General features: G+C 35.1%; 5 protein-coding genes across 5 annotated transcripts; all 5 read right to left on the bottom strand.

Moving 5' to 3' along the window:
* Positions 1 to 2,274: 2,274 nt before the first annotated feature.
* Positions 2,275 to 3,245, bottom strand: LOC105883351 (olfactory receptor 51V1-like). Its single transcript, XM_012786415.3, has one exon. It carries the CDS (start codon positions 3,217 to 3,219, stop codon positions 2,275 to 2,277), a length of 945 nt encoding a protein of 314 aa, XP_012641869.2. The 5' UTR covers positions 3,220 to 3,245.
* An 11,079-nt stretch (positions 3,246 to 14,324) lies between these two features.
* Positions 14,325 to 15,322, bottom strand: LOC105883350 (olfactory receptor 52A5-like). The gene has a single exon (XM_012786413.2). The coding sequence runs from the start codon at positions 15,299 to 15,301 to the stop codon at positions 14,351 to 14,353; it is 951 nt and encodes a 316-aa protein (XP_012641867.1). The 5' UTR covers positions 15,302 to 15,322; the 3' UTR covers positions 14,325 to 14,350.
* Positions 15,323 to 23,618: 8,296 nt separating this feature from the next.
* LOC109730715 (olfactory receptor 52A1) lies at positions 23,619 to 24,580 on the bottom strand. The gene has a single exon (XM_076001291.1). The coding sequence runs from the start codon at positions 24,578 to 24,580 to the stop codon at positions 23,642 to 23,644; it is 939 nt and encodes a 312-aa protein (XP_075857406.1). The 3' UTR covers positions 23,619 to 23,641.
* A 15,222-nt stretch (positions 24,581 to 39,802) lies between these two features.
* LOC105883404 (olfactory receptor 52A5) lies at positions 39,803 to 40,753 on the bottom strand. Its single transcript, XM_012786472.1, has one exon. The coding sequence runs from the start codon at positions 40,751 to 40,753 to the stop codon at positions 39,803 to 39,805; it is 951 nt and encodes a 316-aa protein (XP_012641926.1).
* A 13,993-nt stretch (positions 40,754 to 54,746) lies between these two features.
* On the bottom strand, positions 54,747 to 55,685 carry LOC105883403 (olfactory receptor 52A1). The gene has a single exon (XM_012786471.3). The coding sequence runs from the start codon at positions 55,683 to 55,685 to the stop codon at positions 54,747 to 54,749; it is 939 nt and encodes a 312-aa protein (XP_012641925.3).
* Between the last annotated feature and the right edge of the window lie 4,640 nt (positions 55,686 to 60,325).

Raw genomic sequence — 60,325 nt, 5'->3', positions numbered from 1 at the left:
CTGAGGATATGAGAAGTCATGAAATATTTTTATTATTGCAATGAAATAAGTAAATAATAGCTAACAAACCCTAAAAGCATTATAATAGCAATTGTTTTAACAATTCCCCATCTAACCTAAATAAGGGATTTGGGTAGCATTTACATACTTATCTCCAAAAAATGTTTTGCTAATTTACATTCATATTAAAAAGCATGTAAGACTCTATGTAGAACATTACATCCTCAATAACACTGGATACTGATAATGCTATTAACTTTGCCAATTTATACACAATATGAAATTTTATTTGACTCATTTTTTAAAAAATTGATTATTTAACATTAAATGAGGTTGAGCCTCTTTTAATATTTATCAATCATTTGGATTTCTTATGCAAACAATTATAATTCTACCTTGTTTCTATGGGTTTTTTTTTTTGTCTTTTGCCATGTTAATTTGTAAGAATGCTTAGTCAGGTAAACTAATTGATGTCATATATTGAAATTGCAAGCATTTATAGTTGGATAGTCAATATTATTTGTGTATGTACGTAGTGAATGTACTGGTGCTCAGTTTATGAACTCTCATTTCCTGTGCTCATTTAGAAGGTGCAGCTTATGCAAAAACTATTTTTTAAAGAAGAGTTTTTCCTTAATTTTATGGTTTAATTATTATAAATATAATATTTCCTAGCTACAAATTATTTTGGAATATTGGAATATTTGTATTCAAGTTAAGAAATTAGGTATAGCTTTAGCTTTAAGTTTTCCTATATGGTTATTAAATAATCCAGCGTTTCCCAAATGATATAAAATGTCACTAAATATTCATTAAATTCATTCACCATTTTTCTATGTCTCTACAGTTATTTCTGTATTAAATATTCAGTTATGCTGAAGTGTTTGGATATACTTTATACACATATCCTGCATTATAAGATAATATTGCTTTATGTTTTATTAATCTTAAAATCTAGTCAAAGTTATTAGCTGAAAAGGCCTTTTAATTTTTTTTTAAATTTTCCTATTTCTCTGAATTTTAACCTCACCTAGGAAGCTATAACCATTTAACATTGTTAAAATTTTTGTGATTTGTTTAATTACAGTGTCACTGTAGAATTATTTTAGGAGGGCAAATATAGTAAGAGTCAGGAATGTATTTCTGTGTGTTCCTCAAGTGAATGCACCTACAAGCTCATATCAGAGTGACAGTGATTTCTACATGTGTTCATGCACATTTATATCTACACTTACTGCATTTGTGAAGAAATTTTGTCATTCTATTTTACTTTCTAACAGTATTTATGAATGTAAACGAAAGGCTTATTTTTTTAATGTAATATTTGAAGAATGTTTATAATTTAACAAATTGTTAGAAAAGAGCAATTTACATAGTACTGTGAAGTAATTAAATTTCTCTCTTCCATTACATTCTTCGATCATACATGAATATCTTAATTTCTTAACTCATTTCATTGATTAATAAATAAGTATAATATTACATTATCATGACATAATAAGAATTTTTTTACCATTTTCTATTTAAAGGGAATTATGACAACAATCTATGAAAAATCTATTTTTATGTGCAAAACAATCATTACTGTTTTAAACTCTATCTCTTTGGTTATAAATTAGATGGGTCAAAAACTTTCCTAAATTAGATTCTGGTTGCTGGTTACATCTGATGTATTGTAATTTCATGTTGTATACCTTAAATATACATAATACAATTTATTTTGAAAAAGAATAATGACAAAAGTTTCCCTAAGAAGCAAAACCAAAGTTGTTTATTGACAGATTAATGAGAAGAGAGGAGTGATGATGTTTTGGAATGGCTCATGAATGAACGATTAACCAGTCTGATGACATCCATTTTAGAATGGTGACCAATTGTCCATATTAAATAGTGACTAAATTGGGTCTCCTTTCATAGATATAGTTAAAAGAAACAGTGAGAAGAGGACATGGGTTTAGATGACTTCCTTATGGAAATTTCTTGCAAGATAAATTTTTATGGACAATTAAAAATGTTATTTTTTCTCCAACAGAAATGATAGGGGCATAGGATGAATAACTCTACCATAAAAACTTTCAACATTATACATGAATTAAAAAGCATGGGTATTAAAACCACTCGATATTTATAAATCATACAATGAATGTCCTGTTGTATAAAGTCTTAATGCTGAATCACCTGATTTTTACCTTCCTTCAATGCACTTATTTGTTCTCCCTCCCTGCTATAATTTTCTGCATCTAAGACACTTATCCCTATTTGATTTAAAGTGTTTTACTGTCTCTTCATGGAGAACCACTTATGAATCCTGCCTCGGATCTGTTGGGTCTTCACAGTATAGATGATAGGGTTCATCAGAGGTGGAAAGATGATGTAAATGTTGCCCATGAGGACACGGACCACAGGAGAGAGGTGCTTCCCAAAGCGATGCACCATAGTCAGACCAATGATTGGGATGTAGAAAACCAGGACTGCACAAACGTGAGAGACACACGTCTGCAAGGACTTGAGCCGCTCCTCCCGGGATGCAATAGCCAACACAGAATGCAGGATCAGAATGTACGATATGAGAATTAGCACAGAATCAGACAAAAGTGTACAAATCACCAGAGCCAAGGCATAAAAGCTGTTGAAGCGGATGTCAGAGCAGGCTAGTGTCAGCAGGTCTTGGTGTAGGCAGAAAGAGTGAGAGAGGACATGCGAATGGCAGTAATCAAAAAACTTTAGACGAATTATGGGAGGAATGATAAGTATAAAACTCCTAGCTAAAATCCCCAGCCCGATTTTGATGATCCTGGCACTGGTGAGTATAGATGCATACCTCAGAGGATTGCAGATTGCTGTAAAACGATCAAAAGCCATGGCGAGGAGGACTGCAGATTCCATGCCTGATAGACCGTGAACAAAGAAGGTTTGAGCAATGCAAGCATCCAGACTGATCTCCTGGCTGAGGCCCCATAGGATCCCCAGCACCGTGTGTACTGTGGACAGCCCCATGCACAGGTCGGTGAGAGCGAGCATGGCCAGGAAGTAGAACATGGGCTCATGCAGGCTTGGCTCCGTGTGGATCACATGGAGCACCAGGCAGTTCCCTGAGAGTACCATCGCATAGATACAGGAGAAAGGGATGGAGAGCCAGGGATATTCCTGTTCCAGACCAGGGAAGCCTGTTAGGAGAAAAGCTGAGGAATTGCTGTCAGGAGTGAGAAAAGCAGGCATTTATAACGTCAGCTATTGTCTCTATGAGTCAGAAATTATTGTCATTTGTTAGATAACTTTCATATAACTTTTATTCTTCATATGGACAGATTTGAGCAAAGGTATGGAGTTATGTATTATGAAGTTCTTTTGATTAGATTAGAAAGTCACACATACTATTGTTCGCATCCTCTAAGTACACCTCCACACTGAGAATCTTATTCTATTTCTACCTGGTGAAACATTGAAGGCAAGGCAAGGAAAAAGTGATTTAAATAGATTTTGCCTTTTCTCAAGTAATTCAAATGTTATGATAGAATTTTACTTCTAAAATAGACATTAATCTTTTAGTGTTATTGTGAAAAATAGTCACCCATCAGCTTTTCATATATGCTGAAATTCAGTCTGTCTCTTCTATCCAGCAATCTCTGCTCCAATCTCAACCATAGAAATTCAAAGATATGTTTTCTTCTCTGTTTCTACAAAAGTAGGTTATATATTTTTAAGTCCTTGCACCACAAGAGAGCTATAGAGCTGTGAGCTACATCATCAGAGAGAAGACCGATGGGGATAAGTTGAGACTAATGAGTGTAAGTTTAGTCCATGTCCTCAGGGACATTCTGCTCTTATTTTAAAGAGAATTACAAAATTTCTCTTTATTGTTTGGTGTTTATTGCCTTGCAGCAATCAAAATTATCCACAGATGGTGCATATGTATTATTTAACAAACACCTACTCCATTAGATGTGCCATGTACTAGCCCAGGTATTTAAAAAATATTGGATGATTTAATCTTCACACCAACACTAAGCAATAACTGCTATTAAGAGCAGTTGTGTTGTACAGAGAGGAAATTGACTTACACAGGTTATCAGCTTGCCAGCATTATGCAGCTAGTAAATGGTCAATATTTGAACCCAAGAAGTCTGACTTCAGTGTCCATATTCTTAACCACTCTGCTCTGTGTTAAGTATTTATCTTCACTGATACTCCTTCGACTCACATTTATTCTCACATATTGAGCTGCATACTTTTCCAACATTCATTTGAAAGTATTTTCCTTCCCTTTCCCTCAAACACATTTCATCACTTGTATGGTAGGCATAACAGTGGTGGGTAAGGAAACATGGGTAAACAATTATTATAGCCTAAACAATACTATAAACAAGTTAAGTATTCACTTTCTACAGAGAATTATTACTAGATTTGCACCTGTCTTACGCCAATTACCAAAAACTAGTATGTTTCCAACCATGCAAGAGATTGGGATAATTGTTTGTCTTCTTGATTTATCTATAGTTATATCACCATCAAAAGATGCCTACATATAAAAGGACTGAATATAATCTTGTTTGAAAAAAATTGATATATATATAGTTCAAATCCAATTATAACCTGACACTTCCTTTATCCCATACTCATAAAAACAATAAATAAACATCAACAATTAGAATTGCATGATATTACCACTTTTATTATCATTAATGAGTAAAATAATTTTAGCAATATGTCATATTTCAAATTCTGCTCTCAACAAAGTTTTTAATTTAGCCACAAAATATTCTTTTCAGAATATAATAATAAGGATAAGAATCGTAATAGAAGAAAATAATATTTATACTGTATTTAATAAATTCAATACTCTTCTAAGTTTGCATTATGTAAAATTGAATAAAACATTACCTCAATGTTTAATAACCACTACAAATCAGTAAATAGCATCAGTAATTCTCAGTATGAATTTGTTTTATGCATGAGTTGGTAAGAGAGATAACAATTGGTTTGTGCCAATTATTACTATTTCTAATAACAAAAGCAGATATTTTGATTTAATTTTATTTGCCAGGACTGATTTTAAGCACTTAAAATTTATAAACAATAGCATAAAATTCATAAAACTCATATACAACAGTTTCAGATTCAGTTTATCTGGAGTAAGTAGTCCCCCTTTATCTGAGGTGTGTACATTCTTAGATGTCCAGTGGATACCTGGAACTGGTAATACTACCTAGCCCTATGTATAATATATTTTTTCCTAATTATACACACCTATGATAAAATTTCATTATACTTTGGCACAGCAAGATATTAGCTAATAATAAACTAAATAATAAACTATAACTAATAATAAACTAAAACACAATACTATAATGAAATAAAAGTTACGCTAAAATAAATTGTAGTCTCTCTCTGTCTCTCTCTGTCTGTCTCTCTCTCTTTCTCCCTCTCTCTCTCTCAGAATATTTTATTGTACTCTACTCACTTATTTTTCCACTATGGTTGACCATGGTTAACTAAAATCACAGAAAGTAGAACAGTGGATAAAAGCAAACTGCCATGTATGCTCACCTTTTGCTATCCTGCAAATGACCTATTATATAATATAATTACATTTTGTCCCCATTGATTCATTCTCAGTAAAAAAAAAAAAATAACATGTTCAAAGTGATAAAATCAGAAAATAATCCAAAATATGCATCATTATATTCATCATTTTAAATTTTATTTTAGTTGGAAACGTCCTTTACAAATCAACATCTTACAAAAAACAAGCATGTAACTAAACAAGCAAAAATCTATGGATTTAATTAATGAATTATATAAGACATATGCATTGAAAACTAAAACATATTAAGAGAAATTAAAGACCTAAATACATGATAGAATATAACATACTCATGATTGAATTTGAAGACTCAATATTGTAAATAACATAATTCTCCTTATAAAGATGTTTAGATTCAATGCAAACTCAACCAAAATATCTGAAAGTTATTTTTGTGGAAATTGTCAAGTAGATTTGAAAGTTTATATGGGGATGTAAAGGTCCTAGAATAGCCAAGTGTTTCCTAAAAGAGAAAACGCTCAAAGATGAATACAACAAGATACAAGATTGATACCGAATATATGTCAAAATCATATTTACTGTGTTTTTGGAACAAAGATAAGGAAATAAACCAACTACTCAAAATAGGCAATGTAAAAGCAAACCACTGAAATGAAAAACAGAGACACTATAGTGCACTGAGGAAATGGTTTTTTAAATGAATTATTATGGGCTAACTTTTCCATATAAAAGAGAACAAAATGAACCTTGACCCCTTAATCACACTAGACAATAAAATTAATTACAGACAAATTACAAATATAAAAGATAAAACTGTATAGGCTTTAAAACAAATGCTGATGAAGATGTGGAGAAAAGGGAACTCAAAATTTGTTGGTGGGATTTAGAAGATTCCACCAACAAATTTTGAGTTCCCTTTTCTCCACCAGGGCTCGGGAGGATAGATCCACATCTGAGGGATGTAGTGAGCATTGTGGAGGGGAAGGGCATACCTGTACCTCTTGCTAGGGAGAGGCAATGATACAAAATGCAACCAAAATGTTTGTATTCTCATATTTTCTTGAAAAAAAAGTTTGTTGGTGGAAATATAAATTAGTATGGCCATTATGAAAAACAATTTGAAAGTTTCTCAAAAAACTAAAAAAGAATATGAGCCAGCAATATCACTAGTAGGTATACATCCAAAGGAATTAAAATCAATATGTCAAATGATATCTACAATCCCGTTTTAATTGCAGCAATATTCATAATAACTAAGATATGGAATCAACCTAAGTGTCCATCAAAGGATGACAGGATAAAGAAAAAGTGGTATACTACACACACAAACACACACACACACACACACACACACACACATATACACACACACACAGGCAATGGAATACTATTCAGCCTTTAAAAAGAAAAATCCTGTTATTTGCAACAACATGGATAAACCTGAAAGACAATATGCAAAATGAAATAATCCAGGAACAGAAAGACAAATGCTGCATGATGTCATTTATAAATAGAATCTAAAAAAAAGTATAGGAGTAGAGAGTAGAATGGTGGTTACCAGAGCTGCAGGGGGGTAGGGAGGAGGGGTGGGGAGATGTTGGTCAAAGGGTACAAAGTTTTAGTTATACAAGAAGGGTTAAGCTTTTGAGATCTATTGCAAAGCATAATGACTTAATAAATAATAGCATATTGTATATATCACAATTGCTAAGAGAATAAATTTCAAATGTTCTTACCACAAGTGTTAAGTATGTAAGGTGGTTGATATGTTAAATAACTTCATTTAATCATTCCACAATGTATACGTATATCATCACATCGTATTCTACAATTACATATAATCATTATTTGTCAAATGAATAAATAGTACACAATATGTGTTAGAGACATTTCTACATATGTTCATTTATTTCTTTCTGTAACCCTATCCAATAGAGACAGTCATTACATAAAATAATAAATATATAGATTTTTAAGATGTGCATTAACATTTCAATGAATAAAAATGTACAGAGTAAAAATAGATACAAAATGAATAAGTTAAATAATTAGACAATGCTGAAGAAAAAATTAGGAAAGAGAATCTGGATCTGCAGAAATCTAGGAATCAATACAGAAAAACACAAGAGGAAAAATAAAGGGAGTTTCAGATGCATTGAGATAACAATGAAAAATTCGAGCACAACTAATTGTGTGCTTTTTAAGATGAGGACATATTTGGTTTTCATCCATGTTATTCTAATAAGCCAAAATCTGTTTATTCTTTACATTTATTCCTACAGGGCAGGGGTCCTCAAACTTTTTAAACAGGGGGCCAGTTCACTGTCCCTCAGACCATTGGAGAGTGCCCACTGTGGGCCCTGGACTTGTCGGTGGCTAAGCAGGACAGGCAGCAGCAGCAAAAACACCTGGCAGGCCTAATAAATGGACTCCATGGGTGGCATGTGTCCCACAGGCCGTAGTTTGAGGACGCCTGCTACAGGGATTTGCAGAGCTTCCTAAATCTGTGATTTGAGTTTAGACAAATCTGTGATTTGTCTTTAATTTCCAAAAGCAACTGGATTTTTTTTCAAATAAAGCTTCTGTCCACTCTTCCTTTGTTCTTCAGGGGATTCAATTACATATGTTTTAAATCCTTTCATTTTTCCCTACAATTCTAGTATGCTCTTGTAGGGATTCATCATTCTTATTTTATCTTCATGCTCGAGTTTGTGTATTTTTCTGCTTTTTTTGAGTTCACTGTTCTGTCTTTTACTGTGTCTACTTTGTTGTTAAACATTGATGTTTACATTGTACTCTTTATTTTACATATTGTATTTTTCAGTTGTACAATTTACATTTTAACAGTTTCATATATAAAAATTCTTAGGTAAATGTTTCTGGTTTTTCAGTTGTTATTCTAGAATCATTTAGGAAAACAAAATCATTTGAAGTGATACAAAATAAAGAGATCTAATATGGGAATTGCAATTTGGATAAATATGGGAAGAGGAGAGATGGTATAAAAAGCTACATATGGAGAATCAGGCATCGGGATACATGAATAAGCTACAATTCACAGAGAATTCTGAGAAGCTAATGTATCTGGCCACCATGACCACAAATAAGAAGTCACAGAAAACTCTGAGCAAATGCCACATCTGTCTGTCTGAGTAATTTTTCTGCCTTACTTACACTGTCATAAGAGATCATGTGCCTTTCTCAGAAAAGGCAGTGGTATGATTCACATTCTTATTAGTAAGTCAGTATGTCCAATACTTTTGTAAGGCGACTGAAAGAGGTTCTCTAAACCGAAATTTGATAGGGATTTCTCCTCTTGGCTCTCCTCATTCCTTCCACTTGAAACTAAAGCAACGTCAAAGAAATAGAACTAGCACCAACTGTCTAATATGCCACACTCGAGGTATAATTTGTCTATACAAATCATCCATCACAGTGTGTAGTTTAAGATTCGTTTTTTCACCTATCTTCTTTTCTGAACCTGTTAACTTGGGAGAGTTTGCTTTATATGTGTGTGTGTGTGTGTGTGTGTGTGTGTGAGAGAGAGAGAGAGAGAGAGAGAGAGAGAGAGAATATAAGATAAAGAGAATGCTAATTACATATTGAGTGTGGTGAATCTATGGCATTTTAAAATCTTTTTATTATTGTGGGTACATAATACTTGTATATATTTATAGGCACAAAAGGTGAATTAATCAAATCATGATAATTGGGGTATCCATCACCTCAGGCATTTATCATTTCTTTGTGTTAGGAACATTCCAATTCCAGTCTTTTAGTTATTTTAAAGTATATCCTAACTTATTGTTAAGTATAGTCACTTTGTTGTGCTATCATACATTTTTCATTCTATCTAGCTAAAATATTTTTAAACCCATTAACCATCCCCACTTTATTCCCTCCTCCCCGCATTTACTCTTACATCTGTCTGTGTTGTGTTTTGATGTTTAGTAGATGGTATTGAGTCTCAAAGCCAAATCCAATCCATGTGTATATCTTCATCATCACTTATTACAGCCCCCAAAGCTTTATAGTTATTTATTATTATTTATCTAAATTTGTTTTGAAAAATGTTGCTATTAATGAGTGAGAACAATACAAATAGTAAATTTAACTAGTTCAGAAAGCATTATCTTAGATGGTAGGATAGAAATTAGGCCAAAATTATTTATAATTCTCTCCTCACTCTTACATTTAGAATATCTAATTTGGTACATTAAACTAATAAATTAACAAAATAATTTCATCCAAAATAATAACATTCCTGTGGATCCAAGAATTGTGAAAATGTAAAAGTCAGAAAAAAAAAGGATTGATGAGAACAGCATTTATTATGAACCTCTACAATGAGCTTTATTTTCCATTCATTTGATTTAATTGCCTCAAATGTCCATTGGTTAATAACTTTCCCAGCATCATAATGCAATCAGTGGAACTGCCGGCATTCAAACCCGAGTGTGTTTGACTCTGAAGTTGATTTGCTGTCTACTATATTTCTTCCTCTTAGTGAAGCATTCTATATTACGACCTTTTCATTTCTACATCAACATATGCTCTTTTATTCTGAGTTCTGAACTTCCTTGCTTTTTGTTGAATAGCATATACTTCTTTGTTATTCTTTGATGCCTTTGAACTGCCCTTCGGAGAAAATACCTCCACTTAAAAAAAATACATTTTCCAAAGACTATCTCAAATACTTAATTTTTCCCCCAAAAACCTTAACTTCAATGTTGAATGTGACCTTATTCTTTTAAGGCCCTTGGTATTTTCTACAGTTCTGATAACATCTATCAAAGTCATGTTTTACACTCTTGTTATTTTGATATATGGCATATTTTCAAAAGGCACTAAAGTTTCTTCATAGTGTGGAGCATGTCTTATTAATATATTATGTGCACTGTGCAAGAGACTTTTACTGTCCACAGTATGGATTATAACTGTCTTTGTTCCCATGATAGATTCCTCTCCACCTCCACCAGCCTGTACTTTAAGCTCACTTTGTATTTGCTCATCTGGAGACTGTATTTCCGTTTCACTCCTGTCCTGGTTGTGACCATGTGATTTGGTTCACGCCAAGGGAATATGAGAAAAGATGCACATTATTTCTTACCGTTGGCAAGATTAAAAATGTTTAAATTTCCTTTGTGATGTTACTGTAATCATGCAAGGAAATGAACAAGTGATGATGTAAAATTATGGCAAGGATATGGAACAACTAGAATCCTCAAAAACTGCTGTGCTAGAACTTATTCCTTCTATCTGCATGTTTGTACTCATTAACCAACCTCTTTTAATCCCACCCCAACACCCTAAGTTCTAGTGTTCAGTATCACAGTAGGTTGACCATGGTTTACAACAATATATTGCATATTTCAAGAAAGCTAGTAGAGAGTATTTAAAATATACCCAACATAAACAAATGATAAATATTCACGGTGATGGATATCTTTCATATAATAGCAGCTTCATTCATTACACATTGTATACATGCCCCCATAAATATCTACAAATATTACGTATAAATGAAAAAATTTAAAAAACAATTGCAGTACTCTAAGTGAGTAAAATAACTTTGTTCCAAAATACGTTTCTAGAGAAAAAAATGTTTATAAGGATCTACTAAAGCAGCGGTCCCCAACCTTTTTGGCACCAGGGATTGGTTTCATGGAAAACAATTTTTCCACAGCCAGTGGGGTGGTTGGGAAAGGTGGAACTCAGGTAATGATGTGACAGATGAGAGAGGGGCTATAAACACAGATGAAGCTTCTCTCCCTCACCAGCCGCTCACCTCCTGTTGTGTACCCCCCACCTCACCACTTCCTAAATTTCATAGGAGAAAATTTCCCATAGACCCAGGGTTGGGGATAGTAGGGGGTGGTGGAGCTTTGGCCTGGTCCCTAACAGGCCATGGACTGGTACTGGTGGTGGCCTAGGTGTTGGGGACAGCAGTACTAAAGGCAAACATATGGATATCATATAATCTAGCCATTTAATCCTATACATATACACCTCCAATTGCAAGCATGTATTATCAATACTATGTAAAATAGTGCCCATAACAATATTATGGCAGTATGGCACTATGGCATTATGCTATTTTCAATAGCAAAATATTTGGTAGCCCTATCTCCCCACAAAATGAACCTAGAATAAATAAATTGTGGTAACAGTAGATGGAAGATTTATCTAAGATGTAATAAACTCAGTTCTCTAATTAAAAGACAAAAAATTCAAGAGTAGGTCAGGCCCAGTGCCTCCTCATGCCTATAATCCTAGCACTTTGGAAGGCTAAGGCAAGAGGATTGGTTGAGGCCAGCAATTTGAGACCAGCCTGGGCAACACAGTGAGACCCTATCTCTTAAAGAAAAAAAAATTGCTTAGGAGTGGAGGCACATATCTGTAGTTCCAGCTACTCCAGAGGCTGAGGTGGGTGAATCACTCGAGCCCACGAATTCGAGGCTGCAGAGAACTATGATGACACCACTGCAGTGCAGCCTAGGAGTCAGAGCAAGACCCTGCATCTTTAAAAAAAATAAGTAAATGCAGAGTGGACGATAACAAACAACTTGCATATACACACTGCTTCAAAGAAAAGCACAAAAATCTAATTGTTACAGTAAAATAGAAATTTAAAGGTTAAAAATTAGAAATAATATAGAAAGTTTGGTTAAAAAAAGAGAAAGAGGTAAGAAAAGAAGGAAGGATACACAAATATTAAACAGAACAGCCTATACTAGAGTAGCTATGTGTAATGTATTAATATAGTAATATAACTATATAATAATATAGCTATATTAACAAAAGATTTGAAAGTAAAAATTAAATATCTAGTCATTAAAAGGATATTTTCTAAGATAAATATTTCAGCTTAATTAGGAAAAAATCAACGCCAAGATGTCATACTTAATAACATAGACTTAAAATACAGAAAACTAGAATTGAGAGTGATCAAATGCAACATTATACAAATCTACAATTACCATTGGAAATATTTACTTACTTCTTCATACTCATGATTCAATAACATGCTGTTTCTCTTTCTGGACCTTCACAGTAACTGTTCATTTGAAAAAGTAATTCAGCTGTTTAAACACTATCTTTCTCTCTGTGTGTGTCTAATTAGTTGATCATTTCAAAAATAAATAAATAAATAACATAAAATGTTGTGTCATGGTGGAAATTGTAGAAGTCTCCAAATTGTGTTTTGGATAATTGCTTTATTTATAAAATCAGTTTTCCTTTTAATCATCAAATCTTACTGTTTATTACAGCATAAATCTGTACTGCTTTTTCATTTACTTCTTAATAAAAAAAAAAAACATACAGGGTGGTAAAAGTAAATGACTTTTGCTTATGAGGTAAAATTCCCTAGGAACTTACTATAGAGGTTTAATGTAAAATCCAGGGAAATAGAAACATAAAACTGATTATACTATTAAAAGGAAAATAATGAAGAATTTATTCTTTAAAATTCACTATGAAAACAAATTAAGCAAAAGCCCAAGGCTGTGGCCTAAGCATATCAAACAACTGAATTTGGCATGGAAAACTTATTTGTTTTATTATTCTGGATGCTGAGCATGGCAAACCAAAGATGGCTAATTGAATAATGAGTTTATATAGGAGAAATCTCTGAATCATAGTTTGCAGGTTACAAAGTGCTTTCACGTATCTACCTCTTTTGGTAGTATCCATCTGCACTGGCCAAGTAGTGGGTATTAGTAGGAAGCAAACAGAAAGGAAAAGTATAATTTCTATTTTAAGAAAAGAAATGACTCATGGAAATGAATTACCCAAATTCTGATATGTATATGTCATTCTTACGTGATGTGATGAAAGATAGGGTCAAATCATGGCAGTGGAGGGACATCAGTACAGAAAACTTGTAAAAGGGAGGATAGGTTTTTCTTAACAGAAGCTTATTGGAAGAAATTTTATTAAAGTGGTCTAAAATGGTTAAAATTAGTACCTTAGTAGTCCCTGAAAATACTTATGAACATTAACAAGAGCTAAAGATACATCCCAGGGAGCACTAATTTATATAAATCTTTCTTATTTATTTTTTAAGTTTTCTTCAGGGGAAATTTTGGAAAAATAAGCTATCAGTAAACAATTTTGTTTGGCCCCAGAATTATTATCATCAATTTAAAAATGTCAAAAATGATGAAATACTTGCTGCTTATTACATCAAAATATTCTATGAACTTTTAATAATTAAATAAGTAAAGCACAGTGATCAGAACAGTCAGAAAATAAAAAAAAATAAACACACAGCTCTGGTAACATGTTAAGTGATAAAGCTAACGTAACATGGAAAAATAATACATTGCTTAATACAAGTTTTATTTAGCAAAAAAATAAGCTGTGTAATTCATTTTTTGCACAAAACACAATCCAATATGAATTAAATAACTCAAAATAAAGCCATGTGATTTTAAATGACTGACTCATAATTTTTAATTTTTCTTTTAAAGTTTGATAATATAACATGGAGAAACAGTTATTTGAATTTTGTATATGGAAGTTTGAACTAGTGACATTGTCTTAGATGAAATGATAATATTTTCCCAAAATTAATAGGGCTATCCTTTTATACTACAATTTTATCTCTATTAATATAGCCAGCAAAAAATGCTTCCACAGTGATGAACATATATATGTGTGTTTGTGTATGTGTGTGTGTGTATATTCCTTAATTTGTTCATCAATCATGATGATACCCAAAAGCATTAACTGAATTTACAGATCCCATAGGTCTGACAGATGAACCATTACATTTATAGAAAGAACTATTTCAGTCAAACATCAGGCCTGGTGTTTGGAACAGAACATTTTTACTACCTTGTCTTGAATGTGCTTAGTCTTTACTCCATAGACAAAAGGGTTGAGGAATGGCGGGACCAATAGGTAAAGGTTAGACAAGATGATGTGAATATATGATGGGATATAAGATTCCGATCTGTGAGTAAAAAATGAGAAAAAAGCAAGGCCATAGAATTGGAAGAAGACACATATATGGGGAATACATGTATTAAACGCCTTAAGTCGTGCCTCTTTCTGGGGCAGGTGGAAGACGGTGATAAATATTTGTATATAGGAGACAGTGATGAAAATGAAGTCAAGTCCACCAACAATAAATGCTCCAAGGAGACCATAGAACTTATTGATGTAAACATTTCCAGTGGCAAGCTTCACAAGGGCCATGTGCTCACAGTAAGTGTGGGATATTAACTTGGTTCGGTAAAGTTTCAGACGGCACTTTATGAGCAATAGGCATGGGATTACCAGAATAGCAGGCCTCACTGTCACTCCAACTCCAATGCGAGTGACTAGCTGTTGCGTGAATATGGTGGCATGCCTCAGAGGATAACGGATAGCTATGTAGCGGTCCAGAGCCATGGCCAGCAGGACTCCTGATTCAATACCCTGAAATGTGTGGATGAGCCACATCTGAAAGAGGCAAGCATCAAAATAGATCTCGGGCAAGTGGAACCAAAAAATTCCAAGCATCTTAGGCACAATGCTGGTGCTAAGAGCAATGTCTGTGGCTCCTAACATGGCCAGGAAGATATACATGGGCTCATGGAGACTGGGCTCATATTTGATAATGATCAAAAGTAGAGAATTTCCAATCACAGCTATGATGTACATAACACAGAACAGAATCCCAATCCAGCACTGTACAGGTTCCAGACCAGGGATCCCAATGAATGTCAGCACAGAGGGCATGAACACGGAGTCATTTGTAATAGGCATAGCAGTTCAGGATCTTCTTAGAAAGGGAATAGAGCTTTCCAAATTGTGATTTTCTGTGCTTTCATATATCCTATGCTTATCCAGTCACAAAGGTAACAGAATTAGGAGAATCAACTTATTTATCACTGTTTTAAATGAAGGAAAAATGCCAATAGAGAGACTCTTAGAAAGATTCACCAGTATGCGCTTTAGCAAAATCATCCAGCCACACTCAGGGATATCCACAGTGTGAAGATTGAATATTTGGACGTCATTCCTGTGATAGGGCCAAGGTGATCAGCCTGCTTAGTGCTGCTCTCCTTCCTCCCCCATCCCATCTTTTCTTTCATTTTCTAATCTGTTCATGGAAAGCAAAAAATAATACACACTCATTTGGAGGTATAATTTAGACAGAAAAACACTAAAATCTATCTTTACTCCCAAGATTTCAAACAGGATATTACTGCAAGACCTAGACTCCATCCATCAGACAATGGCAGACACATAATTTTTGTGCATTATCATAGCAATTCTGACCCAAGAGACAAGTTTATTCAGCAGTTAAAATAAGCAGCCCAAGCCCCATATATCATGCTCTTTTCCACACAGTGGAGGCTAAGGACATTAAAATTATTATTTAATAAAATTATGGGTTTTTAAGCTTACCTGGTATAGGGGAAGAGATATGTTGGGTGGTGGTATCATCAGGAGATCCATGAAGATGTTGTTGAAGTGGTCAGAAGTAAGAATTGAATGAGTTGGGAGGTCTAGATTGCCATATGAACACAATGCTAGCAGACATAACTCTTTTGTAGAAATTAGGCTACATATTGATGAAGGGAAGTAGAAAATTATACATTTTTTATTTTCTGAAAAAGTTCAAACAAGGAAAATACAAGGGGATCTGTTTCTCTGAGAATTGTCCAAGAAATTCCATGGAGAATAATTGACAAACAGCTACATTCAGGTGGAAGTGCCTTGGGAGCAGCAGAGATAGAAAAGAAGCCTCCAGGACAAAATTCCCATTGCAGTGTGAAATATGTAGCTGGAGACGCGCCACGCTTTCCATTAACTATATATCAGCAAAGCACTATACAGTCAATAGTAGGGCTGATAATGTATGCATCCATGATCTTTTTAAAGTGACATCAGAGAGGTTACCCAACGGATTGGTTGCCTAAATCACAATGATCTATAAATGTTGTGCTGCTGTCCTCAGCGTTTATAAACATTTCTCCATAATTCAAGTCATCACATATTATTACCCAAATATGATTCTGGGTTCTTCCTTGGCCCCAAATGACCATAATAATCACAGATGTTAAACCTTGAATCTTTTGGAGATTATTCTATGGTTGAGGCTCAGAAAACAATTCTCCTACATATCATGTTTTGACTTGCTGAACTAAAGAACCAGGGTCAAGGTCGCTCTGACTTCCCCTTATACCTTCCTGTCTTTCAGTTCTCTGCCTTTCCCAAAACACAGGATGAGGCTATTCTCCGAAGTTCCCTTATCTACCTAAACACTTGACCCACAAAAAGAAACACAATCGGCTTCAATCACTTCCCTGAAATTTAATTAACCAGAGATGATTAAAACTCATATCACAGAGCAAGAGACTGAGAATTAAGCACCACACCCAGAGCCCAGATGAACTTCACACTATTGTCTATTCTCAGGTCTCATTCAATCTCCCCTTTCCCCTCATGAAGAAGGTACATAAGAATCTGTGCCTCATTTGGTCATTGCTTAATCATATCTTGTGATTTTTCCATGCTTATGCATGTTAATAAAGTTGCATGCCTTTTTTTCCTGTTAATTTATCCATTGTCAATTCATCTAAACAGACTGAGACTCCAATCTTCAGAGGGAAAGTTTGAACTTCCATATATCACTCATTGTCCTCCTTTCTTTCAAGTAAAACATTTGCAAGTTTTAAATTGCAATGACATGATGCTAACTAACCTTAACATCTCATTCTTCCATAGAAGATTCTCCAATGCATCATTGGTGTTCTTGAATTGTATGTAGTTCATAGAACTCCAAATTCAGACTCTATGAAAAATATATTTATACTCTTCATTCTTATGATTTGGATTTTTCTCTGAAGTATATACGTTAATTGGCAGTACTTGTGTTTGTACTTCAAGATATATCATTTAACTACCACCTGACCTTGTATACATCCCTAACTACAACTTACTCAGTATCCAGAAGCAGCAGTAGGAAGTGACTGGCACCTAGGGAAGGTTGCTCTTTGATGGTCCCAGTTGAGGAAGATTTGCATTTTGTGACATAATTTTCCCTGATGACCAAACTTTCATCAGCCTGTGTGAAATCCTGAGAGACACTGTTTACTCCCTAGGGATAAGATGGAGGTTCAGGGCCAGAGGAACAGGTGCCATTTCTCAGAGCTAGCTTCTTGCTGAATTCTCAGGGGAGCTGGCATATCTAGTGTGGCCAGGAGATGGCAGTATTAATTCATCTTCTTTTTGTCAAACAGTAAGATAGTGCTTCTCACAGCACCAGATATTGGGAATTACCTTGTTCTCCCTTGTGTGACAGAAAAAAGGGACAAAAAGCGGGGGAGTACATAGATTGAGACTCCACTTTTTGCCTGAGAAAAATTGGGAAACTTTATCCTATACTTTTTAAGGAAAGGGAATTGAAAACAATACTAACATTCAGTCTTATATTTACTCTTGACCATCCCAAGGAGATTATAAGGAGTTCCAGAAGGCACTTCAGTGATCCAAGGGAGAAAGGGCATGTTTGGGAATGGTAGGCAGGACAGGGCTTATACTACTGTAAGCCCTGCAAGGAGTAAGGCTTGCTAAGAAAAAAGGAAGAAAACCAGCCATGCACCAATGATTTGTTTCCTATTTAGAAACACAGAGGATGAGAAGTATAGTTCTTCCTAGAAAAGGAGATCATAGGCTTCTTCAATAATTGCTTGATCCCAAGAAGTTACCTATTCTTAAATATGTTTAATACAGAGCTTAATTTAAAGTACATATATTTGGACTTTTACTTTCTAATTATATAAAATTAATTCCAAAAGAAGAGGGGAAAATACCTATAATCCTACCACCCCAAGTTAAACATAAATCTTTTGGCACACCACTCTTCAAATAATTTCCTTTCTAAATATATAATTACATTAGGTATATAAATTTTACTTTATATTATAATTATTTTCACATTTTATAAGAATATTCAAAATATATTAATATCACAATATTTTATTGAGAAGAAATGCTTTAATGTTACACATATGTGTGTTGGGCATGCTATTACATTAAATTAAGTTTAAAATTCTACAAAGATCATATTTACACACAGATTATATATTGGAATACAATAAACAGGACTGCATCTTTGTGGTCCTTGCCTTCATGATCATTCCCTTATCCCGAATTATAATCATAGTTCTCAAAGCACAGGATAATATGAAGAAATACTTGTTGAAGAAATCAAAACACATTAGGAGATATTTTTACTAAGAATATCAAAATACTGTGCATCCTAACTTGTTAAACTAACTTGTTTGCCAGGTATTACTCAGGAATATGTTCGGTTATCTATTTTTTTGCCAAACATACCCTACAACAGAATATGTACAAAAAAGCAATAAATCATAATAATTAAAAATTCATGTTTCCTATCATTCTGTTTCTTGAGAGAAGAATCAATACAATTGATTCAGACTTCTCTACCTAAACAGCATTTCCTACCCTCTTTCCAAAGATGATCAATATCTTATACATGATGAACATTGTTTCCAATGTGTTTATATTTTTACTAGCTTGCTTCTTCTCATTCTTATTTCAACAACACTTTGATGCAATGAGATACATTTAATTTGTTGATCTCACCTCATTTCCACTATCCTTTATCTCTTTCACAATTCATATACCACTTTAATCACTTTAATCACTTTAATGACTTGCCTTATACTCAACTCTTTTACTCCATCTGTTCTCATCATATCTCAGCTGATCTTTGACTGAATCTCAGTAAGCATTTTGTCTAATCCTTCTCCCCTGCAAATAAATACAACTAAAGAAAAAATATACACAAGTGCTGATAATGGGACTTATTTTAAGTGTATGACAAATAATATCAAGTAAGTCCTTTAATGATGCTTTTTAAATGAAAGCCGATGAAAACTCCAAAAAGTGGAAGCATTCTAAATGTCTTTCAACTGATGAATAGATAAATCAAATGTGGAACATCCATATAATAAAATATTATTCAGCCTTAAAAAGAGATTAAATTATCAATATATATTAATAGTACATGTTGAATGTTTATTATATTATATTAATATAAGAATGTATTGAAAAAAATTAAAAGAAGCCAAAATAAGAGATCACACATTGCATGCTGTATTTATATAAAACATCCAGAACAGAAAATCCATAAAAACAGAAAATACATCAGCAGTTGCTAAGACTGGAGGTGGGAAGGGGAGCAGAGAAAATGGGGAGTAACTACTAATAAGTCCAAGTTTCTTTTTAGGATGATAAAAATATTCTGGAATTAGATAATGAAGAAGGTTGCACAGCCATTGCATTACACTAAAAATCACAGAATTGTACACTTTAAAATCACAGATTTTATGGTATGTGGATTCTGTCTCAAAGAAAATAAATAAAAGAATAAAGGCCACAGAAGTAGTCTGTTGTTTCACTTAGCATATTTTCCAACATACAGCTCTGCCCAAAGACATTGAGCTGGTTCCAGCTAGAGGATCATCAGCTGCACAGCTATCCTGGCCCTTTGCTTCATTTTTTTTTTCTGCCTCTCCGAAATTGATCCTGTAATTATTTTTGTCTGGTACTTAATTCTTGGAGTAAGTAGACTTGAGCATACATGCTTAAGGTATGGTTTGGGCCAGATCTATGCTGTGTGCTTAGTTAGCATTTTCTCTTATTCCTTTAAAGTCTCTGAATCTGATACTGTGAGTTTGATTTTACAAAAAAGGAAATATGTCCAGGGTTATGCAGGATGTTGAAGGCAGGGCATTGGAGAAACTCAGGCATTTTTGACTCCTGGGCTATGACATCTATATGTCCATCTTTAACTTAAGGCAAGCCACTCAAGCTCTCATATGTAGCTTCTTGGCATAAGTTCCTCATTTAAAAATATTCACTGCATCATAGACAGGGCATGTCAGTCTGACATATATCTTAACCCTCTAGCTACTGTAAGTGTTTGTCCATTGCTCTGGACTCAGCATCCAATTATCCAGAGCCCTCAGTTGAAGGGAAGTGGAGAAGACTCTCAGTGACTGTGTACATAACATCACTTTTGGGCTAGAACTTCTTTATACCTTAAAAAGGTAATGTGTGAGCCTGGTGCCGCGTCCGCTACTGGCTTACCACTCACTGGCAGTGGCCGTTGCTTGGCTGGTGTCCGCAGGTCTCTCCACTCACTGGGGAGTCCACCAGCAGTCCGGGATGCAGGGGAAGGGAAATGGCCAACCCACCTACACTTCCCGCTGGTCTCCGGGCTGCTCCGGGGTCCCAGCTTCCAGTTCTCCTCCGCAGCCTCCTCCTGTGGAGTCTCCCGTGGTCTCATAATCATGCAAAACGAAACTCTATAGGTGAGGGCAAAGAAGGCTGCAAATTATGGAACTGAGAAGTAAAGGGTCAAAAGAAGCAGCCAAAAAAAGAAAGAAGAAGGAGAAGAAGGAGAAGAAGAAGAAGAAGAGGAGGAGGAGGAGGAGGAGGAGGAAGAAGAAGAAGAAGAAGAAGAAGAAGAAGAAGAAGAAGAAGAAGAAGAAGAAGAAGAAGAAGAAGAAGAAATAGAAGAGGAAATTTAAGGGAATTTGCCATCAGAAAGTAGAAAAAGGTAATCAGAAATGATCCTATTTAACATAGGATGCCTCACTTCTGATGTAGAAATCCAAGGCTTCATGAACAGAACTTTAACACTTTCCTCTCTGAATGCCCCAGGAATGGCATCCCCTCCATCCTAGGCCATGCCTCATTCAGAGACAGGAAATCTTCCTAACAAGTTTCAGAATTAAGGCTTTTGATTGAGCCCACTTCCAAGAATTGGGTCCTGGCCTCTTTTTCCAATTGTAGAATATAAATCAAAATTATAGTTAATGATTCTGAAAAATAAAACTTAAAATACTTCTTTGTACTTGGAGAAAGAAATAAATGTACTTTGCAGTGCTTCTCTGATGTATTTCAGAATAATCTTCATGTTAACTCACTGGAAAGATTTAATAATTAGATTTTCTCTGAAAGAGAACAATCTTCCACATCGAAAAAAAAACCTCAAAAAAACCCAAGATCAATGGATTCCAGGGCCAGGAGCTACTACAAATGTTCCCATTTTTGAAAAGAATTTGTTCTGACTTCACTTCCAAGGGACTCAGCATGTGTGTTTTGAGCTTATTTTCCATTTGCTAATTAAAAGTTACTTGTCAGCAAAAAAAAAAAAAAAAAAAAAAAAAAAAAAAAAAAAAGGTAACGTGTATTCATATCTTCAGCATAGAACAAATTTGACCTGGGACCTACCTGAAATCAACTGGATCAGGTGCTTGTGTACCATATAAAGGTTCTTTGAGCAGACTGGCTGGGATTTGTTCATCAGAGAACACTGGGCAGGGATGATACTGTACTCTGAAAAAACATGTTTAGTGATAGTGGTAGTAGATATAGATACAACTAAGAACATGAGGCTCTCAAGGTCTAAGAGGATCAAATAAATACCAATAGTTAATTGGTCCTCTCTGAAGTCTGAATCATGTGTAGTGGATGCAGACATTCCACAGGCTTCATGAAAGAAAACAAAGGCCAAAGGTGAAAAGAAACCAACAAACAAAATACATTACTTGATGAACCCTGGCTAGACACTTAAGAAATAACCTCTGAAGCTATCTCTGCTTAATTATTAAGGAAACTATGTTATATAAGAAAAACAACCCCTACTAGTAATCCAGTACAATTAGCTCTAATAAATGAAAATACTTGAAACAGTCTCAAAAGATTGCCTAAGATAGCCTCTGTATCTACAATAAAATCATTCTCAACAGCCATAGATATCTGATAAGAGCTAGTCACCAAAACCACTCAGAGTATTCACCAGCTGTGAAAAGCAGTCCACTATTTCTCATATATGCCATGATTTGAATCTGATAAATCAAAGTATGGACATTCGTACACATGTGAATATTTTCCATAATTTCTTTAAAAATTATCTATAACCTGAGGATTTTCTGGAACAGTCAACTAGCCATAAACTTTCAGGTCATTAATCTCAGATAAAGGCACTAAACCTCTTCATTAATATAATAGCCTTAACTCATTTAAAAGCAGAATGTTTTACATGCACTGAGAGGGTGTGCTACCACAAACCCAAGCACACACACATACATGTAAGTGTCTTTCTTGCAGAGAAAATACTTTCAGGTGCATATTAGTGCTTAAAGACTAAAGCCCAACTTTCCTCAACATTAATGATCATTTTTAATATTCGTATCTTCCTTGTCTCGCCAAATTATACCTCACATTCAAACCATGTTAAAAAAAAAAAAAACTGCATAGTTACTTTAAACCATATTTTCCAGTTTAAATGTCCTCCATCAGCTACCCGTCATTGTGTATTCCTACTTCCCTGGTCAATCATTCAGCCTTCCTCAAGAATCAGACTGCATAATTGAAAAACAAAACAAAACAACAAATAATAATCAAATAAAACTCTCTTGCTTCCAATCAGATTTCAGTGATTCACTCTTTCTCTTAACCCACATTTCATGAATACACGCCTATGGTCCCCCTTCTTCCCATTCCCTTTTCTTCTCCTCTCTCTCCCCCTTTCTCTAGATCACAGAAATATACAGCTACAACCTCATAGGACTGTATGTCAAATTTACTATGTCTCTAGCATAATATTAACTGTTGATAATATTGTACATTGTCATAAATCTTGATAAATTAATAAATAAATGTCAGAGGAAGCAGAACAAATACCGATTATATAGAATGCAACATCTGGTTCACAAAATACTCCTAGAGAAGGATTCTTAGAGGAAGAACTCAACCAGGGACCAAAACACAAAATAGAAAAACAAACTGTATTCACTCTCCCTACACATATACATATGTTCACTATTTTGTTCCTCTTTACATTTCTCATTATCACTACTCAGGTAGGATCCACAGCCCCATTTTTTTGATTGATAGCTTTTATGGGCTATGATGATCTGAAACCAAGTGTCAAACTGGCAAATTTCGCCAATCAATTAAAAGGAAACTTCAAGCACCTTGAATAATGTGTTTTGTTTTATATATTTTGAACGATTGCAAAAGAGGAAAGCATAAAGGTGTTAATTGAGGTGGATATTATGAACAGAAAATTTTTACCACATGAATGCGAATCTGCTTAGTCTTGGCACCATAGACCAGTGGATTGAGAAATGGAGGGACGAGTAAGTACATGCTAGAGAAGAGAATGTGGATATAAGGGGGGATATGAGAACCAAACCTGTGTGTAAAGAAGGAGAAGAAGGCCAGGAGGTAAAGCTGAAGGAAGACACAGATGTGAGCAATGCAGGTATTGAATGCCTTAAGCCTAGCCTCCTTCTGGGGCAAACGAAAAACAGTGATAAATATCTGGATGTAGGACAATGTGATGAATGTGAGGTCAAAGCCTGCGACAGTGAAGGCCACGAACAAACCATAGATTTTGTTGACTCGGACATTTTCTGCAGCTAGTTTCACAATGGCCATATGCTCACAGTAGGAGTGGGAGATGACTGTCGTGTGATAAAACTGAAACCGGCACTTTATCAGTATCAGACATGGGGCTACAAGAACGGCAGCTCTGAGTACGACCATAACCCCTATTTGGGTGACAAGTTGGTGGGTGAAGATGGTGGCGTGTCTCAGCGGGTAACAGATGGCCACGTAACGGTCCAGGGCCATGGCCAACAGGACACCTGACTCTATACACTGAAATGTGTGGATGAACCACATCTGAAGCAAGCAGGAATCAAAGTAGATTTCAAGCATATGAAACCAGAAGATTCCAAGCATCTTAGGCACAATGCTGCTAGCAAGTGCAATATCTGTAGCTCCTAGCATGCCTAAGAAAACATACATGGGCTCATGGAGACTGCGTTCTGATTTGATAATGATCAAAAGCAAGGAGTTTCCAAACATGGCAACGAGATACATGGCACAGAATGGAATCCCAATCCAGCACTGGACAGATTCTAGGCCTGGGATCCCTATCAGTGTCAAAACGGAAGGCATGTAGACTGTTATGTTGGAAACAGACATACTGTCCTTGGGCCTCTTGATGCAAAGAAAAACAATTTGTCAGTCAATGTTATTGATTCTCTTCTATTTTCTGATTTTACCCAAAGTCATTATATTAAGTCTTTTCAATTTTAGTAGAACTCTAAGATCTCACTTGTATCACTGAAGGGAAAAGACCGATCCATGGAGACACATCACTGTTTTCGGGGAGGGCGTCCACAAGCACTGTGCCACTGTAAGGTGTTAAGTGCACGGCCGGCCGACTGCATGAGAACCAGCAAAATCATCTGGGTAAAGGAATAAACTACTGACCTGTCTGGTATTGTCTTTCTAGACCTATGGGAAAAAAAACAAAAACAAAAAACATTAGATGTTTATTTTGCTAGGAAATTACATTTTAATCAGAGTTTGGTGAATCTTTCTAAATCTCACATTTAGGCTACTCTTCTAGTACTCAATTATTCTCAATTTTCTGTATGTTTGGAAAGGTTTGGACCAGCAAATTCTCAGGCTCTGACCATTATATTAGGGTAAAAGTTTCCCTATGAAAGAGAATAGAGATAGAAATATTTGACACCAAAGAACATATTCATATTTGTAGTTAGAAGAATGTAGAAGAAGTGCTTTAGAAAATATAATTCAAATCTATGAATTTTTAATGAGTCTGGGCCAAAGCTCCTTGCCACTTTTAAATTTTATTGAAATTTAATGAAAATTATGTTTTCTTTTTCCCATATTTCTAATATCGGAAATCCTTGAAATTATTGCTGTGTTTCAAAATTCTGTAACATGCTTTATAGAATATCTAGAAAGGAGAAAGTGTTGGGAGGCAAGAGAATGGACAGCAGCAAAGTATGAGGCAAGAGTCTCGTTCCTAATAACACACATTGGGATAATGGGAGAATGGGTCACTTAGCCAGAATAGAGGTGGGTTTCCTGTTTTTTTTTTATTTTTTTATTTTTTCATATTATGGGGGTACAAATATTGTTAGGGTTACATATATTGCCCCTGCCATTCCTCCCCCCACCTCCCCCCCTTACCAAAACATCAAGCGTGTCCTATCCTCAGGTGGTGAACATCGGGTTGGGTTTCCCGTTTTTACATTGCTCAGACCTGTCATTAGCATGAGATTAGGCCAATAGAGTCTTATTACTTCTTAATGAAATATCCAAAGGCTTCTGTAATTTTTTGAGCTCAGACACAAGATATCTATGGATAATAAAGGGGTGAAAGGATTGATTCCTTAAAAGGGAATAAGACAGGAAAGACAGAGGGCAAAACTGAGGATCCCCAAAATAATTCAGGACAGGGCTATAGAATAACTGAAGAAAATGTAATCATTTAATTTCACTGATGAGTGAATTTTCTGAAAACTTGGGCTCTAATACCTTATATGAGAGTCCTTTGATCAAAATCATCATTTTTTTTTCTTTTTTTTTTTGAGATAGAATCTCACTTTGTTGTCCAGGCTAGAGTGAGTGCCGTGGTGTTAGCCTTGAGCAATCTTCCCACTTCAGCCTCCCAGAGTGCTAGGATTACAGGCGTGAGCCATCGCGCCCTGCCTAAAAACAACATATTCTTAATCTAGAAATTCTCCAACTCCACATTAGAGAAATGTTTGGGATCCAGTGAAAACTGTGGTTAAGTTATTTTATTCTTTCCTAGACTTGTCAATAAATTTTCTTCCTTAAATTGCAAGCACATGAATCAGCTAACCATACACTCAGTGTCACCAATATGACAGAAATCCAAAAAGTAGCTGTTCTTAATGCTGCTAAACCACAAATGAATAAATCAAATCAGCAGAGAACAGACATTTTATAACAGGAAGGCTGTATCGGATGACATACATTTAGGTTAAACTAGTCAGTCAATTAACTACTGCGATTGTTACAGGTTTTCTCTTCAATGTTTAATTCTATGATACCACCATCCATAGGAAACTTACTAACTGATTCTTTATAACGGGGAAAATTTTCTCTTCCGAGGATAATCACAATTATGATCAGAATCCTATGAGAGTAATCACAGTGTCTGACTGATTCAAGAATAAAGACCTGACAGGTGAGCAGGACCTGATAAGCACAGATAGTGGTGTGGAAGGTAGGGAGTATGTCAGTTCCTGGTTAGTGATTGTTATTGGAGAAGCTGGTAAAGACAAATTATGAGGGTGAATACAGAAATCATGAGACTTATTCCTCTGTTGATGCTGGGAGTTTGCTGTGCTCTTACCAGATACCTGAAGAATATTGTCCATTCCTCATTTCACCTTCACTCATTAGTTTTTCTTGTCTTTGGAGTCCAATCTCATTCCATTGAGTTTTGTGTTCTGCAATGGTTCTATTTTCTATTTGAACTCTGCATAATGGCACTCAGTTGTCAGAAGCTTGAATCTGCCTTGTGCTGTGCTGTCTGCCAATATGACATTGTGGTCACCTTTGGGATAACTTTTCACACTTTTCTTTTGTCTCTGTAATAAAGACACTCTTCTTCTGTAAGTCTGCCTGAGACCATGTTTGTGTGCTACTCCTCGAGCAAAACTCATAGTGATGTCTGTAGCATCCTGCAACACAGGATGAATTTCTTGTGCTCAAATTGGAGAAGAAAGCTGCTAGCCACCAATTTTAAGGGTCCTTAATTAATGTGTGGATGAGGAGGAGTTATTAACACGGAATGAAGGATTCCCTAGTCACAAGCCAAAGCCATGAGGGACATAGAAGATTTTAAGTCAGCCCTCTTGGGTTCATCAGCACTTAATATCTCTATAAATGTTTCTAAATTTTCAGAAATCTCCTAGCTCTCACTCTCTTTTTTTCCATTTCCCCACAGGCTACATTCAGAGATTCTGATATAAACAAGTCTTATTTTTATAAGCTATTTTTTTTCTGCTTTCCCTATTTTTCAGAAATCTAAAAGTCTACTTAAATGCAGACATGTTTCTATGCCAATTATATCCTATTAATATTTAAATAAATATATATGTACCACTTTATTTCACTGAGGCAAAGTTTTTGTCTTTCTTTTAGAGAGAAAAATCTGTATCCATAACTGCTTTTTATCACTCATTACCTCTTAGTCTCTGCAATGCTTCATTATTATCATTTTTATTCAATTGGAGCCTTTTTTTGTGATATCAGTAACATTTTCAGAGTGACAAATTATAAGAGGCATGCCTAAGTCCTACCAGGTAAATTTCCAAGGAAGTTGTTGAACATGTTTTTTAACTTATATGTATACCTCCCTTCCTTTCTTTCTCCCTTGCTACTTGCTTTCCTTTTTCTCTCTTCTTTCAAAGCAGTCATTATATGCCTCCTCCTATATGTGAAGTAATTTTGTCATGTGCTCTGAATAGAAGGACAAAAAAATAGAAATGATATATTCCTTTAAATTATTAGTAATATGGGAATATAAATTAGTCCTTCATTGATCATGGACCATCTGACAAAAGTCTAATGAAGACTTATGAACATGATATCATTTTCCTTGACATTTTCCCCCTAGTTTCTAGACTTGTATGTAGTTAACTAAGAGGTAGCCAATTTAATGTTGAGACACTGGCAAGTTTTATAAGAATAGTAATGGTGGAGGGCCTCTGCAGTGGATTTCATGGAGAATACAGATAAGGATGAGAAGGCAAAGAACCGTAAATGTTCTTTACAGAAGTTCTTCAATCACGGATAGTGAAGTAGCGATATTGGTTCATGCTGAATTGTGAATTATGCTGGTATAAACTTTCCAGTGAAGATGTCTTTTTTATAGAATGTTTTTTCCCCTTTGGTTAAATGTCCAGTAGTGGGATTGCTGGATCAAATGGTATTTCTACTTTTAGTTCTTTAAAGTATCTCCATATTCCTTTCCACAGAGGTTGTACTAATTTGCAGTCTCAAGAGCAGTGTATGAGTGTTCTTATCTCTCCGTACCCATACCAGCATTTGTTGTTTTGGGGCTTTTTGATAAAAGTCAGAAAAGTTTCACTGGAGTTTTGTGATACCTCATTGTGGCTCTGATTAGCAGTTACCTGAGGATTAGAAATGTTGAGCAATTTTTCATATGTTTGTCGGCCATTAGTCTGTCTTCTTTTGAAAAGTGTTTCCTCATGTCCTTTGACCACTTTTTAATGGGATTCTTTGATTTTTTCTTGTTACTTTCCTGAGTTCTATACAGATTCTAGTTATTGGATGTGCAGTATTACTGGCACAAGAACAGAGACATCAACCAATGGAATAAGACTGAGTATTCAGGTATAAAACCATTCCCATAATGTCATCTGATCTTTGTCAAAGCAGGAAAAGAAATACACTGGGAAAAAGAATCCCTATGCAATAAATGGTGCTGGGAAAATTGGATAGCCACATGTAGAAGACAAACAGTATCTACACCTCTGACTTCTCACAAAAATCAACTAGTGATGGATAACAAACTTAAACCTAAGGCATGAAACCACAAGAATTTTGGAAGAAAATGTTAGAACAACTCGTCTGGACATCGGCCTAGGCAAAGAATTTATGAAGAAGACCCCAAAAGCAAGCAGAGCAACAACAAAAATAAATAAATGGGACCTGATCAAATCAAAAAGCTTCTGCACAGCCAAGGAAACAATCATTAGGGTGAATAGACAACATACACAATGGGAGAAAATATTTGCATATTTTATTTATATTTTAAATTTTTAATTATTTTAGTTGACACATAGACCAATAGAACACAACCCAGAATGTTATAAAACCATCACCATGCAAGCAACTGATCTTTGACAAAGCAGACAACAATACACATGGGTGAAAAGAAGCCCTATTCAATAATTGTTGCTGGGAGAATAGGTTAGCCATATGCAGAAGAATGAAACAGGATTCATATTTCTCACCACTCACCAAAATGAATTCAAGATGGATACAGATTTAAATGTAAGGCATTAAACCATAATAATGCTAGAAGAAAATGTTGGAAAAACTATTCTAGGTATTGGCCTAGGCAAGCAATTTTTGAAAATAACTCCAATGGTAATCAGAGCAACAACAAAAATAAATAAATGTAACGTGATTAAATTAAATGCTTCTGCACACCTAAGGAAATAATCAACAGAGCAAATTGACAACCTACAGAATGGGAGAAAATATTTACAAGGCATACATCCAGTAAACAGCTAATAATCAGAATCTAAAGTAAACTAAACAAATCAGCAGAAAACAAACAAACAAATGAACAAACAATCCCATTAAAATGAGGGCAAAAGACATGAACAGAAGCTTTTCAGAAGACGATAGACAAATGGCCAATAAACACGAGAAAGTGTCCAACATCACTAATCTTGAGGGATATGCAAATTAAAACTACAATGAGATGTCACCTTATCCCAGTTAGAATGGCTTTTATTAAAAAGGCCAAAAGCAGTAGATTTTGGTGTGAATATAGAGAGAAAGGAACACTCATACACTGTTAGTGGGACTGATCAACACTATGGTGCTGAAATGGTGGTGGTGTTCACTAGGGATTTGGGTGTTGGGGGTTAGACCTACATCTGAGGGATGCAGTGAGCATTGGGGAGGGGAGAAGCATACCTCTAACCCTTGCTAGGGAGAGGCAAAGATATAAAATGTAACCAAACTGTTTGTACTCTCATATTTTCCTGACATAATAATAAAAAAAAATTAGTACAACCTCTCTGGAAAACAGTATGGAGATTCCTCAAAGACTGAAAGTAGACCTACCATTTGATCCAGCAATCCCACTACTTTTCCCAAAGGAAAAGAAGTAATTTTATCAAAAAGACACCTGCACTCAAATGTTTACTGCAAAAGAATTCATAATTGCAAAGATGTGGAATCAACCCAAGTGCCCATCAATTCATGAGTGGATTAACAAAATATGGTATATGCATACCACAGAGTACTGCTCAACCATACAAAAGGATGCATAAATGACTCTTGCAACAATCTCGGTGGAACTGCAGACCATTATCCTAAGTGAAGTACTACAGAATTGGAACTAACCAATGAGCACATATGTGCACAGACGAAAGTAAAACTCAGTAGATCATATGGGGGGGGGGTGGGAGGGTAGGCGGTGCAGGAGGGTATGGGCAGAAACCTACCTAATGGGTACAGTGAACACTATCTGGGTGATGGGCATGCTTACAACCCTGACTCAAGCATAACAAAAGTGATCCATGTAGCCAAAAACATTTTTACCCCCATAATGTTAATATTTTGAAATAATAAACATGACGCATTGTAATTCTACATATTTAATGGTACTGTTTGATGTTTCCAGACATATCTATGTTGTATAATGGTCCATTCAGTATCCATTACCTATTGCATTTATCATTTATTTGTGGTGAGAACGTTCAAAGCCTCCCTTCTAGCTTTTTTATAATATAAAATATTTTCTGTTAGGCATAGTCACCCTATTGTCCAATAGACCACTAGAATCTATTCCTCTGAGGTAATTGTATCTTTGTATCCATTGACCAACCGCTCCCCATCTTGTATCTACTCTCCTTTCCCTAGCTTCTGGTAACCACTACTGTTCTACTTCCTGCTTATAAGATATCAACTTCAATAACTTCTCCTCCTCCTAGTCTGCCTCCTCTTCTCCTGTGTCTTGTTTCTCTTCTTTTCTTTTCTTTTTGATTCCACATATGAGTGAGATCATATGGTATCTTTCTTATTGCACATAAGATGATGTCCTCCAGGTTCATATATGTTGTTGTGAATAACAGGATTTCTTTCTTTTTATGGTTGAATAGTATTCCATTATATAGGGACTGTCTGGAAAGTATCCAGCCATATAATATAAAAAAATTTATTGGGCCAGGCGCGGTGACTCACGCCTAGTAATCCTAGCACTCTGGGAGACCGAGGCGGGAGGATTGCTGGAGCTCAGGGGTTCGAGACCAGCCTGAGCAAGAGTGAGACCCTGTCTCTAGTATAAAAATAGAAAGAAATTAGCCAAACAACTAAAAATAGAAAAAATTAGCTGGGCACGGTAGCGTGCGCTTGTAGTCCCAGCTATCCCGGAGGCTGAGGCAGGAAGATCCCTTGAGCCCAGGAGTTTGAGGTTGTTGTGAGCTAGGCTGATGCCATGGCATTCTAGCCTGAGCAACAGAGTAAGACTCTGATAAAAAAAAAAAAAATTATCAACAATAGCTGGATACATTCCAGACTGCCCTTGTATATACCACATTTTCTTTCTTTATTCATCTCTTGATGGGCATTATATATGCATATATACGTATAAATAATGATATATTTGTGTGTGTACACATATATACAATGATATATGTGTGTGTGTACATATATATATGTACACACACAAACACACATATTCAAATAGAATTTTAGCAAAGGTGCCAAGGCAATTCAATAGAGAAATGAATATTTTACCAAGAAACAATGCTGTATCAACTGTGTGTCTGGATGTAAAACCAAAATGACTCTCAAGCCTACATTACACAAACAATACTCTGACAAATGTTTCATTGATCTAAAAGTAAAGGGTAAAACTATATAACTTCTAGAAAAAAATCATATGGGAATATCTTTGTGACCTGAGGATAGGTGAAAATATCTTTAATATAACACACAGAAAGCACTAAGTTGTAAAAGAAAACAATGATAAAATCAGACTTCATTAAAAAATGTGATTTAATATTATATTATTGTATTTACATAAAATTCTAGAAAAATGTAAATTAGTATTACTGACAGGAAGCTGATAAATGGGTTTTCTGGAGATGGTTGTGGACAGAGAACACAGAGATGGATTAAAAATGCATACAAGAAAAATTTGGGGAGCTTTAGATTGTGATAATGATTACACACACATATGCATCTGTCAAAATTGACCTATAACCAAAAATGATGGATGAAAATGTCATTGGCAGGTCAAATATCTAGTGCAAAAGAATATAGGAAAATGATGTCAAATGCTTGACGTGGAGCAGGATGCAGAATGTTCAGCACTTGTTCACTGAGCAGCTCATCACTCCATTAAATAAATTGATCAAATAGTATAGAACATTTGAGAACTAATAGAATAGTGAAGATTTCTTAATACATGCTTTCTAAATTTATCACACAATGTAGAAAAATGGGAATTTATGTATAAAAGAGTGAAAATATCACAATTATTTTGAAATTTATATTGTAATAAATGAAAGACTTATGCATATTTGTAGAAAAAAGAATCAATAAAAGTGATAATCTCTTACAATCTCCACCCCCAAAAAGTAAAATAAAAAGCAACTCTAAATGGATTTTATGTCTAAATATGAAAGAAAAACAACAAATAAGATAAGTATGCTCATAAACACAAAATAGGTATAGATTTCACAAATAAGGCTTGGAAGGGACTAGTCCTTATTTAAATATTTCATAATTTGGATTATATTGAAGTGAGACATTTGTTGTTCAAAGGTGTATCAAGAGTATATTTCAAAAAATTGGTTTTTATATTTATTTTAATTTTATTTTTAATTATTATGGGTACATAATAATTGTATATCTTAATAGGGTACATGTGATATTTTATTTTATTTTTATTAAAGCAACAGGAATTTATTCTCTTGTTTTTTGTGTGTTATTTTTTAGTGTATTATGGGGGTACAAGTGTTAAGGTTACTTATATTGCCCATGTGCCCCACCTCCCTCAAGTAAGAGCTTCAAGTGTGTCCATCCCCCAAATGTTGCACATCTTACTCATTGTGGTTGTGTACACCCCTCCCCTCCGCCCCCCTCCCACCCACTGGACCCCCAATAAATGTTATTCCTATATGTCCACGTAGGTGTTGAACTGTTAATACCAATTTGCTGGTGAGTACATGTGGTGCTTGTTTTTCCATTCTTGAGATACTTCACTTAGTAGAATGGGTTCCAGCTGTATCCAGGAATATACAAGAGGTGCTATATCACCATTGTTTCTTAAAGCTGAGTAGTATTCCATGGTATACATATACCACATTTTAGTAATCCACACATGAATTGATGGGCACTTGGGTTGTTCCCATAGCTTTGCAATTGTGAATTGTGGTGCTATAAACATTTGAGTGCAGGTGTCTTTTTCATAAAGTGACTTTTGATCTTTACGGTAGATGCCTAGTAGTGGAATTGCTGGATCAAATGGTAGATCTACTTGTATCGCTCTGAGGTATCTCCATATTGCTTTCCACAGAGGTTGAAGTAGTTTGCAGTCCCACCAGCAGTGTAGGAGTGTTCCCCTCTCTCCGCATCCATGCCAACATTTGTTGTTTGTGGACTTTTTGATAAAGGCTATTTTCACTGGAGTTAAGTGAAATCTCATTGTGGTTTTGATTTGCATTTCCCTGATGATTAGAGATGTTGAACATTTTTTCATATGTTTGTTGGCCATTATTCTATCTTCTTTTGAGAAGTTTCTGTTCACGTCCTTTGCCCATTTTTTGATAGGGTTGTTTGATCTTTTCTTGCTGATTTTCCTGAGTTCTAAATAGATTCTAGTTATCAGCTCTTTATCAGATATGTAGCTTGCAAAAATTTTCTCCCATTCTGTGGGTTGTCTGTTTGCTCTCTTAACACTTTCTTTGGCTGTGCAGAATCTTTTTAATTTCATTAGGTCCCATTTGTTTATTTTCGTTGCTGTTGTGATTGCCTTTGGGGTCTTCTTCATAAATTCTTTGCCTAGGCCAATGTCTAGAAGAGTATTTCCAACATTTTCCTCTAGAATTCTAATAGTTTCACATCTAAGGTTCAAGTCTGTTACCAAGCATGAGTTGATTTTTGTGAGAGGTGAAAGGTGTGGGTCTTGTTTCACTCTTCTACATGTGGCTATCCAGTTTTCCTAGCACCATTTATTGAATAAGCATTCTTTTCCCCAGTGTATGTTTTTGTCTGCTTTGTCGAAGATTAGTTGGCTATATGAGGATGGTTTCATATCTGGGTTCTCTGTTCTGTTCCACTGGTCAATGTCCCTGTTCTTGTCCCAGACAAAAGCTGTTGTAATGATCACAGCCAAGTAGGCTTCATCCCAGGGATGCAGGGATGGTTCAACATACGCAAATCTATAAATGCAATCCACCATATGAACAGAAGCAAAAACAAAGACCATATGATCCTCTCAACAGACGCATAGAAAGCATTTGACAAAATTCAACACCCTTTTATGATAAGAATGCTCAACAAAATAGGTATAGACAGGGCTTACCTAAAAATGATACAAATCATATATGACAAGCCCACAGCCAATATCATACTGAATGGGGAAAAATTGAAAGCATTCCCACTTAGAACTGGAACAAGACAAGGTTGTCCACTATCTCCACTTCTGTTCAACATAGTGCTGGAAGTCCTCGCTACAGCAATCAGACAAGACCGCAGAATTAAGGGCATCCAAATGGGAGCAGAAGAGATCAAACTCTCACTCTTCACTGATGACATGATATTATACCTAGAAAATTCCAAGGGTTTAACCAAAAGACTCCTTGATCTGATAAATGAATTTGGTAAAGTCTCAGGGTACAAAATCAATACACAGAAATCAGAGGCATTCATGTACACTAACAGCAGTAAAAGTGAGAACCAACTCAAACACTCAATTCCCTTCAAAATAGCAACAAAGAAAATAAAGTAACTTGGAATATATTTAACTAAGGAGATAAAAGGCCTCTACAGGTAGAACTATGAAACACTGAAGAAGGAAATAGCAGAGGACGTAAACAGATGGAAGAATATACCATGCTCATGGGTCAGCAGAATCAACATTGTTAAAATGTCTATACTACCCAAAGTGACCTACAGAGTCAACGCAATCCCTATCAAAATACCATCATCATTTTTCACAGATATAGAAAAAATAATTTTACACTTCGTATGGAACCAGAGAAGACCCCATATAGCAAAATCAATCCTAGGCAATTAAAACAAAATAGAAGGTGTCAATTTACCAGACTTCAAACTATACTACAAGGCTAGAGTCATTAATACATGTGATATTTTAATACAAGCATACAATTTTAATTAATCAAAACAGGATAATTGGAGTACTCATCACCTCAGTCTCTTATCATTTCCTTGTGTTGGGAACATTCCAATTCCACTGTTTTAGTTATTTAAAAGTCTACCCTAAATTATCATTGATTACAGTCACTTTGTTGTGCTATCAAATATCATTCATTTTATCTAACTATCCTAACTGTATTTTTACACCCATTTTTTAGTTGTATAGAAGAAAAAGATTACATTCAAAATATAAAGCACTCTGATATATTAATTCAAATATAAATAATCCAGTAAAAAATGAGAGGAATCTTTAATTTCTATAAACAAATATTCAAATAGACCATAAACACGTAAAATTTGACTTAATTTCATTGGTTACCAGGAAAATACCAATTAAGAATACAAAGAACTACTACTATATAAGCATCACATGGCTAAAAGTACAAAGCACAGTATTAAGTATTAGAAACAAGATCACTTAAGAAAGATTCATATATTTTGTTCGTGGTTTTAGTTGGTGCAAGCATTTCAGAAACATTATGCAACATCTACTAATCTTGGAAGAGGTTAATTCCTTACGAATTATCAATTTGACTTTTAGATCAGCATTCTAAGTGCATGAGGATACAAGCATAAGAGTGATCACAAATTTATTATTTGTAACTGACCTTTCTCATTGCCCACCAACATAGGATGGTTAAATAACTTGTAATATATTTAAATCATGGTACATTACTCAGGAAGAAAAATAAGCAAAAGGGAGGTACAAACTCTATAAAATAAAGTTTTATAGAATAGAATTTTATATCCTCTATAAAATTATATATTATTTTATTATCCTCTATAAAATTCAAAAGAAAATACATAAAATATATATTGTGTGATTTCCTTTATAAAAAATCCAAAAACAAAACTAAAATATAAGACTTAGGTTCTCAAGTATATACATAAAAAAAAAAAAGAACAAAGAAAGCAGTAAGTACTTCCATCAGATGTTATACTAGAAATTACCTTTGTGGAAAGGAAGAGATTGTGATAATGAAGAAACACATACAGGGCTTGTTGGGAGTGTGCAATGATTGATTTCTTCATTTAGATGGCAGTTTCATGGTTGTTTCCTTGATTAACACTATGGTGCTCAAAGGGTGGTGGTGTTCACCAGGGATTCAGGGGTGAGGAATGTGGTGACCATTGTGGAGGGGAAGGGCATACCTCTAACCCTTGCTAGAGACAGTCAAAGATATAATATGTAACCAAAATATTAAGAAAAAAAAGAAAAACAAATATTTGTCCAGTGTGGGGCAGGTGGGAGGGGGGAGGTGGGGATGGGTATATACATACATAGTGAGTGTGATGCACACCGTCTGGGGGATGGACACACTTGAAGCTCTGACTCAAAGCAGGGGAGGCAAGGGCAATATATGTAACCTTAACGTTTGTATCCCCAAAATATGCTGAAATAAAAAAACAGAAAAGAGAAAAAAATGTTTTTTCACTCTCCGTATGTGCATTATATTTTGAAAAACAAAGAAAAATATTCCTGCATCAGTGGCTGCATTACTATTTGTTTGCCAATCACCTACATCAAAGATTAAATTGTAATTACCTAATCATAGGTAAAATAAATATACTACCTCACTTGTATTTTCTATTGAACTGTCCACTCTCACAAATTTACCTGTGTCTAACCTTCTATTTTAGATACAGAAAATAATCCCTGTATTAGTACACACTGTAATTTTTCTCTTTAATTATAGGCTTAAATAACTTGAATGCCAACATATAGTCTAATTATAACATAAATTCTTCATTTAAAACATTTTTCCCATTTTATAATGTGTACTTTTAATGTTTTTACTGTTTGCCTTCCCTTATTCTCCAGATAATAAATGAAACCATGTATTCCTAAGGCTGTATAATGTGTTCCCTTTTTTCTGATTGACCTAGGTTGAATTTTTCTCTTTTCATTTGATTTTTTCCAATATAAGTGTCTCCTTTTATTTACATAATTTGGTACATTTCTATACCTGGTACCTTTATATATGATCTTTAATTTACACGTGCTTATTCTGTGGTTATCATCATATTCTATTTGTTTTAGGTTCTTATTTGGGGTTATGATATATGTAATATTTCCATTCTGTATCTCTCATGTATGATATCCTCTCTGAAAGAATTCACACATTGATCATTTTTTTCTTTTGGGAGGATGAAATCTCATCAATTATTCATCCAGCACTATTGATGCCACAACTACTGAAATACTTATTCCTCTAATGCAGTTAAAATGGTTCTTCTATTATTAAGTTTTTCTTATGTCATTCAACATCTTTTTATATGCTTTTTTATCAACTAAAATGTTGTTTTATCTTTTGTCATTTATTTTTCATTCCTTAAAAAATATAGTTCGTGTTTACATAAACTTTATTAAAAATCAAATGCATTGTGACTCAAATTCTGTATTGTGGACAAGGTTTTTTTTTTGTTTTTTTCTGAAATATATGTATCTTTGTCTTTCTCTTGAATTATATAATTTTTAATAACAGAATTTTCTTGTATTACTTCTTTCTTTGAAAACCTTTCTGTCCAAAATTAATGATCCAGATGAATCTCCCTGTCTACCTGGTTCTTTTTTGAAGAAATCATTGGTTCTAAGTCTTTAAGTTGAGTTGAAGAAATTTTAACATGATCTTTATTGCTGCAGCATCCTGAGAGAGGTTGAAATTGCAGGGACAGGCCGGGCGCTGTGGCTCACGCCTGTAATCCTAGCTCTTGGGAGGCCGAGGCGGGCGGATTGCTCAAGGTCAGGAGTTCAAAACCAGCCTGAGCAAGAGCGAGACCCCGTCTCTACTATAAATAGAAAGAAATTAATTGGCCAACTGATATATATATAAAAAATTAGCCGGGCATGGTGGCGCATGCCTGTAGTCCCAGCTACCCGGGAGGCTGAGGCAGAAGGATCACTCGAGCCCAGGAGTTTGAGGTTGCTGTGAGCTAGGACGCCACGGCACTCACTCTAGCCTGGGCAACAAAGCGAGACTCTGTCTCAAAAAAAAAAAAAAAAAAAAGAAAAAGAAAATGCAGGGACAGAGAAACAACAAAGTGTCAAAAGAGATCTGAAGTACCTGCATTTGAAGGCAGTTTCTCATATGTTACTTATATCTTTGGCTCAAATATTGTTTCAAGATTGCACATGATTCTTTTGTGTCCTCTTCTTTCCTGTGTCCTAATAGTATCAGACTAAAGTCTCTAGTGTGCAGATTTCCTGCATGAAGAGGTTGCATATTATCTTAGAACCTTTAAATGTATTGCTTTTGAATATTTTGATTAATAGCAAGAACATATTTAATAAATTCATTATTTAATGCCATTTTTTTTGAAAATCTAAGCAATCTCAAGCACTGTCCACTCTATTGCTGATACAAGGGCAAATAAGGCACAGTGTATTCAAGATGCTTGCAGTGGGTAATATCTAACAGCAGTAGAGGTTGTCTATATGTTCAATTCTAGAACTTAAACCTGAAAATTTGAGTGAAACCTAAATTAGGAAAAAGAAAGCAGTAAAATGTGTAGTTATAGTGGCATATTTGATACATAGATCCAGGTCACTGTTTTTATTTTCCTAAATACGTGTACTTGTGATTATGCCTAATTAATCAAACTTTTTTGCATTCTCCCTTGTGTAGATTACTCAGTGTTTATAGTTTTGTTTGCATTTCATAAGTTTTGTGTTATAGATATTGATATTAATGATTTTGTATTATTTTTATATTGATAAGCATTTCAGAGAAAAATAAATAAAAGATACATGATTTCTAATTTGTGAAAAGATGGATTCAAAAGAAAATATTTTTTAAAAAAGGGGGATATGCCCCGAACTACAGGTATGGGATGGCTTAGCAGTTTGAAAATATTGATGTGTGATATAATCCTTTGAAGTTACCTGGAATAAAATGCTGTTTTCTAAAATTCTGTTTTCTATATAGGTGTAAGCGGTGCAGAAAGCAATCTCTAGGTTTAACTGGATAGGTCAAAAAGGAAGAACACTTATTTCATATAAAATCTAAGTATAAGAGAATTGTTTTAAAAATATGAGTAGCCAACCAATGTCATTGAGTATTTGAAGATTGTTGAGTGTCTCTTTTGATTATAAACATTTGAGATTTAAAGATTATTTTAGAACTATATATTTCAGGACGATATCTTTCCATACATTTGAGTTGTTACTTAGAACCAATCCAGAATCTCTATAGAAAGAGTCACTAATGATCAAGTTACTTTTTTGGAGAAAAACATTTTCACTACCTGGTCACGAATTTGTTTGGTCTTCACTCCATAAACAATAGGGTTGAGAAAGGGTGGGACCAACAGGTAAAGGTTTGACAAGAGGATATGCACATATGGTGGTATGTGAGAACCAAACCTGTGTGTGAAGAAAGAAAAGAAGGCAAGGAGGTAGAACTGTAGGAAAACACAAATGTGGGCAATGCAGGTATTTAGGGCCTTGAATCGTGCCTCCTTCTGGGGCAGTTGAAAGACAGTGATAAAAATCAGAACATAGGACAAGGTGATAAAGATTATGTCAAACCCTAGGATTGCAAAGGCAACAAATAGGCCAAGTATCTTGTTGACTCGGGTATCTTCAGCAGCCAGCTTCACAATGGCCATGTGCTCACAGTAAGAGTGAAAGACGACTGTAGATAGGAAGAGTTTAAGACGACATTTGATAAGTACCAAGCAAGGTACTATAAGGATGGCAGCCCTGAATATTACCCCAACTCCAATATAAGTTAAGAGTTGTTGGGAAAAGATGGTGGCGTGTCTCAAGGGGTCACAGATGGCCACATAGCGATCCAGGGCCATCGCCAGCAGGATCCCAGATTCAATTGCCTGGAGGGAGTGAATAAGCCACATTTGCAGCAAGCAAGCATCAAAAGAAATCTCTTGCAAATGAAACCAGAAGATGCCTAACATTTTGGGAAGAATAGAAGTGCTAAGTGCCATGTCTGTGGCTGCCAACATGGCCAATAAAATGTACATGGGTATATGGAGGCTGTTTTCAGATTTGATTATAACCAAAATCAAGGAATTTCCAGTCACAGCGGTGAGGTACATGGCACAGAAGGGAATTCCAATCCAACACTGCACAGCCTCCAGGCCAGGAATCCCAATGAGTGTAAAGACAGAGGGCATGAAGACTGAGCCATTGAATGTGAGCATGGTGATTTGTTCAGTAGAATCCAGTAGTGGCATTGCTGTTTCATCTTCTATTTCCTGTCAAGATTAGATGAATGAAAAATAACAAGACATTCCTTTATTTTGGTTAGGAGTATACCACTTTACTTTTTCTGTTCTAGAACACTACTCCTCTCTAATTGTTTATCTCCTTTTCCAAAGTCATTGATAGAACCACCAGCAAGTTCCATGATCCTCCATGCCTTGAAAATTTTCAGTGAGCAACATTAAGTAGGGTAGATGGCTTTTTTTCTGATTCATGACTACTGGACCCAACAGATTCCCTTAATCTTATCTTTGTTATTCATCATTTGTGCTTTTCTTGTGACCTGACAAGTGGAATTGGGAAAAGGTAATTTGATGCAGAGTAAAGATTTTCAAAAACTAGACTCCCCCTACATTACTATAGAGGATTCATAGTAGAACATTCTGCCAGATCATAATCAGGAGATAATCTGACTGGAATATGTTGCAGCTTTGCAGCTCACTAGTTGGTTTTCTCAGGTTAGTTTCTTCATAGTCTTATCCTTCTGGCATAGACCCTGTCAATATTCTTACAACTTAATTTTCTAAAACTTTCAGTGTCTTTCCCAAACCCAGGCACATATTTTGCACTTTGTTCTTTTTATTGTCTGAGAAAATAAATGCAAATTATTAAATTCATGGGTCTTTTCCTCTGAAGTTCCTATTAGAGCTTCTGTGTCCTGCTGTTTGCATATCCCTTGTACTTAACATCAAGTACCAACCTATGACCTCTATTTTTTGTTTCCCCAGAAATAGCCATTGTTATCTCCCTAAGACTGAACAGTCATTTTTTTTAACTGTTTGAAATTACATGTAAGTCTCTATGAAATGTACTTCTTTTCTTTAAGTACAGTGCTATATATCTTCTATCTACTCAAAGTGTAATGGCTTCTGTAGAGGTAAAGACGTTCCTTTGCACATTGTTTTGCATAGGATGATTTTCACCCTAGTCTCTTTCTCTACCCTTCACCAGTCACTCCAACAAATGACACCACGGGCTTCCAGAGCCTCCTATCTCAGTTATAAGGGACATGTTTCAGTGTAAAGTGGCTGTGTGTTTTCAGCATCTCAAGCTCAAGGGGCTCTCATTGGCTGCTAATTGCTTGCAATCTGAGCTCATCTCTGCTCCAGAAAAATATTTCCACAATAGAATATATAAAATATTGATTAATTGAAAAATTACTTTTATTTTCTTTTGGTGATTGCAAAATTCATTTTCTGAAACTTTTTAAACAGTATGAAGTAGATACAAAGATAAAGACAGTAAGGGGTCTAAATCCACAGATTTGTGGCAGGAAAAATCTCACCATCATGCCTGCCCATTAGTCTTTAATTGTTTGTTTGCTTTATTTTCCATTGATACATTTAGATTGTCTCTGGGACAGAAAAGGACACCTATGACCAATCTCAGGTCAATTGCAAGAGCATTTATTGCTTCCTTTTCTTAAAACTTATGCAAGTCTGAGGAAGACTTTCCATTCTGAAAACTCTTGTTCGGAAACTCTTCCTTTTGAAAATACACAGCATGCTAAATTAGATTATTTTCCTCATATTGGAGGGTTGCATTACTACAAACAAATTAAATGTTTATTTATTAATGATTTCATTCAACAAAGATTTATTAAGCATCTACTATGTTCCAAGTACTGTTTGAAGCAATTGAAGAAGAAAGATAAATTTATTTATTTTGTATTTATGAAGTATCAATTAATATAACAGCATTATGACCCAATTATATTAATGAAAAAACTAAGACTTGTTGTTATAGGTAAATCTACTAGGATCTAAAATCCATGCTATCTTGACCCAAAAAGAACCAAATAAAAAATTTGTACCTTCTGAGATTTTATAAGTACAATTCAGTAAATAAGAATAGGAATTATATATCATAATGCAAATAAATCAATATATATTTAGTATAACTATACACTAAAGATTTTAATCAGAGTGTGCATCTTTATATCCTGGTAAAAATTATTCCCATATTACCTTAATTTACCAGATAGATAGAGTACTTAGAGTATGGATAATGTTTTTTATATGATACCTATCTCATGTATGTCTACATTTTCAACTGCATATTACCCTTATCACTGGTCCAAATCTCTGTGATTTGGCTGAAAAAGTATCCCATTATTTTTATCAGGAATCTCAATTTGGGAAATTTAACATGGTCACATGAGTAATAGTTGACCTGGAAATTCTTTGAAAGGTAACATATAAGCTTAAACTCTGACAAAGCATATATTATGAGTAGTCAGAGGAACGAGAGCAAAAAGAGAAGAATTAAACAAGTAAACAAAATGCCAAGTATATAAAGAAAAGGACTCCTTCAGTCTAAAAGACCATAGGCCATTTTGAGAAAGCAGTTACTGTTCTTCCTGATAGTTTTCTATTTCCAACTCCCCTGAGGCCTAACTGATATTTTTCTAGGGCAGGTTTTCTCAATCTCAGCACAGCTGAGTTTTAGGCCAGATTAATCTTTTGTTATAGGAGATATCATCTGTATTGTAAAAGGTTTAGCAGAATCCTTGGCTCTTATCTATTACATGCCAGTAGCACTTCCCTGTAGCAACAATAAAAAATGACTATAGGCATTGCCAAATGTCCCCTAGATGTGTGAGGAGGGACTTGTCATCCCTGGTTGATAACCACTGTTTTAAGATTTCACATTGTAGGGGAAAATAAGCCCTTAATTGAATAAGGATTGATGAGCTTAAGTACCATTAATCTAATTGGGCAGAATAAGACTGGCTATCCAGCAGAATAATTCTTCAGTAATATTAGCCAGATAAAGGAGATGGAAAAGAGAATTGCACAAAGAAATCATAGTGTCTATAAAATCACAGGTGTATGGAAAATATGCTGGAATTAGGGATCAGTACATATTTTGCCATATAAATGAGTTCATTAACAGAAATGATATTTGAACTAATGAAAAGGGAAGAAAAGTAAGTGTAAAGTTACTATTTTAAGCTAAATAATGTAAAGTTTATGGTTGGAAGGGCAGAACTTTTACTTTTAAAAATTCCTTGTGCTAGCAGCTTGGTAATGATTGAAAGACATGAAAGCTAGAGGGTAGAAAAATCTTGTTAAAAAGCTATTTGCAGTAGTCCAAATGGGATATTATAAAGTGATGTGGCAATATTGAACGGACAACAAGGAAGCAAAATCTGTGGGATTCATTGATGTGATGTAGGGTAAATTGAAGGAAGGTACTAAGGTGTTCTAGGATTAAGAATTACTGCACTGGATGACAAAAGGCAGCCTGGGGAACAAATTGGTATGCACAAATATGCAGGCCTTTAGAAGAGAGAGAAAGCTTTGTTAAGCCCTTGAAACCACTGAGCCAGGTAAACAATCTGGAAATGTGGGTCTACTATGTTTGAATAAACCCTGAATCGTTAGTGATACCAACAACTGCAGTCCTCACACAGGCTAATACCCAGGATCTAAAAGTTTTAAAGGATTTAGAGATCTGAATCCACACTCTCTACTAGGTTAATCCACACTCCCTGAAATATCAGGCATCTCTTCCCTCTATACTATATCCGATCCAATCCAAAGTTCACCATTGGATCTCTACGTCATCCAGTAATACAAAACTCTCTCCCACCCGACACCCCTGCAGAGTAGTCTGCCACCTTGCAGAATAGCTCCAAAGGTCAAGTAAGATTTCTTTATACTGAGCCCCAAACTGGCCCTTTCCTAATTTATTAGGAAGGTCCTAAATCTCCATTCCAATAGTAGACATTGGTCATGGATCATGGCAGTTAAGTGTACAGAATCTGAAGCCAGTTGAGAGAGTTCAAATCCTGGCTCTGCCGTTGCTTGGTTTTGCATGCTCTTGAGCCAGTCATACAACTTCTAAATACGTTGGTATATCAATTTCCCCATTGGTAAAATAAGGCTAATGGAAAGGGATACAGTACAGAGTGACTGTGAAAATTAAATGACACAACCCATTTCTAGTATTTAGAAACAAAGATCAAATGTATTGATTTCCCAGCTAATAATCCATAGAAACTTAACCTTTCCTTCTCAGTAAACAACTTCAGATATTTGATGACACAATGAGCATTTCCCCTAAATCTTCCCCAGCATAAGCATATATAATTTCTTGCCTTTTAGCAAATAAGCTTTCCAATTATACATATTGATCAGCTCAGATAATCACTCTCTAGACTTCCTGCTACAAGGCAATCTCAGTTTAAAATTTATCATCCAGCATTTCATTAACTGTTCCAGAAATATTCTGGAAACATGAGATACCATGAGACATAATCTTTCCAAACATTCAGCCATTTTAAGACTCTGTTGCTTTTTTATATTCCTGGCATCATATTGGATCACATGAGATATGTGTTCTCTTTAAAACAATCCATCCATTTTCCCACATGCAATGGAGAATCTCAGACCCAAACACTTACCAGGTGTTCTCCATGGGCATCTAAGTAGCAGCCATAGAGTGAGAATCGATTTGATGTTGCAGGCAGGAAAGGATTAGTGTTTTCTACTATAGAATGCCCCCTTGGGATTGGGTTTCACCAGTCTCTGACCATCCTTGAGGACTGTTTGGGGCAAGGGCAAAAAAGGAGGCATAATATAGTTCAAAACTTAAGAGATTAACTGTCTAATAAGAGTTCTGTATCTAAAAACACAAACACAAAAACAAAACCCTCCATCCCCTTGGGACTTGGAATCAAAATGAACCCCCTTTTACAAATTTATAAGAGATAACAGAGTCCTGTGATGAAAATAAGTCATCATGGCACTTATTTACAAAAATAATGAAACAATAAAGGGAAATAAAAGCATCTTGAGATAATCAGACTAATCACCATATAGACACATGCTGATAGAGAAATAAAAGGAATATATTTAAACCTAATTCCATTATGATAAACAATAATTTCTTATTAGGTCCCTGAAAGGGGCTGATTTTGGAATGTATACCTCAGAGTCCTAATCACCTGTCACTCTCTGAGCTTCTTCCACATGAACTTTGGTGACCCAAAGGTTTCCTGTATCCCAATCAGCCCTCCCCAAGTTGTACCTGTCATATTTAGAATTCTGACATGACGATATGTACTTTTTAAAAGCTTTAGTGGCTGTCATAATATCTACATCAACTTTGCAGCTGGAAACTAGCATTTATGGCCTGTATTTACTTAGCTGAAAAAAGGATTTGTTCCTTTAAAAAGGGATTTAAAAAGTCAAACTTAGAAACAAGTAGTAAATTGATGGTTAGCAGAGGTTTAGGAGGTGGGGAGATTGAGGAAATGTTGGTTAAATTACAAAATTTTCAGTTAGAAGAGATGAATAATTTCAAGGGATCTATTGTACATCATGGTGATTATAATTAATAACAATACATTATATACTTGAAATTACTAGAAGAGTAGATTTTAAGTGTTCTCACCACAAAGGGTTGATAAATATATGAGGTGCATATGTTAAATACCTTGATTTAGCCATTGCACAATGTAAACATATATTAAAACACAATATTGTACACCATAGACTTGTGCAATTTTTACTCATCAGTTAAAAAAGAAAAAAGCAAAAAAGTTTGTAGCTTTGGCCTCAAGTAGAGGGAGGAAGAAGTTTCTCATGCCCTCCACAGTACAAGATAAAAGACTGCCAAGACTGGATTTTCTACATCTGCCTGAGAGACATGGTAATTTTACCTGGAGTTACACTGTTTTTGTCCTTTGTCATTGGGTCTGGCATTATTAAGTAGACCTGTTCTTTTTGCATTTAAAGAGCTATTTGACCCTATCTTGTCATTAACCTCCCATAAATTATATTCACCCTTGCAAAACCAATGCTATAGAATTGGGGACAGTTATGTTTTAGAAGAAGCTCTTACTAGCCCATGAGAGCTAGTTTTAAGAATCTCTTCCTGGCTTTGTGTTCAGTGACTTCAAGTTGGTAGCCTGAAATCAGCTATAGCTGGAGTATTTACAATAGAAATATGAGCACACAGTCAAAATAAGGATGCCAAATCCCTACCCCTCAAGTAATAACATATGGACCTAAAATAAAATGAAGTATTTTCAGGGAAAACAAGATGAATATTATTCAAATAGAAAATGAAGTTGTCTCAGGTGAAATTTTCACACTTCTGAAATCTATACATTTTATTTGTAGAGTAATTAAAAATATAAAACCATTCAATGACTCCCAAAATTCTTTTGGAAACCTGTAAAAATGTTTAAACTTCATGAATCGTATTGCTCTTTAATGCCAGAGACAAAAATATCCTCAGATACTATTTAGTTAAGACTCATTAAAACAATGGGGAAATAATCTGTTTTACAAATGATGTGATGCACAGTTTTGGTGCCCAATATAGATCCTTTGTACTCTTAATATTAAATAAAAATAATTGGTATGATTAAAATGTTCTGGATTTAGGTAATGACGGAAGTTACATTATTTTCTAAATATACTAAAATCTATTGGCCTGTACACCTTTAGCAGGTAAATTCTCTGGTATGTGAATTATATCTCAATTTAACAAAAAGATAAATTCTGCATGGTGTATGCAGATCATCCTGGAAAAACTAGTAGCTATGCTTTGAAATAAAAAAACATAGCTTGAATGTAAATGTAAAAATATTTATTCTGGGTAGAAGGGATATATGAAAGCCCTCTGTACTTTCTACTCAATTTTTCTGTAAACTTAAAACTGCCCTAAAAAACAAAATCCATTAATTAAAAAATAGTAAACATCTATCGGGTGTCGGGCAGGTGGGAGGGAGGGAGGGGATGGGTATATACATACATAATGAGTGCAAGGTGAACCTTCTGGGAATGGGCACGCTTAAAGCTCTGACTCGAGAGGGGAGGGGAGACGAGGGCAATATATGTAACCTTAACACTTGTACCCCCATAATATGCTGAAATAAAAAATAAAAGAAAAAAATAATACAAACATAGAGAAAAATCTTTATTTTAGGATTATAAAATACTATATAACTAGTTTATTTTAGTTTGGAACACCTCTTTCTCCATGTGTCCTTCTGATTGAGAGAAATATGTAAATAACCTCATTCAAAGAATTAGTGCTTATTATGTAAATTTTGGCAGATTTTTAATATGTATTTGTTGTCTCATTTCTTCTTTCAATATGTATTTATTCATCATAAAATGATTGAGAATTGAATTAAACTGACCCTGAACTATCTTTGGACTTTCCAGTTTATCTTCTTTTCTGAGATTTTTTAAATTTTATTTCAGCATATTATAGGGGTACAAATGCCCTTGCCTCCTCTCCCCTCTTGAGTCAGAGCTTCAAGCGTGTCCATCCCCCAGTTGGTGTGCATTGCACCCATTATGTATGTGTATATTCATCCCCTCCTCCCCCCTCCAACTTGCCAGACACTCGATAAATGTTTTTTTGTTTTTCTTTAACATCTTGGTTACATTTTATATCTTTGCCTCTACCTAGGAAGGCTTAGAGGTATGCCCTTTCCCTCCACAATGCTCACCGCATCCCTAAGATGTGGGTCTACCCCCGTGACCCCTGAATCCCTGGTGAACACCACCACCATTTGAGCACCATAGTGTTAATCAGTCAGTACCAATTTGATCGTGAGTACATGTGGAGCCCATTTTTCTGATCTTGTGTCACCTCACTGTGCATAATGGGCTTAAGCTTAATCCAGGATAGTATAAGTGGTGCTAGCTCACTGTCGATTCTTAGAATTGAGTAATATTCCATTGTGAGCATTTACCAAATTTTAATAATCCACTGATGAATTGCCAAGTACTTGGGTTGTTTCCATGTTCTTGCAATAGTGAATTGTGCTGTGATAAACATTCAGTGCAGATGTCTTTATAGCAGAATGTCTTATGCTTTTTTTGGTAGATGCCTAATAGTACTATTGCTGGATCCAATGGTATTTCTATTTTTAGCTCTTTGAGGTATCTCCAAATTCTTTTCCACAAAGGTTGCACTAATTTTGCAGTCCCATTAGCAGTGTAAGAGATTCCTGTCTCTCCACATCCTCACCAGCATTTGTTGTTTTGGGATTTCTGGACACAGGCCATTCACACTGGGTTAGGTGGTAGGTATCTCATTGTAGTTTTGATTTGCATTTTTCTAATGATGAGAGATGTTGAGCATTTTTTTATATGTTTGCAGGCCATTAGTCTGTCTTCTTTGGGAAAGTTTCTGTTCATTTCCATTGCCCATTTCTTGATAGGGTTGTTTGATTTTTTCTTGTTAATTTTTTTTTTGAGCTCTAGATAAATTCTTGTTATCAGACCTTTATCAGAAGTGTAGAGAGCAAATATTTTTTCCCATTCTGTGGGTTGTCTATTTGCTCTAATGATAGTTTCCTTGGCTTTTCTGAGATTTTTGTTGTCCTTGTTTGTGTTATTTGCAAAATAACAAAAGAAGGAACTTCTTTATATGAACCATGAACAAACTCAAGAGAAACTGGGAAAAATATTTGCAATGCAAATGACTGTGAAAATTCCTAATATACAGAGGACTATAAATCAATATGAAAAAGTAAACAACCTAGTTAGTATTTTTAAAAAGGCAGATTATGTGGATAGCCAGTTAATATAAGAGAAAATACAAATTAAAAAAAATCAATATAAATAGATACTCATGCTCACTAGAAGTTAAAGAAATATAAATTAGAACAAAGGGAAATTGGTTTTCACTTATAAAATTGGCAATAATAAAAACACTAATATTACTTAGATGTAAATGTGTAAAGAGAAACAGACTCAAAGTATTAGAGAGAATGTAAATTGTGATTTTCAAGAGTAATTACATCATTTCTATTACTATTTATAATATTTAAAGCTTTTAACCAATCAATTCAACTCCAGAAATTTTGCTATAAAAATACCTAAGTAATTAGGCAAAAATGTATACAAATATCTTGTAAAATTATTTATAATAGTAAAATACTAAAAAATTCCAAACATTTGTCAATTCATAATTGGTTAAGACGACTCATGGTACATCTATGAAAAGGAAACAATTTATGGGCTTCATAAAGGATTATGAAATTCTACATGTTGCCAATGAAAGATGATTAAAGTACATTAAGTGAATAAAACTAATATAATTCATCATGGTTATAATTTTTTGTGGAAAAGTCAGCCTAACATCTATCAGGTGTCGGGTAGGCAGGGAGGGGGGATGGGTATGTACATACATAATGAGTGTGATGTGCACCACCTGGGGGATAGACAGGCTTGAAGCTCTGACTTGAGAGGGGAGGGGGCAAGGGCAATATACATAACCTTAACATTTGTACCTCCATAATACACTTGAAAAAAATAAAATACATTCTAATAACTGGGATTTAAAAAAATAATAAAATAAAAAAATAAAATAAAATAAAATCATCTGAAAGGAGGCTGTTATACTGATAACAGTGATTATATGTGGGAAATAGGATTAGAGTTCAATTGGGAAAGCCCTAAATCTTTCAGATACCCACATATACACACATGCACATGTAAGACCCCAAACTAGCCTAACCAGCTCTCTGCTTCTGTAACCACGCTTGCTCTTAGAAAACCAAGACCCCACACCCCTTCCGCCCTTCCAGGAAATAGCTGTTATAGCTGTTACAAGTTCCCGGAACTAAGTGCAACCAGTTATACAAGACAAGACCAGTGGAATTTCCCCACCCTAAACTCCCTAACCACCGGCTGCGGTTTTAGCTTATAAAAAACCCCCCAAGCTTGAAAGTGGCGCGGCAGCTCCCCTAGCTCGGTGATGTTGTACGCCCCAGCGCTGGAAATAAAAAAAACCCTCCTGCTCTTTTGCATCAAGCCTCTGGACTCTGAGTCTTTTTGGGCGGTCGTCTCTCTCTCCCAAACGGGCTGTACATTCCTACGGCCCAACACACATACATGTATATTTACACACATACACATACATTCCTCACCACCACCAAGACCCATCCTGTCCATCAGATATTAAACTGCTACTTTGGCTTCTCACTTGACACTTAACCTGTTTTCATCCTGTTCCCTGCTCCATAGCTGATAAGAGTGGGATGGTACAATGTTGTAGAAGATTCTTAAAGCTGTAATAAAACTGACTAAAAGTTTTTTTTTGTTTTTTTTTTTAAGGTACCACAAACTGTGTGTAGGTCATAGGCATACAAATAAAGTAGATATATGCTCTTTGTGGAGGGAATAGTTACATAATGAAAAACGACATTGGAGAGCAATGTAATAGCTGCTATGTAATCTTGGAGCAGGAGGACAGAAACAAACCAGAGAAATAGCCAAAATTCTGTAATTAAAGAACACATCTAACTAAATTCTAAAAGCTGGCCAGCAATCAGGCAAAAATGTACGAGCTTTAGCATACATAGTATAAGGAACAACATAGAGATAAATACACCAAATTATTTTCTATAGAAAATGAAAGAAAAAGCTCTCTGAAGAACAAGTAAAACATAATACTCAAAGATGACAGACTAGATTTTAATTTTGCAAAGCTAACTTTAGTAACTTACTGAAACATGCCTTATATAAAAATATCAATAAATTAAAGAAGAAAAATATAATATTTCATTATTTCACATAAAATCTTATGAAGGATTGATGCAGGAAAGAAGTTATAACTGATGGATAAGAGGCAATATATTAAAGACCTGTTTAAGGAATCACCAGGACTTGGTGATTAACATACTTGGTAGGTATATTATATGGAATTGAAGTCAATTTCAAAGAAAATGACTAGATTTCTGGATTGGTCAAGTGAGGGAATAGTGATACTGTTTTCTGAATCAGGGTAATTTTAAGGAACAGTGTGCCTTTTCTAAAACTTTTAAAGTATTTATATAATATTAAATGTGCAGACTAAAAGTAAAAAAGTGAATGAAGGGAACAATGAAGTATATCACATAAAGAATATTCATATGAAAAAAGACAACAGCACAAATATTTCACTCTATTAAATAACAATTATAGGGAGCATCGTATTTCACCTATCAGCAATCAAAGGTTAAAAATGCCAATAATATGCAGCTCCATTGAGAATTCAGGCAAACCAATCATTTTAGTCATTGTTGAAGTTGATGCTATCTCTTTGTAAATTAATTTTTGGATTTCTAGAAACTTGAAAAGTATTCTTTACAAAACATATTTTTCTCTTTGAAGCAATTTTATTAGAGCTAATTGTACTGAATTACCAATAGGGGCTGTCTTTCTTAGATAACATAGTTTCTCTTAATAAAAAACCTAAAATAGCATCAGAGGTTACTTTTTAATATTCTAGCCAGGGTTCAACAAACTTTTATATAAAGGGCCAAATGATAATTAGCTTATGCTTTGTGAACAAAGAGGCATATTCAAGAGTATTATAGATGAAATTAATTTAAATATTGAATGTACAGACATAAAGTACAAAAGTGAACACAGGGAACAATATAGTATTTCACATAAAGAATATACAAATGGAAAAAAAAGACAGCAGCACAAATATTTCACTCTGTTAAATATAATTATAAGAAGATTTCTAGAATTTTTCCAACAATTGTTCTGGTGCAAGTTTGCAAAAGGGTAGAGAGCCCTGATTATCCTCTTGTCTTTGTAATGACCTATATTTTTTCTTTTTCTCATTTGTAGGTTTCAGTTTGGAGCTGATCCTGAAATATGAAGACTATAACAGTTGAGTAATCTGGACTCTGGGCTAGATATTTTATGAGATATTGATAATCAAGATGGTACAAATATTTTGTAGTTTCACATTGTGTCCCTGTGCTGGTGCTATATTTCCACATATTTGTATGATGACAGCCAGAAGAAGCAATTAATAGACATATTTTCAAAACTTCTTCAAATAATCTTAGAACTATAGTGGGCAACCAAAAGTGGCCTGCTACCTGTTTCAGGATAGCTTACTAAGCATAGTTTTTACAGATGAACATTTGCAATCAATATGGTTATAGGGAAATTCCAACTTTCAGTTGCACATAAGCAAATTTTTACCCTTTAGAAAAAATGAATTCCATTCTTCCAATTAGTAGAACTGTATTACATAAAAAGTACACAATTACTATTATTATTAATATATTTTTATTTTATCAACAATATTTCTGTGGACATACATTTTCTCTCTTATTATATAAATACCTACATAATACTCTTGAATTTGCCTCTGCACCCACAAAGCCTAACCTAATTATTGTTTGGCCCTTTACATAAAAGTTTTCTAAATCCTGGCTAGAATCTTAAGAAATAACTTTTGATGCTATTTTAGTTTTATTATTAAGGAAACTATGTCATCTGAGAAAAACTCCCTACTAGTGATCCAATACAATTAGCTCTAATAATTGACAATACTTGAAACAGTCTCAAAGATTGCCAAAGATAGCCTTGATATCTACAATATAATCATTCTGAACAGCCATAGATATCTAATAAGGCCTAGCCACTAAAACCAGAGTACTCACTAGCTATGTGACAAGCAGTCCACTATTTCTTATATATGCTGTGATTTGAGTCTGGTAAATCAAAGTATGGACATCTGTACACATGTGAATATATTCCATAATTTTTTTTAAAAAATCTATGACCTGAGCATGTTCAGGAACAGTCAACTAACCATATGTTCTCAGGTCATTAATCTCAGATACAGGCACTCCACCTCTTCATAAATATAATAACCTTGCTCATTTAAAAGCAGAATGTTTTGCATCCACTGAGGACGTGCTGCAGCAAGCCCAAGCTCACACATATACATGTAAGTGTCTTTCTTGCAGAGAAAAAACTTCCAGGGGCATATTAATGCTTTCAGACTAAAGTTCACCAACTTTGCTCAGCGTTAATGATCATTTTTTATTTTCATGTCTTCCTTGTCTTGCAAAATTGTACCTCAGATTCAAACCATATTGAAAAAACTGCACAGTTACCTTAAACCGCATTCTCCAGTTTAAATCTCCTCTATCAGTTACCTGTCATTGTGTGTTCTTACATCCCTGGTCACTCATGCATCTTTCCTCAAGAATCAGACAATGAAGAACAAAACAAAACAACACAAAAAACAACAAACCAAATAAAACTTTCCTGCTTTCGAACAGAATTCAAAGTTCCATTCTTTTTCTTAACCCCACATTTCATTTCAATCCTATCTTCTCCCTCCTTCCCCTTACCTTTTCTCTCTCCTTTTCTTTCTCTAGCTACCAGAAATATATAGCTACATCTTCATGTCATGAGATTGTGTGTCAAATTTACTACTATGTTACTATTCTCTAGCACAATATTACATATTGATAATATTGTAGGTTTTTTATAACACTTGATAAATATGTGCTGGAGGTAGCAGAAAAATTATTGATTGTATAAAATGCAACACCTGTTTCTAATAAATTTTGTGCCTGTAATTCTCTGAATGACCATGGAAATACATTTAAATTGTTAGACTTTATTGTCTCATGAGATCCAAAAAAGATTTTTTTAAATAAGAACATAGTTAAGATGCACCTTCTCTTATTTTTTAAATCAGTAGAATGATCAAGAAAATGAGAGTTAACAACTTGTTTTCATTGAGTACCTGGACACTCCAGAACAATGAGCCTTAGTTGCAAATAAATGAAGACAGATACATATTCATAAATTCTCCTATACAAGGATTCTTAGAGGAAGAACACAACCAGGGACAAAACATAAAATAGAAAAATAAACTGTACTCATTCCCCCTACATATATACATATGCTCACTATTTTGTTCCCTTTTACATGTCTCACTATCATTACTCAGGTAGGATCCACAACACCATTGATGAATCACATTCATGGGCTATGACAATCTGAAACCAAGAGTCAAACCAAGAGTCAAACTGGCAAATTTCACCAACCAGTTAGATGGAAAATTCAAGCACCTTGAATATGTGTTTTTGTTTTATTATATTTTAAGAGATTGCAAAAGAGGAGAGCATAAATGTGTTAATTGAGGTGGATATTATGAACAGAAAATTTTTACCACATGAATGTGAATCTGCTTAGTCTTGGCACCATAGACCAGTGGATTGAGAAATGGAGGGACGAGTAAGTACATGCTAGAGAAGAGAATGTGGATATAAGGGGGGATATGAGAACCAAACCTGTGTGTAAAGAAGGAGAAGAAGCCCAGGAGGTAAAACTGAAGGAAGATACAGATGTGAGCGATGCAGGTATTGAATGCCTTAAGCCTAGCCTCCTTCTGGGGCAAACGAAAAACAGTGATAAATATCTGGATGTAGGACAATGTGATGAATATGAGGTCAAAGCCTGCGACAGTGAAAGCCACCAACAAACCATAGATTTTGTTGACTCGGACATTTTCTGCAGCTAGTTTCACAATGGCCATATGCTCACAGTAGGAGTGGGAGATGACTGTCGTGTGATAAAACTGAAACCGGCACTTTATCAGTACCAGGCTTGGGGCTACAAGAACGGCAGCTCTGAGTACGACCATAACCCCTATTTGGGTGATAAGCTCGTGGGTAAAAATGGTGGCATGTCTAAGTGGGTAACAGATGGCCACGTAACGGTCCAGGGCCATGGCCAGCAGGACACCTGACTCTATACACTGAAATGTGTGGATGAACCACATCTGAAGCAAGCAGGAATCAAAGTAGATTTCAAGCATATGAAACCAGAAGATTCCAAGCATCTTAGGCACAATGCTGCTAGCAAGTACAATGTCCGTGGCTCCTAGCATGCCTAAGAAAACATACATGGGCTCATGGAGACTGCGTTCTGATTTAATAATGATCAAAAGCAAGGAGTTTCCAAACATGGCAACGAGATACATGGCACAGAATGGAATCCCAATCCAGCACTGGACAGATTCTAGGCCTGGGATCCCTATCAGTGTCAAAACAGAAGGCATGTAGACTGTTATGTTGGAAACAGACATAGTGTCCTTGGGACTCCTCATGCAAAGAAAAACAATTTGTCAGTCAATGCTATTGTTCCTCTTGTATTTCTGATTTTACCCAAAGTCATTATATTAAGTCTTTTCAATTTTGGTAGAACTCTAAGATCTCTCTTGTATCACTGAAGGGAAAAGACAGATCCATGGAGACACATCACTGTTTTCGGGGAGGGCGTCCACAAGCATTGTGCCACTGTAAGGTGTTAAGTGCACGGCCGGCCGACTGCATGAGAACCAGCAAAATCATCTGGGTAAAGGAATAAACTACTGACCTGTCTGGTATTGTCTTTCTAGACCTGTGGGAAAAAAGCATTAGATATTTATTTTGCTAAGAAATTACATTTTAATCAGAGTTTGATGAAACTTTCTTTTTCTCACATTTTGCCTACCCTTAGTACTCAATTATTCTCAATTTTCTTTATGTCAGGAATAATTGGGACCAGCAAATTCTCAGACTATGACCAGTATATGAGCGTAAAAGGTTTCTTATGAAAGAGAACAGAGATAGAAATACTTGAAACTAAAGAACATAACATATTTATATTTGTAGTCAGAAGAATGTGGAAGAAGTGCTTTAGAAAACATAATTCAAATCTATGTATTTTTTATGAGTCTGGGCCAAAGCTCCTTGTCACTTTTAAAATTTATTGAAATTTAAAAAAATTGTATTTTCTTTTGCCATATTTCTAATATCTGAAATCCTTGAAATTAGTGGTGTTCTTTCAAAATTTTGCAATATGCTTTATAGAATACCTAGAAAGGAGGAACTGTTGGGAGGCGAGAGAATGGGCAGCAGCAAAGTATGAGGCAAGAAGACTCATTCTTAATAACACACATTAGAATAATGGGAGAATGGGTCACTTAGCCAGAATAGAGGTGTGTTTCCTGTTTTACATTGCTCAGAGCTATCATTAGCATGAGATTAGGCCAATATAGCCTTATTAAAGCCTTTTGCATATTTCATTAAGAAGTAATAATTTTGTGAGCTGACACACAGATATCCATGGATAATAAAGGGGTGAAAGGACAGATTCCTTAAAAGGGAACAAGACAGAGAAGACACAGGGCAAACCTGAGTATCACAAAAATAATTCAGAAAAGGGGTATAGAATAACTGAAGAAATGTAATCATTTAATTTCACTGATGAGAGAATTTTCTTAAAATTTGGGCCCTTATACTTTATATTGCAGTTCTTTGATCAAAGTCATCACTTTCTAAAAATGACATATTCTTAATCAAGAAATTCTCCCACTCCACATTAGAGAAATGACTGGGATCCAGTGAAAACTATGGTTCAGTTATTTTATTCTTTCCTAGACTTGTCAATAAATTTTCTTTCTTAAATTGCAAGCACGTGAATCAGCTAACCATATACTCAGTGTCACCAGTGTGACAGAAATCAAAAAAGCAGCTGTTCTTAATGTTGCTAAACCTCAAATGAAAGAAACAAATCGGCAGGGGACATTATATGGTAGGAAGGCTGCATCAGATGACACATATTTAAGGTAAACTAGTCAGTCAACTAAACACTGTAATTTTTACAGGTTTTCTCATCAATGTTTAATTCTATGATACCTCCATCCATAGGAAACCGACTAACTGATTCTTTCTAACAGGGGCAAAATTTTCTCTTCCAAGGATAATCACAATTATGATCGGAATCCTATGAGAGCAATCACAGTATTTGATGATGCAAGAGCAAAGACCTGACAGGTGAGCAGGACCTCACAAGAACAGAGAGTGGAGTGGAAGGTGGGGAGTATGTCAGTTCCTGGTTAGTGATTGTTATTGAAGAAGCTGGTAATGACAAATTATGAGGGTGAATACAGGAATCATGAGACTTATTCCTCTGTTGATGCTGGGAGTTTGCTGTGCTCTTACCAGATACCTGAAGAATATTGTCCATTCCTCATTTCACCTTCACTCATTAGTTTTTTTCGTCTTTCAAGTCCAATCTCATTCCACTGAGTTTTGTGTTCTGCAATGGTTCTATTTTCTATTTGAACTCTGCATAATGGCACTCAGAAGCTTGAATCCGCCTTGTGTTGTGCTGTCTGCCAATATGACATTGTGGTCACCTTTGGGATAACTTTTCACACTTTTCCTTTGTCTGTAGCATTCTGGAACGCAGGATGAATTTCTTGTGCTCGAATTGGAGAAGAAAGCTGTTAGCCACCAATTTTAATGGTCCTTGATTAATGTGTGGATAAAGAGGGGTTATTAACATGGAATGAAGGATTCCCTAGTCACAAGCCAAAGCCATGAGGGACACAGCAGAGTTTAAGTCAGCCCTCTTGTGTTCATCAGCACTTCATATCCCTATAATTGTTTCTAAAGTTGCAGAAATCTCCTTACTCTCTTTTTTCCATTTCCCCACAGGCTACACTCAGAGATACTGATATAAACAAGTTTTATTTTTATAAGCTAATTTTTTTCTGTTGTTCCTATTTGCAGAAATCTAAAAGTCTACCTAAATATAGATATGTTTCTATGCCAATCATATCCTATTAACATTTAAGTAAATATATATGTGTCACTTTCTTTCACTGAGGCAAAGTTTTTGTCTTTCTTTTAGAAAGAAGAATCTGTATCCATATCGACTTTTTATCACACATTACCTCTTAGTCTCTGCAGTGCCTCATTATTTTCATTTTTATTCAATTGAAACCTTTTTTTGTAATATCAGTAACATTTTAAGAGTGACAAATTATAAGGGGCATGCCTAGGTCCTACAGGTAAAGTTCCAAGAAAGTTGTTGAACATGTTTGTTAACTTATATCCATACCTCCCTTCCTCTATTTATCTCTTGCTACTTTCTTTCGTTTTTCCCTCTTCTTTCAAAAAGCAGTCATTATACACCTCCTCCTATATGTGAGGTAATCTTGTCATATGCTCTGAATGGAAGGAAAAAATTGAAATGGTACATTTCAGTAATACGGCACTATGAGTTAATCCTTCATTTATCCTGTACCATCTGATAAAGTCTAAGAAAAAGTTTTGAGCATGATATCGTTTTCCTTGACATTTCCCCCCTAGTTTTTAGACTTGTGTGTAGTTAACTAAGAGACAGTCAATGTAATGTAAAGACATTTGCAAATTTGAGAAGAACACTAATGGTGGAGGGCCTCTACAGTGGATTTCATGGAGAATAGGGATAAGGATGAGATGGCAAGTGAAACAATGATATGATAGAGAGTGAAACAATGATACTGGTTCATGTGTAATGGAATTGATTCAGAGAGCACATTGGCATCTGTGTTAATATTCAGCTTATTCTTAAGTCACCAACAAACAATTTAGCCTACTATATCATTTACTTCTTTCCTCTTCTTCTCTCCTAGTAATTTTATTTAAATTTGGGGCTCTCGAAAATTCTATCCTGGTCCTTTTCATTTTCAAACTATTCAAATTTGCTAGTAATTCCATTTACTCAAAATAATTTAGTTGTTACCTTCATATGCCACCACCTATAAGAATATTTGTAGCTCGTGTTTTCTGTATGTTTCTCTCTGTTTCTGGCCAGGTTGTCAAGTTACAGCTCCTGCTGTGGGGTCCATTCGCAGCCTCCATCTTTGCCATCATGGTGGCAACCATTTGTGAGACTATTTGGGTATCACTGATGTGTTTAATAACAGACACTAGCTGACATCACATTTTCATGTTATTTTGTCTACAGTTGTTTAACACCTCTTTTATGTGTTCTTTTATTTCAGAGAATACCCTACAGTTAGCAATAACGTGTGATAAGAAAGTATTCACACTCCTTTCTCACTCCCAAATGACCAAAACATGCATCCAACCCATAATTTCTTATTATTAAGTTTCCAATCTTTCTCTTTCCAACTCCCTGACAAGGTGGTAAAAAATGTGCCAGTGTCCACAAGCCAATGTATACTCTAACTAGTAGTCACCTAATCTCATACAAAGTTGATGACTAGATACACTGCTCACAGTTCCGCTCATTAGGAGGATTTCCCACATCCACTATTTTCCCGTATCATTCCCAATCAGATACTACACATTTTAGGTTTTTACCCTCAAATCAAACTAACTACTCTAGGAACCAATTTGGGGATTTTTTTCCTTTCTGGTCATAACAGAACTTCTGTATGGGATAATGTTGGTTGGCAGAGAGGTGCTGGTACAACAGTGAGAAATGACATGATAGTCAGGACTACTCATGTAGATCAACTACACCTAGCAGTCCTGCTTGTGGTCTACTTTTGATATACCATTTTTTAATCTTTTGCAAGAGTTTATGACTTAGGGGTTGTGCCAAATGCCAGATAAAGATGGATAATTCTTCCTATATGGCTAATTTGTGTCCCATTACCAGAGGCTCTTTATCTGTACCAGAAACAAGTAGCATGTCAGGAGCTGATTTTCAAAAATGTGTATAATTTTTCACTGCAGATACATGGCCATGCTCGAGAACCCTTAATTGTTGTGTTATGATTCACCAGCTGGGGCTTGCCATTACTGTCTAATGGCATCTTCTCCAATCAGTAAGATGGTTCAGCAGGAAGGTTCACCATAGCCTAGGGCTGCTTATACACCCTCTACTGCACAAGGTCATACTCTGGCCCAGCGGCTTTTTGTGTCACTTATTATATGAGTCAAA

The sequence above is a fragment of the Microcebus murinus genome, chromosome 4 (genome assembly GCF_040939455.1).
Source record: "Microcebus murinus isolate Inina chromosome 4, M.murinus_Inina_mat1.0, whole genome shotgun sequence".
Lineage (NCBI taxonomy): Eukaryota > Metazoa > Chordata > Mammalia > Primates > Cheirogaleidae > Microcebus > Microcebus murinus.
The sequence above is the reverse complement of the archived record's forward strand: the minus strand, read 5'-3'. Positions and strand labels throughout refer to the sequence as shown.

Bases quoted from the DNA above. Each gene is read 5' to 3' on its own strand.
- LOC105883350 (XM_012786413.2), bottom strand. From the start codon at position 15,301: ATGCCTATTACAAATGACTCCGTGTTCATGCCCTCTGTGCTGACATTC.
- LOC105883403 (XM_012786471.3), bottom strand. From the start codon at position 55,685: ATGTCTGTTTCCAACATAACAGTCTACATGCCTTCTGTTTTGACACTG.
- LOC105883404 (XM_012786472.1), bottom strand. From the start codon at position 40,753: ATGCTCACATTCAATGGCTCAGTCTTCATGCCCTCTGTCTTTACACTC.
- LOC109730715 (XM_076001291.1), bottom strand. From the start codon at position 24,580: ATGTCTGTTTCCAACATAACAGTCTACATGCCTTCCGTTTTGACACTG.
- LOC105883351 (XM_012786415.3), bottom strand. From the start codon at position 3,219: ATGCCTGCTTTTCTCACTCCTGACAGCAATTCCTCAGCTTTTCTCCTA.